The sequence below is a fragment of the Lactuca virosa genome, chromosome 9, assembly GCF_052849685.1.
Source record: "Lactuca virosa cultivar CGN04683 chromosome 9, Lactuca_virosa_CGN04683_v6, whole genome shotgun sequence".
NCBI lineage: Eukaryota > Viridiplantae > Streptophyta > Magnoliopsida > Asterales > Asteraceae > Lactuca > Lactuca virosa.
The window spans coordinates 43,523,721-43,595,809 of NC_136434.1; the positions used below are offsets into that span (position 1 = coordinate 43,523,721).

Below are 72,089 nucleotides of genomic sequence, written 5' to 3' on the forward strand. Positions count from 1 at the left end.
AGGCATGGATGAAATTGAGATGAGGTTCATCTTGAATTCGTCCAAGGAGGCCTTATTCCAGAAGGTTCCTTGGATTGCTTAAGGCCTAAGCTGTCCATTAGGGTTTTGACTAAAACCCTAGCAGCACAAGTATAAATAGAACCCTTAGGGCATCAGATTTCGGCCACTGGAAACCCTACAGAGTTCATAGCCGAAATTGTGCCCTCCTCCCCTCTCTCCAATATCATCCTCTTGCTTTGTGGTGTTTGTAAGCCATTAGAGGTGTGACATTTGTGACACTAAGCTCCAAGAGTTGAAGATTCAAGCCATTCAAGAAAGGTAATCATCTAGATCTGATCTATTAGGTTAATTTCGAAATATGTATGCTAGATCTAGGGTTCATAAGTCTTGGATGAATTACATGTACAATAGAGAAACCTAGATCCAAGTTTTAGGGTTTTGCATGTGCAGATAGGATGTTTGTTTGCTCAAAACCCATTAGTGGTATTAGAGCCTTGCTTGGTTTCTATTGTATTTGATGCAATGCATGATTGTTTATTTGCTTGAATTTGTTTTTTGGCCTTCTGTCTGAAAAACTCGTCGAGTCCCAAAGAGGACTCGCCGAGTAGGATGAACTCGACGAGTCCAGTAAGGGACTCGGCGAGCCGGGCAGTCAGACAGAGGATATTTCAGGATTTTATCCCTATTTTGCTGTGAGATAATTACCAAAACGTTTTTAACTGACAAAATACGAATTTTATTGATATTATGTAATTATCCTTGCCAAAATAAAAGATAATGTCAAATTAATTGAATAATTATTTCCTTATATGATAAATGTTAATTATTTGAATTATTTGGTCAATTATCTTGCATGAATTTGGATTAGGTCAAAATTAGATAATCACCAAAATTAATTGTTTAATTATTTATTTGAATTTTGATCTAGATAGTTTTGAAATGTTTCAAAACTTGCCCTCAAGTTTTGGAATTTAAAATTTTGGATTAAAAGTTTAATTTTGAAATAATTAAATTTCAAACCCTAGAATTTTACAAGTTTAAAATTCACCCTATACTATTATAATATTATAATAATAATTATTATATATGGATAACTTAAATGCTAGTCTTACCGTTAGTAGACCTTATTCACGAAGCCGATCTATAAGGGGGGTATAAGGTTATGACCCATAAAATGATTGTTTAATGGGTGTCCACTCTCACCCACCGCTTCCTTAATTGGTGGAGGGTCGTTAGCCGAACGGGTAGGATAGGGCAACCCTTTCCTCATTAAAAGTATAGTGACTTATAAAGTAACTAAATGTTTTTCCAAAATTCCCAATCTTAGTTACATTAGGAAAAAATGTGAATTTGATGTTATTCCATGAAATTACACTTTGTACCCTTGCTAAGACGTTAGTAGAGCATGTGTGGTTAACCGACACACTAATTTGGCTCTAAGCAAAGGTGGCAAAGGGTGACCCGATGTTTGTTATAGATCGATGGAGCGTGTGTGGTTAACCGAAACATCGATTAGGTGACTGTAACATTGAGGGCACCATGTATATTTGCATGGTTATTCACACCCTGTTTGTGATCCTCGGTATCCCAGTCACAAACTTGAGGGGCATATCGAGATTTAAACATGCCATTGAAAAGTTCAATGAATCTCAAAAGATCTAGGAGTTTTCAATACATTTAAAACTTAATTCTCATTTGTTTTTCATGGTGGAAGTTAGTGAATTGTCATTCACTTACCTTCAAATTATTTGCAATTTAAATTACGGCATCCCTCTTTTAAGTTGTAAATAATGTTGTTGGATCCTGGCCCTAATTTCTCATTTGGGTGTTTAATTGGGGATTCTTATATAATCATACTTTGTCTCTTTTCTTTTCAGATGTCTAACTCGAACAACAACAACGCTTTAGGATCAACCTCTTCAGGCTCATTCTCACTCATGAATTTGTGTGGGAGGGTGATTTTTGATGGGACCAATTTCAATGATTGGATCCGCAACATTCGAATGGTTACCCGCTACGAGGACAAAGAATATGTCCTCGACAAGGAGCTGAAGGATGTGAATGTCAACACTGCTACTCCAGAGGAGATCGCTGCCTTTGAGGCCCATGAGCGTGATGCCACGAAAGTCCATTGCATCATGCTAGCGACCATGAATGCTGAACTCCAAAAGTCCTACGAGGACTACTATCCCTATGAGATGCACCGGGATTTACTGGACAGGTACCACCAGAGTGCCAAGCAGGAAAGATATGAGATCATCACTTCGATGATCACGACAAAGATGAGAGACGGAGAGTCTGTCACTGCTCATCTGCAGAAGATGCAGAGATATGTTGACCGCTTGTTGAAGTTAAATGTTAACTTCGATGAAGAGCTGACGATTGACATCATTCTTCATTCCCTGCCACCCTGCTTCAACCAGTTTCGCATGACCTACCACATGAACAAAGATGAGGTTAGCTTGAGCAAGCTTCAAGGCTTGTTGAGGACTGCTGAGAGTAACCTCAAGGACAAATCCGTTACACCAACTCCCACTCCTACTGTTGCCCCAGTCTTGGCTATCGGGCAAGGAAAGGGTAAGAAGAGGAAGGCTCCTTCAAAGAGCCACCATAAGGGAAAGTCTCAAAATGGCACCTCTTCTAGTGGAACCAAAGCTGGTACCACTACACCCTCCTCCAACCCTAAGGATGCAGAGTGCTATCACTGCCACAGCAAAGGACACTAGAAACGAAGCTGCCCGAAGTATCTGCAGGACATCAAGGATGGAAAGATAAAACCATCCTACGCAGGTATTTATACTATTCAATCTAATGACTCATCGCATGCTATTTCTTGGGTTCTTGATACAAGATGTGGTTTTCACATTTGTTCTTATTTGCAGGGCCTAAGAAGAAATAGGGATGTGGAGCATGGGAAGATAAACCTGATCATGGGAAACAGAAGATCGTCGCCTGTTACCAAGATTGGAGTTTATTCTTTAGTGCTTAGTAGTGGATTAGGACTAGAGTTGAATAATTGTTGCTATTCGCCAGAAATGGCTAGAAACATCATTTCTTTTCATGGTTTGTATAGAAAAGGATTTAGATATTCATTTGATAATAAAAAGGGTTCTATTAATGCTTATCTTAATGGTGTTCTCTATTTTGAAGCATTGCCTTGTAATGGAATATATGAAACTGTGATGGTTGTAGACAATTTAGGAAATGATGTATTACATATCGATTCTTCCAATGATTTGGATAAAGCATGCTTGTGGCATTATTGTCTTGGACATATCAACAAGAAACGCATAGCCCAACTCCAAAAGGATGGAGTGTTGGAGTCATTCGACCTTAGGGACGATGACGTGTGCGGGTCTTGTTTACTTGGAAAGATGACCAAGTCACCCTTTCACTGGTTCTTGTGAAAGGGGTGAGGGTTTATTGGATCTCATACATACAGATGTATGTGGACCCTTTAGATCCACCATAAGGGATGCAAGCCGCTTCTACGTGACTTTTACCGATGATTATAGCAGATATGGCTATATCTACTTAATCAGGCATAAGTCAGAAACCTTTGAAAAGTTCAAAGAGTTCAAGCAAGAAGTGGAGAATCAGTTGGGCGGGAAAATCAAGATGCTTCGATCTGATCGAGGTGGAGAGTACCTTAGTCTTGAATTCCACGACTACCTCAAGGAATGTGGAATCGTTTCGCAATTGACGCCACCCAGGACACCGCAGTTGAATGGTGTAGCTGAGAGGAGTAATCGAACCTTGTTGGACATGGTTCGTTCCATGATGAGTCATGCTTCGCTACCTATCTTATTCTGGGGGTATGCCTTAGAGACTGTCGCCCATATCCTTAGCTTAGTCCCTACGAAGAAGGTTGCCAAAACACCTCACGAGATGTGGACAGGGAAAGTTCCCTCGTTGGCACACATCAAGGTTTGGGGTTGCGAGGCTTTCGTAAGACGAGAGACTCACGACAAGCTCGAACCTCGTAGTGAGCGATGTATTTTCATCGGCTACCCACAGAGGTCCTTTGGATATCTCTTCTACAGACCGAGTGACAATGTTGTATTCGTTGCGAGGAGAGGGGTTTTCCGAGAGCGAGAAATTATAAGCCAAGGAGACAGTGGGAGGCAAATCGATCTTGAAGAGCTTCGAGAATCGAACGATGAAGGAACCTCTAACACTGGCGCTCAACCTGAGGAGGAAACTCCTGTTGAACCGATTGACGAGTCCTTACCTCTTATACGTTCCAGTAGAGTTAGTGTTCCACCTGTGTTATATGGTTTTCATATAACAAGTGAATGTGATACGTTTATTAGTGACAGTACACTAATAAATTTGGATGAACCTAACAGCTACAAGGAAGCCATGGCAGGACCGGAGTCTGCAAAATGGAAAGAGGCTATAGACAGCGAGATTCAGTCCATGTATGACAACCAAGTTTGGAATTTGGTTGACAATGTGCCAGGTCGTAAGACTATCGGGTGCAAATAGATTTTCAAGAAGAAGACCGGCATGGATGGAAAGGTACACATTTATAAAGCGCAATTGGTTGCGAAGGGCTTTACTCATACTCCAGGAGTTGACTATGATGAGACCTTCTCGCCAGTTGCGAAGATAAAGTCTATTAGGGTGATGCTAGCCATTGCTGCATTTCATGACTATGAAATATGGCAAATGGATGTCAAAATCGCTTTCCTTAATGGGAAGTTGGCTGAGGATGTTTACATGAGTCATCCAGAGGGTTTTTTCGATGCGAAGCATCCTAATAGAGTATGTAAGCTTGAGAAATCCATTTATGGATTGAAACAAGCGTCTCGTAGATGAAATCTTTGTTTCGATGAGAAAGTCAAAGAGTTTGGTTTCCTGTGAAGCGAGGATGAATCATGTGTATATGTCAAAGCCAGTGGGAGTATAGTTAGCTTCCTCGTATTGTATGTCGATGACATACTACTCATAGGAAACGACATCCCAACCCTGCAGGAAGTTAAGTCCTGGCTTGGGAAGTGCTTCGCTATGAAGGACCTCGGAGAGGCTGCCTATATTCTGGGAATAAGGATAGTGAGAAACAGAAGTAAGAAACTAATAGGACTTAGTCAGAATACTTACTTGGACAAGGTACTAAAGCGTTTTAGTATGGAGAATTCCAAGAAAGGGGAGTTACCAATCTAAAGTAATGCCAAGTTGAGTAAGACTCAAAGTCCGAGTATCGAAGTCGAGATAGCAGAGATGAGCCGAGTAACTTACGCTTCCGCAGTTGGCTCGATCATGTATGCTATGATTTGTACTCGCCCTGATGTGGCATTCGCTTTGAGCATGGTCAGCAGATATCAAGGGAACCTTGGCAAAGCACATTGGACCGCAGTCAAGAATATTCTTAAGTACCTTCGGAGGACCAAGGAATGGTTTCTAGTCCTCGGTGGGAGTGATGACTTAAGGGTGCGAGGGTATAGTGACGCCAGTTTTCAGACCGACCAAGACAACTACCGTTCACAGTCGGGCTGGGTCTTTACCCTAAATGGAGGAGCAGTGACTTGGAAAAGTTCCAAGCATGAGACCGTAGCTGATTCAATGTGCGAATCAGAGTACATAGCGGCGAGTGAAGCGTCAAAGGAGGCGATATGGTTGAAGAACTTCATTGGAGACCTTGGAGTTGTACCATCCATAAAGGAGCCTATGGAGATTTTCTGCGATAATGAAGGAGTGGTTGCCTTGACCAAGGAACCGAGGGATCATGGAAGATCTCGACATATCCACAGGAAATATTACTTTATTAGACATCGGGTAGTAGAGGGACTCCTCGTAGTGAAAAGGGTATCGTCAGAGGATAAATAACCCAGCAGATCCCCTTACGAAGGGACTGAGTAGGGTTAAGCACTTGCAGCACGCTAGGAGCATTGGGCTGAAGGACGATATTAGTTTAGATTAGATAGCTTCGAAACGTGTAATAGATAAATTGTAATTAACATTTGATGATTAAATAAAGGCGTATTATTTATAAGTAAAGTTACTGTCTTGTGTTAATCATTTACCTATTGTTTCACTTTGCATGTTTTGACTTCCTGAATAATAAGATTATTCGAACAGTCCACAGTCACTCATACTTTGGAAGTAGGTATGAAAGAAGACTGTCATGAATTGGTTTGTAGATTGTCTAAAGTGTATTAGACATGGCAAAAGTTTGCTACAACGTTCATGAGTGCTTATGAACTAAGATTTGAGCATTGGATTAAACCCGAGCTTGCTGGTATTGTTGGATATAGTGTCTAAGTCCATAACTTTATTTGGTATGTACTTGACCCGACCCGGCATGGTCCATTTGGGTTGCATGGCATTGCAATACTTGGATAGACTAAATGAGAGAATAAGGCACTTATCATTATTAATATATTATAAGTTCTAATATATTAATAATAGTATTATTTAATTAGTATTGATCAAGTATTAATCTAGTATTAATTTGGTGATCAAAGTGAGACTAATTAAATATATAGGGCTGATTATGACAATCATCAATTCTTTTATGGTGGATTAATGATCCATGGTTTATGGGTTATGGATGTAACCAAATGGAGCTCCATGGATAGTCCATGGGAGTTACAAATCCATGGGTCATGGGAAATCAAGAGTCATGACAATTAAGGGCATTCATGTGTAAACCCTAATTGTGACAACACTATAAAAGGAACCCTATGGCTAGCAAAATGGTGACCTAGTAGACCTAGTGGACATAGTGTTACTAGAGAGGGCATAACCAATTTTGAGTGCTAGAAGTATTCTCTCAAGTTATTCCAAGTCTTGTAGTGTTGTGTGAAGCATTTGAGGCACAACATTTGGGGTGCTAGGCTCACAAAGTCTTGAAGGAATCCAAGCAACAACAAGGTATGTATTTCTACTAGTTTTATGTTTTATGTAATCCCCATGCCATGCTAGTTAGGAAATAACCTTGAAAAAGAAATTTGCATGTATATAGAGAAAACATAGATTCAAGGTTATTAGGGTTGCATGTACACTTAGGAAGTGTTAGAATGCTCAAAACCCATCAGTGGTATCAGAGCCTAGGATTGTTTTCTGTATACTTGATGCAAAACTGCTTAAAAAATCGAAAATTCTGCATTCTGACGACTGGACTCGCCGAGTCCATGGGGAGGACTCGCCGAGTCCATGAACAAATTCATCCTACTCGGCGAGTAGAATAATGCACTCGGCGAGTAGGAGCGTGTTGGGCAGTTTTTTTCGAGTTTTGTTGCTGGAAATGGATTAAGATCATTATCCCAATCTGTTTTGGACTTGTAAAATCTGTTTTTCAAAATGATAATGATTATGTTAACCCATTTTACATGACTTTTATCAATTTTCAAGTATTGTATATGTTTATATGATTTCTTGAAATTGTTTGACATGAATTTGTGTTCTTATGAGTTTTTAGAAGATCATAGGAATTATGTGTAACCACCATGTGTGTTTAATTCATGATCTTAATGGTTATGATGGTGTCCATAACTTGTCCTCAAGTTATGGATAACCAAAAGTCACTTCTTTTAATTGTGATTAAAGAACTAAAGAGGTTTCATAAAATGAAGAGTCTTCATTTTTATGAACCATTAAAACTCATAAGTTACAAATTGAAGAGACTTGGAATAGTTTCAAATCTTGCCCTCAAGTTTTGGAATTTGAAAAGTCTTATACTTTAATACTTTAATTCCAAATTAAACCTTAGATTTTTAAAAAGTTTAAAAATCAACACTTATACTATTATTATAATTTTATTATATAGATATGTATAAGAATATGTCATTCTTACCGTTAGTAGGCCTCATTCACGAAGCCGGTCTATAAGGGGGGTATAAGGTTGTTGCCTATAAAATGGTGACTTAATGGGTGTCCACTCTCACCCACCGCTTCCTTGATCGGTGGAGGGTCGTTAGCCGAACGGGTAGGATACGACTTTAAATACTTGTTAAAAGTATAATGAATTATAAAGTAACTATACATTATAAATTCCCAATCTTAGTTACTTTAGGAAAATGTGAAATTGGTGCTAGCCCATAAAATTACACTTTGTACCTTACCAAGTCGTTAGTGGAGCGTGTGTGGTTAACCGGCACACTAACATGGACTAGTAAGAGTGGCAAAGGGTAACTTGACCTTATTATAGATCGGTGGAGCGTGTGTGGTTAACCGGCACATCGATTAGGTAATATTGTTAAGGGTACCAAGTCAATTTGTATGGTTATTCACACCTTGTTTGTGATCCTCGGCATCCCAGTCACAAACTTGAGAGGGCACAATCGAGATTCAAACATGCCATTGAAAAGTTCAATGTATCTCAAAAGATCTAGGAGTTTCAAAACCAATAAAACCTAATAATAAAATATTTCGTTCTTATGGTGGAAATTGGTAAATCGTTATTTACCTACCTTCAAATATTTTATAGTATGGATTACGGCATCCCTCTTCCAACTATAAATAGTTTGTTGGATCCTAGCCTTAATATTTCATTTGGGTGAATTATTAAGGATTCCTAATCTAATGAAACTTGTCTTTCTTTCCTTTCAGATGTCTTCCAACAATGCTTCTGGCTCAAACCCAACAGGCTCCTTTTCCCTTATAAACTTGTGTGGTAAGGTCATCTTTGATGGATCCAATTTCAATGAGTGGATCAGAAACATCAGAATGATTACCCGCTATGAGGACAAAGAATATGTCCTCGATAAGGAGCTTAAGGTTGTGAATGAAGCCACTGCTACTCCTGAAGAGTTTGCGGAGTTTGTTGCACATGAAAAGGATGCTACTAAAGTAGCATGCATCATGATGGCCACCATGACTCCTGAACTTCAAAAATCCTATGAAGATTTCTACCCCTATGAGATGCACCTGGATCTGATGGAAAGGTACCATCAGAGTGCACGTCAGGAGAGGTATGAAATCATCTCCTCCATGATAACCGCAAGGATGAAGGATGGTGAACCCATCACCGGTCACTTGCAGAAGATGCAAAGGTTCGTTGACCGGTTGCTGAAGCTAAATGTTGACTTTCCTGAGGAAATGGCGATTGACATCATTCTCCATTCCTTACCTCCAAGTTATGGCCAGTTTCGTATGACTTATCATATGAATAAGGAGGAAGTCACACTTAGAAAACTTCAAGGACTCTTAAGGACAGCTGAAAATGGCCTTAAGGGTAAAGCGGTTGCTACTTCTACTCCTTCAACAGCCCCTGTTCTGGCTATTGGGCAGGGAAAGGGTAAGAAGAGGAAAAGCCCTTCGAAGGGTACCAAGGGTAAGACTCTTGATGGTTCCTCTTCAAGTGGGACAAAGAAAGGTCCCATTACTCCTTCTTCAAACCCAAAGGAAGCACAGTGCTTCTATTGCCAGGATAAGGGACACTTCAAGCGAAGCTGCCCCAAATATCTGCAAGATCTAAAGGATGGGAAGGTTAAACCCACCCATGCAGGTATTTACACAATATTGTATAACAACTCATCTAATGCTAATTCTTGGGTGCTTGATACAGGGTGTGGTATTCACATCTGTACTGATTTGCAGGCACTAAGAAGAAGTGAGCAAGTGGAGCACGGGAAGATAAACTTAGTCATGGGCAACAGGAAAGCATCACCTGTTACCAAGATAGGAGTTTATTCTTTATTGCTTAATAATGGGTTAATGTTAGATTTGAATAAGTGTTGTTACTCGCCCGAAATGGCGAGAAATATTATTTCCTTTCATGGCTTGTACAAACAAGGTTTTACATTTTCATTTGATAATAAAAATGGTGCTATTAATGTTTATTACAATGATGTATTTTACTTTAAAGCATTACCTTGTGATGGTGTATATGAAGCCGTGAATGTTGTAGACAATCAAGGAAATAATGTGTTGTATATTGATTCTTCAGATAGCTTAGATAAAGCATCCTTGTGGCATTGTCGTCTTGGACATGTTAACAAGAAGCGCATAGGCCAACTCCAAAAGGCTGGAGTCTTGGAATCATTTGACCTTAAGTCAGATGATAGTTGCGAGTCTTGTTTACTTGGAAAAATGACAAAGTCACCCTTCACAGGTACTTGTGATAGGGGTGAAGGTTTGTTGGACCTTGTACACACGGATGTGTGTGGGCCCTTCAGAGTTGCTACAAGGGATGCTAATCGCTATTATGTGACTTTTACTGATGATTACAGTAGATATGGATATATTTACTTGATCAAGCATAAGTCAGAAACCTTTGAAAAGTTCAAAGAGTTTAAGCAGGAAGTGGAGAATCAATTGGGCAGGAACATCAAGATGCTCCGATCCGATCGAGGAGGAGAGTATCTTAGCATTGAGTTCCTTGACTATCTTAAGGAATGTGGGATTGTTTCACAATTGACACCTCCCAGGACACCACAGTTGAATGGTGTAGCTGAGAGGCGCAATCGAACCTTGTTGGATATGGTTCGTTCCATGATGAGTCGAGCTTCGTTACCAATCTCTTTCTGGGGGTATGCCTTAGAGACTGCCGCCCATATCCTTAATCTAGTCCCTACTAAAAAGGTTGCCAAAACACCTCACGAGATGTGGACTGGGAAAGTTCCCAATTTGGACCACATCAAGATTTGGGGTTGTGAAGCTTTCGTGAGGCGTGAGACTCATGATAAGCTTGAACCTCGAAGTGAGAGGTGTATTTTCATCGGCTACCCACAGAGATCCTTTGGTTACCTCTTCTACAGACCCAGTGATAATGTGGTCTTTGTAGCAAGAAGAGGAGTCTTTCGTGAGAGAGAATTCATAAGCCAAGGGGACAGTGGGAGGCAAATTGACCTTGAAGAGCTTCAAGAGTCAAGTGGTGAAGGAACCTCAAATGCTATCGACCAACCTGAGGAGGAAACTCCTGTTGATCCGATAGATGAGTCTGTACCTCCAAGACGTTCCACTAGGGTGAGGAACACACCTGATTTTTATTATGGTTATCACATCACCACTGAAGGTGATACGTTTATTAGTGATAGTACACTAATAGATTTGGGTGAACCTAATAACTACAGGGAAGCCATGGCAGGCCCTGAGTCTGCTAAATGGAAGGAGGCTATGGACAGCGAGATTCAGTCCATGTATGACAATCAAGTTTGGAACTTGGTTGACAATGTACCAGGTCGTAAGACAGTTGGGTGCAAATGGATCTTCAAGAAGAAGACCGACATGGATGGGAAGGTACACACTTATAAAGCGCGACTGGTTGCGAAGGGCTTTACACAAACTCCGAGAGTTGACTATGATGAGACCTTCTCACCAGTAGCTAAGATTAAGTCTATTAGAGTATTGTTAGCCATAGCTGCATTTCATGATTATGAAATATGGCAAATGGATGTCAAAACCGCTTTCCTTAATGGAAAGTTGGCTGAGGATGTTTACATGGCTCAACCAGAGGGTTTTGTCGATATAAGATACCCTAATAGAGTGTGTAAGCTTGATAAATCCATTTATGGATTGAAACAAGCATCTCGCAGATGGAATCTTTGCTTTGATGAGAAAGTCAAAGAGTTTGGCTTTTCTAGGAGTGAGGATGAGTCTTGTGTGTATGTCAGGGCTAGTGGGAGCATAGTTAGCTTCTTGGTGTTGTATGTGGATGACATACTTCTCATAGGAAATGACGTCCCAACCTTGCAGGAGGTTAAGTCCTGGCTTGGGAAGTGTTTCGCTATGAAGGACCTTGGGGAAGCTGCCTATATCCTAGGGATAAGGATATTGAGAGATAGGAGTAAGAGACTAATTGGACTTAGTCAAAGTACTTATGTGGATAAGGTACTGAAGAGGTTCAGTATGCAAGATTCCAAGAAAGGAGAATTACCAATCCAGAGTAATGCCAAGCTGAGTAAGACTGAGAGTCTGAGTACAGAGGCTGAGATAGCTGAAATGAGTCATATACCATATGCTTCCGCTGTGGGCTCGATCATGTATGCTATGACTTGTACTCGCCCTGATGTGGCCTTTGCTTTGAGCATGGTCAGTAGATATCAAGGGAACCCTGGCAAGGCACACTGGACAGCGGTAAAGAACATTCTCAAGTATCTGCGGAGGACTAAGGATTGGGTCCTTACCCTCGGAGGCAGTGATGACTTGAGAGTGGAAGGGTATAGCGATGCTAGCTTCCAGACTGATAGGGATAATTTCCGCTCTCAGTCGGGCTGGGTCTTTATCCTAAATGGAGGGGCAATTACTTGGAAAAGTTCCAAGCAGGAGACAGTAGCTGATTCTACTTGTGAATCAGAGTACATAGCAGCAAGTGAAGCAGCTAAAGAGGCGATATGGCTAAAGAACTTCATCGGAGACCTTGGAGTTGTACCAGCTATAAAAGAGCCAATGGAAATTTTCTGTGACAGCGAAAGTGCGGTTGCTTTGGCTAAGGAACCAAGAGATCACGGGAGATCTAGGCACATTGACAGAAAATACCATTTCATCAGACATCGAATAGAAGAAGGACTCCTCGTGGCTAAGAGGGTATCATCAAATGAAAACCCGGCAGATCCCCTCACGAAGGGACTGAGCAGGGTTAAGCATTTACAGCATGCGAGGCGCATTGGGCTGAGGGATGATATTAGTTTCAATAATTAGATTCCTAAAACTTGTAAAATGTAATTGACATTTGATGATAAATAAAAGTTGTTATTTATTTATGAGTAAGGTGTTACTATCTTGTGTTGATTATTTACTATGTTTCAATTTTGCATGTTTTTACTTCCAGAATAATTATGTTATTATTCAAACCATCCACAGTCAGTCAAACTTTGGAAGTAAGTATTGATTTAAGACTGTCATGAATTTGGCTTGTATGATTTGTCTAAAAGTGCTTTGGACAATGCAATGGTTGCTACAACATTCATGAGTGCTCATAAGGGCTGAGTATTGGATCCAACCCACACTCACTTGCATCACTTCATGGAATTTATCTCGAGTGATCGTGAGACGGTAATATCATATAAATCTTCAAACCTAGAGATATGAGTTGTTGACTATGAGTTGGTTATTTATTGATTGTACGAAAACGCATTGGTAACTCGATGTTATAAAACGTGCCTTTGTGAATAATTCAACAAGTAGTTAGTACAAGCATATCAGTCGAAGTTTATCTGTTCCTTCTAGAAATAGAAGCGATATCTGGGCCCCTCGATGATTTGGTTTTGACCTATGTACCGGGCCCGGTCAGAACCTAATTGATGTGTTCAATTTAGTTCTATGTCGAAACAAATCAGAGATCGAGAAACAAATGCTGGACAATAAGTAAGACCATGTTCCATGTGTTTGGCCGGCTGATATCATGAGAACAGAGGATTATATGATCACTTATCTTAAATGGCGTATCATCATCATCTCAGTTCCGAGAGACTTTGAAAGAGCTACGATTGCTAGTCGGATTTTGAAGTCATATTTGCAAATATAGTTATTAGACTTATCCAAGTGGGAGACTGTTGGATATAGTGTCTAAGTCCATAACTTTATTTGGTATGTACTTGACCCGACCCGGCATGGTCCATTTGGGTTGCATGGCATTGCAATACTTGGATAGACTAAATGAGAGAATAAGGCACTTATCATTATTAATATATTATAAGTTCTAATATATTAATAATAGTATTATTTAATTAGTATTGATCAAGTATTAATCTAGTATTAATTTGGTGATCAAAGTGAGACTAATTAAATATATAGGGTTGATTATGACAATCATCAATTCTTTTATGGTGGATTAATGATCCATGGTTTATGGGTTATGGATGTAACCAAATGGAGCTCCATGGATAGTCCATGGGAGTTACAAATCCATGGGTCATGGGAAATCAAGAGTCATGACAATTAAGGGCATTCATGTGTAAACCCTAATTGTGACAACACTATAAAAGGAACCCTATGGCTAGCAAAATGGTGACCTAGTAGACCTAGTGGACATAATGTTACTAGAGAGGGCATAACCAATTTTGAGTGCTAGAAGTATTCTCTCAAGTTATTCCAAGTCTTGTAGTGTTGTGTGAAGCATTTGAGGCACAACATTTGGGGTGCTAGGCTCACAAAGTCTTGAAGGAATCCAAGCAACAACAAGGTATGTATTTCTACTAGTTTTATGTTTTATGTAATCCCCATGCCATGCTAGTTAGGAAATAACCTTGAAAAAGAAATTTGCATGTATATAGAGAAAACATAGATTCAAGGTTATTAGGGTTGCATGTACACTTAGGAAGTGTTAGAATGCTCAAAACCCATCAGGTATCACTTCATGGAATTTATCACAAGTGATCGCAAGACGATAATATCATATGGTCTTAAAACCTAGTGTAAGGTCCTAGAAACAGGATCTTAACCAGTGATCAAGCAATCTAACAATCAAATAAGATGAGAAATGAGTAGAAGAAGAATGAATCAAAGCTTGCACACGTTTGTATTTAGAAAACGTCTGGTACAACTCTGACAATGACCGTAAACACTTTGGTTCATCAACAACAACTAACAGACACAGACTGATCCTATATATAGGGAAATAGACCTGACCGTAAACTAGACATGGCCGTAAACAGGTTTACGGCCGTAAACATGTTTACATCCATAAACACACTCTTGGCCGTAAACATACCAAACCACTTCTATTACAAGACTAAATGACCTATACATCCAAAGCCTAGCCCAAACCATAACATGGACCCTTCAATCTCCCCCTTCGTTTGGGGCTAGCTGTAACTCAGTCTTTCTCAATTACAAGAACATCAGACCCTCCCATTGCCCCTTGCCACATCTCCTTTGCAAAAATCTCGACAACCATTGTTGTGTACTCTTTTGCAGCAGGCTCGAAAATATCTTCAGCTACCTTGATCTGATGTAGGGCTAGATGATGAATATCCCACTTCCCAAATTGAAGTAGGTCTTATTTGTCGTACAGGCGAAAGCAGCCATCTTGGAACTTGATAACATAAGACGCAGTAGTTTCATCATAGACCCAGTAATGCATGTTTTTGAGAGATCCATCACTGAAGGTCTGCAGCACTGGAACTTGTCTGACTTGATTTGTTGGCAGCCACATGACAGTCTGAAAGGGCTTATTGGTCTTGGGATCCAGCACGTTAGGGAAACTTTTGATAAAAGACTCAGCAGTCTTCATGCCATGGAATCCCTTCTTTACTTGATCCTCCAAGAAAAGCTTGAAATGCGAAGCCTTTGGATCACCTGATGGATTTGAAAAAGGAGCACTGGATAATTCTGAGAGATCAACTCTTATCCATGAATGGAAATCATGGAAATCTTTGTATGTAACACCCATAAAATTAAGCCAAATTAAAACATTTTAAATCATTCAAAAACCATTACGTTCATACAACTCGTTTTCAAAATAGTTTAAACATCAGAGTATCCCCCAGAACCATATCATATAAATCATATAACATGAGGAGCGGTACGATCACGCCTTCGCCTTGCCACGATCTCCTGAAGTACCTGAAACAATACACTGAAACTGTAAGCCCGAAAGCTTAGTGAGTTACCCCCAAAATACCAACCACACATATCATACTCATAACATATCATAAATAGAACAGCCATGCACATCGGGTCTACTGTGTGACTGGTCCGCCCGCACCGGGCCTTCAGTCCACCTGGTCCACCCTCCGAGTCTAGCCATGTACATCGAGTCTACAGTGTGATTGGTCCGCCCGCACCGGGCCTTCAATCCACCTGGTCCACTCTCTGAGTCTACAGTATGATTGGTCCGCCCGCATCGGGCCTTCAGTCGGCCTGGTCCACTCTCCGAGCCTCGGCACGTATGGGCCGCCCTCTTGGGCCTTCAGCCTATCCGGACCGCTCGCTAGGCCTCCGGAACATCCGGTCCGCCCTGGGTATGTTGGCCTACAGCACAAAGCAGGACCCGCCTCAACCCAACCCCCGTCAAACAACCATGTGCACATACAACAATTAATCACATAACAATCCTCAACCAGACAAACAGTCTAACAGATCACATAGCATATCAACATCCTAACCAGGATTCCGACCTAACCGGTCACTAGCATAACATTACCCTATATCCCGGGAACCGACCTTAACCAGGTCACTAACATAACACCATCCTAAATACCAGGATGCAGATCTAGCAAAACAATAACATAACAAACAATACCCGGATTTCCATCCGATAAAGGGCCGGCCTTGGTGCCGTAGACCCTGTCGATATAGTGAGGATAACTCACCTTGCAACTGCCGAAATCCTGCAAATCTCTGACCGCTGACTCACCGGGACTCCCAACTATCACATGATAATCACCAAGTTACAATCCAACATGACTTTCTAGGCCAAGGGCCCACAACACTCATTAAGTCCATTATCCTCTTATTGGGCCAAGACCCAAAACCAAATCCTCATGCAAAGCCCAATATTGGCCCAATTTACTAAATTGGGCCCACCTTTCCAAATAGGCCTAGATCCAAGGTCCATAATAATTATTGGGTCCAATTTACTCCATCCATACTATTCAGTCACGGCCCAAGCCCAGCTAGCCCATAAACAGCCCAATTACTCAAGGCCCAAAATTAAAAACCCAACAGAGGGCGTACGCTGGGCGTACTCCTCTGGTACGCGGGGCGTACGCACGTCTACACCAAAAATCCTTCCATGTGCTTAATGGCTTAAGCACTTAAGCCCATATGCCATATCTAGTGACAAAAAGGGCCTAGGACTCATAAAGTCTCAATCTTTATCCTTTTGGACGTCCATAAAGCTCTTAACTCAAGGTCTTAACCCATTAAGACCTTCCTACTTCTTACATGGGACAACCAAAGCCATTGGGACCTCATTTTTCTTACTCAAGACCTCTCCAATGGTCTGAAAGGATAGCTTATCTTAACCAAAACACATCATGCATCATAATGGGGGTTTTTGGGACAAGAATGGTGTCAAAACTTCACCACACTTAGATCTACACAAAATAGATGTCAAGCAAGAAACTTTATACCTTTAGGAGCTCTTGAACCACCAGAAAACTTCAGATCTACACGCTGGCCTTCTTCCTCTACTCACTAGATGCAACACCTTCTTCTAAAAACACTCCAAATTCACTTCAAAAGTTCACACACTCAAGAAGTTGGCTAGGGTTTGGGGAAAACGGCTCTAAACAGTGGAGGCTAGGGTAAGGGATGGTTATGAGCTCTTAAAGTTGTTTAAATAGCCTCCACACCCGAAATATTAGGGTTTCTGGATGATAGACGTACGCTGGGCGTACGTTGAGGGACTCCCGCGTTCATTTACTCCATTACGCTGGGCGTACATCCAACTTACGCTGGGCGTACCCAGCCAAACACGTGCATGCATGCTTAGCATGCATGGGACCCCTTTGCCAAACTTCCCCCCTTAGGGACCATTGATGCCAATATCTTTAATTTACAATATCTCCTCTATCTTAAGTTCGTTCCCGACGAACTTTATATCCACGTAAAGGTGGCGAGAAGCCCCACGCTTCTAGCAACACACCCCGGTTCGAATCCTTATCGAATGAAACCATTGCTCATAAAAGACCGAAACGCCCTTACTCTTGATCTCGGAAATTCATAAATAAATACTTTTAGAATGGGGCGTTACAATTCTCGCCCACTTAAATATGATTTCGCCCTCGAAATCGCCAATTGTCAACTCTGGCTACCCAAACGTACATACATCAATACCCTTACCAAAACCAACACTCACACCTGGCCCAATCAGCCTCCGGCTGGAATACCAGGCATGCATACGACGGGTCCGCTCATCCCTACGATGGAATACCCTCGTATCCCTACCCATGTTTGGCCCAATCAACCCTCGGGTTGGAATACCAAACACTTCAGGTCCAATCAATCATAGGGTCCGGTCATCCTCATGATGGAATACCCCAGATTGGAATACCTCCACATACATAACTCAAACCCAAAACCATACTCGGAACCAAGGACCTTGTCCTTGCGTCCCCCCTCGAACTCTCCGGTTCGCCACACTTGAGTATAACCCACTCACACTTCCCTATCGCGATCTCTAGGTCCTTGACCTCCGACTGTAATATCCTTATGCAGTCCTCAACACCGGTCCAGACTGCTCCCGAGTCTGTTATCCTGCTGAATCACCTTCCTCTGTCCCATTCCCCGATCTGGAACCACTATCCTCCTCCTCTTCCAAGGAGACCGAAAACATGCCTGCGCATCATCCAACATTGCCACAACCTCAACGGGCATCCAACCCGTATGTGCTTCCATATATCTGGTACAATCCTAGTGCTTACTACCAATAGCTGAAGCACTTTCGATCATCCATTTACTCCACTGCCTCCCTTTCAGAGGACCCACATTCCTTCCGGAGTTACATACCTTTCCTTTCCAGGAAGTCTACTCCACAACCATAACCGCACTTATAAGTTCCACTGAGCTAAACTCCACTCTACCGATCCACTAACACATACAGAGTCTTCAGCATGACTGGACCGCCCTTCCAGGCCTTCAGCCTATCTGGACCACTCTCAGAACCTTCAGCATGTCTGGACCGCCCTCCTGGGCCTTCAGCCTGTCTGGACCGTTCCCTGAACCTCCGGCCGACTCCATCATCATGATCAATACTTGGGGCCAGACCATATCGATTACTATTGCATGGTGACTTATTCACTCATTCTCCTTCTATCGATCCATGAACACATACAAAGTCTTCAGCATGACTGGACCGCCTTCCCAGGCCTTCAGCCTATATGGACCACTCTCAGAACCTTCAGCATGTCTGGACCGCCCTCCTGGGCCTTCAGCCTGTCTGGACCGTTCCCCGAGCCTTCGGCCTGACTGGTACGCCTCCCGGCCTTCAGTCTATCCGGACCACTCAAATGCCGTCGCACATCACCCTGAACCATTCCTTTCGGGAATCCCTCCCATGCAGTCTGTTCTAGCCCTCTAGGGGTTCCGAACTCCACATCCGTTCTATGAATCTTTTACCCCGGCCTGATCCCAGGCCTCTCAACAATCACTTTCTCTGAAAACCATGGTCTGTGCCCTGTCCCACGTGTCTATCTCCACATTCTCGGCTAACACAACGCTGAAATCCAACAGCTAACCATCCCTGGATGCATGTTGTTCCACCGGAGAATTTTCCAATTCTCCCTCACTTAGTGCATCGACTACTAACCACCGTTTCCAAAACCGGCATGGCTCAATCGCCCTTACTCCATATATTCCCTCTTATCCATGAATTGACTCCCTCGGGAGTGAGTAACATTCACCGTATAACCCTTCCGCCATCGCACACCTGAACTCCAAGGAAGTTCGAATCTCAACTGAACACTCCTCGCAACGCAGTCGCCATTCCAAGCAACGAGATCATATACCTTATCCTTCGACCAAGAATCCTCCTGAACACTAACTACCACTCCTAACTACTAAGATCCTCAATCATACTATGAAACATGCGGAACAAGGCAGACAGATTTACCCTACTACACAATCAACAAGATAACAAGATATCACAATGGAAACATACCCGCAGCTGCATCTGGTTCTGCTCTGACCTCCTCTGTTGTAAGCTGAAATGCGCGTCCCTGAGCCCTCGGAGGCTCCGCTCCACCATGACCCCTGCCAGTAATCCTCAAAGTGGCCGGTGCTGGAGCCTGCACCGATCCTGCAGCAAACCGTGGGCAGTTGGCCCTCAAGTGTCCAACCTGATGGCAATGATAACAAATCCTCATATCCTGCATCGGGGCTGACTGAAGGCAATACCTCTCATAATGCCCCTCTCTTCCGCACTTGCGGCACGCACCACCGGACCTACAAACTCCGGTATGACCCTTCCCACACTTTTCGCAATTGTGGCCGCTCTGACTCCCAATCCTGCAGTCAACGGTTTTGAACCGTTTCGGCGCCGACTACGACTGCACTGGGGCCTGCCTCTGCTCTCACAACTGCAACTCAATCTCCAACTCACGCCACCTGGCAGCCTCCTGCAACTCTAAAAAGGTATCACACCTCTGTGTGGACACAAACTGCCGAATATCCCTCTTGAGCATACTCAGATATCGGGACATCTAAGCCTACCTGAAGCAAACTCTGGGCAAAACATCGCCCTCTCAGTAAACATCCTGGTGATCTCCGTCACCGACTCTGAATCTTGCTTCAGCCCCAGGAACTCCTGAGCCAACCTCTCTCTCTCAACCCGTGGAACATAACGGATACTGAACATCTCCCGGAACTGATCCCACGTAACCGCAGCCCGCTGCGCGTCAGAATAAGATCCCGTAGTCAACCTCCACCAATCCTTCGCTCCGAGCCTCAACAGGTTCAGAGCACACCTCACCCTCTGATCAGCAGGGCATGAACACGTGAAGAAACATCCCTCCATGTCTGACAACCACCTCATAGCAACGATCGGATCCTGAACTCCATCGAAAGTAGGGGGCTTCGTATTATCGAAGTCCCGATACTGAAAACCTCGACCGGTTCCTCCCCCTGCCACTGCTACAGCCACTGTAGCTGTCGCGGCAGCCGCCTCCGCAAGAGCTGCATAGCGCTCATCAAAGTACTCGACCATGGCGGTCTTGATCGACCCAAACATCTCCGGCAACTCGGCCCGGAACATAGCAACAACCTCATCATGCAGGATCTCACGAATCCTGGCATCCAACTCGTCCATGCTCATCTGACCAATGACCTCGGGTGGTACTGACCCATCCTGACCACCGTCTCCCGATCCCGATCCTGATCCCGAACCGGATCCTGCCCCGAAACGTCTCGTAATCGCCATACTTCAATACACCAACAAGACCCTTAGACACATCACATGTCCACCCGTGGAACTATCTCATAACCGATACCCTAGAGAGTTGTGACTTCCTTGATACGCGTATGGGTCATGTGCTTTCAGTAGTACGGGCCCATACTACCTTCCACACCTACCCATATTTGTCTCAAGTATCACCACAACACTCTAACCATATATACACACACCCGCTCAATCCTCACTCCTAGAGGAAAAGCTGTATATCTCAAATAAGGAAAACCCTAGGCTAATAGGCATCACATAATCAGGCAATTCTATCATGCAATTCCTGAAGATCCCTAGCCTAGTACTAGCATGCTGTTCTAACATATCACATAATCAAATAACTTGTATGGTATTTTGGGGTCTACTTACTGGCTCTGGCTGATCTACCCTCTGCATCCTCCTTTACTTATTTCGAAAACCTTTTGAAAACCATTTTGAAAATCCCTCCTTGATTTGAGACTGGATTCATACGAATGTTCCTCCAATTCACTCAAACCAAGGCTCTGATACCAACTTGTAACACCCATAAAATTGAGCCAAATTAAAACATTTTAAATCATTCAAAAACCATTACGTTCATACAATTCGTTTTCAAAATAGTTTAAACATCAAAGTATCCCCCAGAACCATATCATATAAATCATAAAACATGAGGAGCGGTACGATCACGCCTTCGCCTTGCCACGATCTCCTGAAGTACCTGAAACAATACACTGAAACTGTAAGCCTGAAAGCTTAGTGAGTTACCCCTAAAATACCAACCACACATATCATACTAATAACATATCATAAATAGAACAACCATGCACATCGGGTCTACTATGTGACTGGTCCGCCCGCACCGGGCCTTCAGTCCACCTGGTCCACCCTCCGTGTCTAGCCATGTACACCGAGTCTACAGTGTGATTGGTCCGCCCGCACCGGGCCTTCAATCCACCTGGTCCACTCTCTGAGTCTACAGTATGACTGGTCCGTCCGCACCAGGCCTTCAGTCGGCCTGGTCCACTCTCCGAGCCTCGGCACGTCTGGGCCGCCCTCTTGGGCCTTCAGCCTATCCGGACCGCTCGCTAGGCCTCCGGAACATCCGGTCCGCCCTGGGTATGTTGGCCTACAGCACAAAGCAGGACCCGCCTCAACCCAACCCCCGTCAAACAACCATGTGCACATACAACAATTAATCACATAACAATCCTCAACCAGACAAACAGTCTAACAGATCACATAGCATATCAACATCCTAACCAGGATTCCGACCTAACCGGTCACTAGCATAACATTACCCTATATCCCGGGAACCGACCTTAACCAGGTCACTAACATAACACCATCCTAAATACCAGGATGCAGATCTAGCAAAACAATAACATAACAAACAATACCCGGATTTCCATCCGATAAAGGGCCGGCCTTGGTGCCGTAGACCCTGTCGATATAGTGAGGATAACTCACCTTGCAACTGCCGAAATCCTGCAAATCTCTGACCGCTGACTCACCGGGACTCCCAACTATCACATGATAATCACCAAGTTACAATCCAACATGACTTTCTAGGCCAAGGGCCCACAACACTCATTAAGTCCATTATCCTCTTATTGGGCCAAGACCCAAAACCAAATCCTCATGCAAAGCCCAATATTGGCCTAATTTACTAAATTGGGCCCACCTTTCCAAATGGGCCTAGATCCAAGGTCCATAATAATTATTGGGTCCAATTTACTCCATCCATACTATTCAGTCACGGCCCAAGCCCATCTAGCCCATAAACAGCCCAATTACTCAAGGCCCAAAATTAAAAACCCAACAGAGGGCGTACGCTGGGCGTACTCCTCTGGTACGCGGGGCGTACGCACGTCTGCACCAAAAATCCTTCCATGTGCTTAATGGCTTAAGCACTTAAGCCCATATGCCATGTCTAGTGACAAAAAGGGCCTAGGACTCATAAAGTCTCAATCTTTATCCTTTTGGACGTCCATAAAGCTCTTAACTCAAGGTCTTAACCCATTAAGACCTTCCTACTTCTTACATGGGACAACCAAAGCCATTGGGACCTCATTTTTCTTACTCAAGACCTCTCCAATGGTCTGAAAGGACAGCTCATCTTAACCAAAACACATCATGCATCATAATGGGGTGTTTTTGGGACAAGAATGGTGTCAAAACTTCACCACACTTAGATCTACACAAAATAGATGTCAAGCAAGAAACTTTATACCTTTAGGAGCTCTTGAACCACCAGAAAACTTCAGATCTACACGCTGGCCTTCTTCCTCTACTCACTAGATGCAACACCTTCTTCTAAAAACACTCCAAATTCACTTCAAAAGTTCACACACTCAAGAAGTTGGCTAGGGTTTGGGGAAAACGGCTCTAAACAGTGGAGGCTAGGGTAAGGGAAGGTTATGAGCTCTTAAAGTTGTTTAAATAGCCTCCACACCCGAAATATTAGGGTTTCTGGATGATAGACGTACGCTGGGCGTACGTCAAGGGACTCTCGCGTTCATGTACTCTATTACGCTGGGCGTACATCCAACTTTCGCTGGGCGTACCCAGCCAAACACGTGCATGCATGCTTAGCATGCATGGGACCCCTTTGCCAAACTTCCCCCCTTAGGGATCATTGATGCCAATATCTTTAATTTACAATATCTCATCTATCTTAAGTCGATTCCCGACGAACTTTATATCCACGTAAAGGTGGCGAGAAGCCCCACGCTTCTAGCAACACACCCTGGTTCGAAACCTTCTTGAATGAAACCCATTACTCATAAAAGACCAAAACGCCCTTAATCTTGATCTCGGAAATTCATAAATAAATAATTTTAGAACGGGACGTTACATTGTAGTACTCCACATTTTTGCTTTTGCGTTTCACGATCCACATGTTCAGCCTATCATGAAAGCCCCATGACATAATTCCCGTTCTGTCACCATACTTGTGACCAAATTTCTTCTGTTCAAGATCAGTGACGGTGATAATGGGTTTATTTCCAGGAGCATTCTGATCAGAAGATTTCTTGAATAGAAGTTGCTTTTTCTTGTCAGAAGCTGCTAACTTGGCACGTTTGAGTGCAACAACGCTTGGTGCTTGAGCTGGTTCCTTATCAAATCGATCGACAATCGTAGTTCTTCTTTGAGCAGGCGGGTCAACAGGGGGGTCTTGAACTTGTTGATCAGAAGACTGGCCAGCGTTGACATGTTGAACTGAAGACTTGAATTTGTCGCAAAATTCTTCTGCCAGCTTCTTCTTAAGATCAAAATAACTTGCAGTCAAGGATCCCAGATGAGTTTGCAGATCTGAAATTTGCTGAGTTTTTAAAGTTTAATCCGCTTCAAGATCAGCAACCTGAATTTTAAGTTGGACCTTTTCAGCTTCAAGATCAGCCACCCGGATATCAAGCTCAATATTCTTCTGATTAAGCACACTGATTTCCTTTTGAAGTCCAGTTATGGTGGGATCATCTTCTTTTGAGTGGCCTTCCTCAATAAAAATTCCCTTAGCTCGGGAGGAAGGCACTGAGCTTTGTTCGTGGGCCAAATGTAGAGCAAGCGTCTCAGAGGCAACATCATGATGGGGCCTAAGAGGAGATGATCCCGAAGGAACTGATGAACCACCAGCTTCATAAAATGTGCTTGGTCCTTCATTGGATGGAATAAGTGAAGTAGTAGCAGAAGTAGTAATTGGTGGAGTTGACAGGCCTTGAGATAGTTCCGATACAAATACACCCGGTCTAGGATCAAGTCTTCTCCTCTTCAATGAAGGCGAGGAAGTCTGAGTTGTCAGAGGTTCACTCACTGTTGGCTTAATAGTATGAGGAACATTCTCAGAGGGAGGAATCTCTGAAGATGTCTCCATAAGAGTTGAAGTTTCAGCCATTTGTTTTGGAGAAGCAGGCGAAGTCTCAAGAATGTCTTCTGACTCCCTTATCTCCGTTGCTGGATGAGCAACATCATGGATAGTGTCAAAGAAAGAGTCAAGATCCTCATTTGACAAGAGGTTTGCATTTCCTCCAAGATTCAAGGGAATATCATCCTTGTCAAAGCCCGAAAGATCCAAATCCTCAAAGGAATCATTTTCTTCGTTGAAATCACTCTCAACCTGTACAGAGTGAAGTTCATGCTCTTCAGCTACAATGGCAGCAGGAGTAGCTTCATCATCTTCGTGATCAGAAACCGGAATGACGTCATCTTTAGAAAAAATGTCATCTTCAGAGGTCACACGATCAGATGAAACATGAGACTCAGATGCCTCACTTGAATCGGCAAACAAGCCAAACTTCACTAAGGGGAACTTTCCTTGAAAAGTTATTTTTCCCTTTCTGTCACACGATCAGATGAAACATGTTTTGCTTTATTATTTCCCTTTCTGTTTTACTTCACTAAGGAGATCTCATCTGTGCCAGACTTTCTTCCAGAAATACAACTCACAAAGACATGAGCTAAAAATCTCCAAAATGGTGGCAACAACTTCTTCATGGTTGGAGGGAAAACATCTTCATATCCCATTTTGACAAGAAATTCTTCAATTTGGGAAATCTCGATCTCAGGGGAGAAGGTTGATTGGTCGTCAATTTTGAGAGTACTTCTGATGAACTGTTCATTGATGGTAATTTTGCAGGTTTTGATTGTTGCTTCTACAGAAACAGCTCCATCACTTCCTTTCTTCATTGATGCTGACTTCCAGAATTCCTTAATCAGTCCTTGATAGATATCTAGATTGAAAGTCAAAGCAGTAGGCAAGCAACACTCTCGCAGTCCATGCATCATGGATTTGAATTCTCCGTGAGCAGCCGGAGGATCAGCCAAGATGATAGCCAGGTTGTGACTGTCAGCAAACTTGAGCTCTGCCATTTCAATCTGCACTCAAACAAGCCAAATGAGAAAATAATATATTTAAGCATTTAAAATTTGGCCGTAAACAGCCTGGCCGTAAACAGCCTGGCCGTAAACAGCCTGGCCGTAGATATATGATTTATTGTTTGCAAGTTGGTTGTGCATTGATAATGCGTAAACGCATCAGTAACTTGATGTTATAAAACGCATTGTTATGTACGATTTGATGAGTGAATAGTGAATGTATATAAGTCGAAGTTTATCTATTCCTTTTATCCTGAGAGGGTAGAAGCGATATCTGGGCCCCAGCGATGATTTGGTTTGACTTATGTGTCGGGCCCGGTCATGACTGAATTGATGTGTTCAATTAAGTTCTATGTCAGACGAATCAGAGATCGAGAAACAAACAGCTGGACAATAAGTATGACTATGTTCCATGTGATTGTCCGCACGATATCTAGAACAGAGGATTATACGATCCCTTATCTAAAGGACATGTTACTGATAAGATCAGAGTTCGACAGCGTCTTTGAGAGCTACGATTGCTAATCGGATCCTAAAGCCATACTTGCATTTATAGTTACTAGACTTATCCAAATGGGAGACTGTTGGATTAGTGTCTAAGCCCGTAACTATATTTGGTATGTACTTGACCCGGTTGTGCATGATCCTTTTGGGCTGCCTTCCCCAAAGCAACTTGACAGGATGATTTATATATAGAGAGAGTTTATTATGGTTTATTAATATATTATATGAATAATATATTAAAATAGAAATTATATTATTTAATTAATATTAGTCATGAATTAATTTGGTGGCTAAAAGAGAATAATTAAATAAAGGGGACTGGAACTGTCAATTGTGTGATAGTTAGTTATTGGGATGAGAATCCTTATGGATTGAGGCATGGACGAAATTGAGATGAGGTTCATCTTGAATTCGTCCAAGGAGGCCTTATTCCAGAAGGTTCCTTGGATTGCTTAAGGCCTAAGCTGTCCAATAGGGTTTTGACTAAAACCTTAGCAACACAAGTATAAATAGAACCCTTAGGGCATCAGATTTCGGCCACTGGAAACCCTAGAGAGTTCATAGCCGAAATTGTGCCATCCTCCCCTCTCTCCAATATCATCCTCTTGCTTGTGGTGTTTGTAAGCCATTAAAGGTGTGACATTTGTGACACTAAGCTCCAACAGTTGAAGATTCAAGCCATTCAAGAAAGGTAATCATCTAGATCTGATCTATTAGGTTAATTTCGAAATATGTATGCTAGATCTAGGATTCATAAGTCTTGGATGAATTGCATGTACAATAGAGAAATCTAGATCCAAGCTTTAGGGTTTTGCATGTGCACATATGATGTTCTTTTGCTCAAAACCCATCAGATGTTATAGTATTTTTTGGGTTTTTTGAAATACAGACGATTTTACCTTTTATGTTTATGTTATATGTGTGTGTGTGTGTTGAACTGTGTTTGTATTTGTGTTTGTGTATGTGTATCAGTGTATGTCTGGTCTGTTTTGTGTGTGGTTAATTGTTAATGTAAATTTGGTGGTAACTTTATTGTCTTTGTAAGAACATAATATTTGACTTTCTAAGAACATTGAATATAATGGTAGTTTTACCCTTATAGTTCCTACTTTTTATATATGACTTTTGCTCAACTTTTTTGTTATCATTAGACTAAGAGTTTAATGTCTTACGTTGATGCTTAATGTCTTAATCGATTCAGTTCAATGTTTTAATCATTCCAGGTCACATATTATGTCATATGTCTGGTGTCAATTTTATTTTAGATTTTTGTATTAATCGAGGTATCAATCTGATGATTAATTTCTTAATTGAGGTTTAACAAGAAATATTAAAAGATCTGGTCTTCTGATGCTCAATGTGATAATGTCTGAAGTCAATATATATATATATATATATATATATATATATATATATATATATTATTTTATTGTCTGATGTGATGTCAAGTCTAATGATTTTTTTCAAGGTTCTAAACCCTACATTATAAACCATCAACGATAAGAAAATATTTTATTAATGTTGGCATGTGAAGCTTTTGAAGGGAAGGAAACAGAACCATCTATTGCAGGTATGCGTTTTGACCATTTTGACGGTTAAATCTAACTTCAAGTTGTTAATGTTGGCATGTGAAGCTTTTCAAGGGTATCTATTGCAGGTACATGTTTTGACCTTTTTGCCCCTCTAAAATTTTATATTTATCTTCACTTTTTCATTTTTTTTCCGGTAACAATTGCAACTTTGAGGACACTTTAGTTTGATATCACAAAAACTATATACACTATACAAATGACACTTAGGTGGTGTTTGATTTTGGCTTAACGACTTAATTTTAACATACAAGCGATGCCCGGTCATTGAACAATCATGCGGGGTTATATTTATGTTTCATTTTATGATAAATATTCGTCATTTATAAGGTTGTAATAGTTGGTTGCTGTTAATGATACTTTTTTGGACAACTCACAACTTATATAAATGGTGGAAATTATGCATATGATATCATAGGAAAGGGGAGAACAAGTGCCCTGATGTTGTATCTTCTACAATTATACTTGCAGTTACGTCAATACCTTATTACCATTTTGTAATGTAATCCCAATCTCATAACCTATATATTTCAACCCTTCTTTCAATATTTCTTAATAAATGGTTGGAAAATCGGTATCATGTTTGTGCATTTGTAAATCCTTTTCCTGGTATGAGTCATACATGACCTTGAAACTAGCAGACATTACCCCTTCTTCAAGGGTGAAATTATCAAATGTCTTTTTCCATCCTTGAAGATGGAGTTTCTTCGGTAAGAAGTTCTTCACAATCTCTAGCTATGGATGTGGAAATCTCGTGAAGTATGACAAAGCATGCAGTAGGTACGAACAACATCTCTAACAAACATGAAACACCTGCATTAGACATGCACAATTCAAGGTTGAAACTTGAAAGATGGAACAAGTGGAATCCTATTATATTATTTATATTTGTTTTTATGGCTATTGTGAGAAATAACAATGTGCGTTTATTTATTTGTGAGGAGTAGCATCTTTGAATAAATATCCGTATTTTTATGTCTAACTGATTTCTGAATAAACATTTTCTTGTAAATTATACATTTTTATTAATGAAACTTATTATGCCCTTTTTAGTGGATATCTTTCATTTAGTAGTTTCTAATAGCACAATGCCAGTATGAATAAATGTGAAAACCTCATAAGTTACTTATGCACATTTTAGTAGTTTCTAATAGCACAATGCCAGTATGAATAAATATGAAAACCTCATAAGTTACTTATGCACTTTTTAGTGAATATCTTTGTTGCGTAGAATTAGTTTTGAATTCAAAAAATATTTAAATGCAAAAAAAAAACAAACTACTTCTGTTAAATAGTTACTAATATCATTTTAAATTAACGAATATACCGTTATAGACAAAACACTTAATTTTGTATAAAAACAATTGTTTGCAAATCTATGATTAATGGTTATGCTTTTTAAAGTTTTAATGTCGTTTTACTTTGTCAACCGTGTAAAACACGGGTTATAACCTAATTATCATCTATTTAACACTTGAAAATTGCAATATGTACCCATTTGACTATTTGAGTCATATTATTTGACGCAATGATTCCATTTTATCCTTAAAATTTAGCAAAATTCCTATGGCTAGATGAGGTCGTTTACTCACCATGAATCGATAAACTATGAGACATTAACCTATAATTCCTCGTACAATATACTCCATCCAACTTTAATTTTACTTCTCTATTAATTCATTCCCAAAACAAATCGACTATATCAATTAGAAATCATAAAATTAGACAGTAACCAAAATCAGTAAGTCAATAATAACCAAAATCAGTAATCCTATAATGAGAGAAACATTCCAAAATCAGTAACAATAACTATCTACATACCTTAGTCCTTACTCCTTAGATAATCGTTCCGGTGAGAATCCAAAATCGTTATACATCACCAAAATAATCTGTTGTGTTACACAATACTTGGGTTGGGCCGGGCCTGTTATTAGGGAGAAAATATTGGGTTAGTTTTGATAATTAATTTGGTTGATATTTTGATGAATAATTTAAAATTAATTTTCCATCATACACATATATTTCAGTCATATGTCCATCTAGCATGAAATTTATTCTAGAATCACCCACAAAAGATACTTTCAAATTTAGACACGAACAAAAAAATTACATTGGATTAATATATGATTGTTCTTATTCTTATGAGTTCCAAAAATGTCATTTTATAAGTATTTATACTCATTCTTTCAGAAATTGGATATAAAAAATAAAGATATAGATTTTTAAAAGTTAGAAGAAGTTATAGACAATTGTGTGTTTGTTCAAATGATAAGTCATTTTTGAGATGACAAAAAAAAAACTAACAAAGTCAATTCCTAATTGACCACTTACTTGAATAACTCAATTTCGAAATGACTTATCAAATCGACCAACTTGGTCCAAATTAAATTGACTAAATCAATCAAAAACCTGGAAGCCGACATATGATAGTGTTTCTTCATTGTACGTATAGTCTAAAATTCTATTTAGATTTCAGGACGCTGCCCCTAAACACACCGTAAGTCGTGTTGTCTCTTGATCACTGTCATTCGTTATGGTCAAACTGACCTTATATAAATATTCACTACACACCACGTAACTTGTATTAAATAAAAGTTTGAATACTCTTATAAATTCCAATTAGGTCATGTGACATTATAATCACCAACAATTATGTCATTATTTGATATATAAATTATACATAATTAATATACAACGATTTCAATTTATTTATCAATATAATTTGGTCGGTTTATATATTAAAGCATTTCCATTGACTATATATATATATATATATATATATATATATATATATATATATATATATATATATATATATATATATATACTAGATGTGAGACCCATGTATTACATGAGTTTATTTAAAAAAAATTAAATATGAAATTTTAACAATTTGAAAAGTTTGAATTTTTAAGAAAAATGAGAAAAAAATTTGAATTATTAAAATTAATGAGGCTTTAATGTATTGAATACATTACATATATAAACCCTTTCTAATAAATACCTTACATATATATTACCCTACATATTAAATGTGGAATTTTAACTTAATAAAATTGAAAAATACAATAAAATGACAAGTGGAAAATAGAAAATTCAAAAATTCTAGAAAATGCCATGTGTCCAAATGAAGGAGAAGATGACATGTGGCAAAAAGTTCTTTATTTATTAGGGAGGATATATATATATATATATATATATATATATATATATATATATATATATATATATATATATATATATATATATATATATATATATATATCGGTGTTATAAAACTCGGACAACTCGGGTGCGTACTCGAACTCTAGCCTCTTACTGAGGCGAGTTAAGCCAACTCAGCCAAATAACTCAGAATTCGGTTGACCTCAGTTAAAATCAGTCAAGCGGTTAAAATTGACTTAAAAAGAGAAAAATCAAGAATTTCAAGATTAATATGTGTATTTTATACTTTACCTAACATACTAACCCTAAAACTAGAGTAAGATACCGAATAGACGAATTGTATATGCTTTCCTCTCTCTCATTCTCATCTTCAAGATTTTCATAATTAAAATCGTTACTTTTTTGAACTAGTTTAACATTCAAACATGTATATTTTTTATAGATATTTCATATATATTTTTTTATAAATTTTAATAAACTTTTAATTTTTTCATATATATAAATTCCTCAAAATTATTTATTTTATAAAATACTATAACCCAAGTACTCCCCCGCCTAAGCCGAGTAGTCGCTATTCCCCGGTCGACCGAACGAGTATCGAATAGTGAGTTCCGCAAGATTGATATATATATATATATATATATATATATATATATATATATATATATATATATATATATATATATATATATATATATTATCTTTCCACAAAGTTTATTAAACAAAAAGCTATTAATTTAATTTTTTTCTCAAACACGTATCAGTTTTAAAGGTTATTTTAGTTATTTAATTTAGGGATATATACACTAAAGTCCTATTATTTTCATCGATTTGACAAGAAAGTCTTAAACTTTATTTTTGTGAAAGTAAAGTTCTAACTACCGACAGTTTTTAACATTTTTACCATTTTTTTCCGGTTAGCCAGTAATTAGGACTTTTTTTGTCAAAATAATAAAGTTTAAGACTTTTTTGTCAAATCGTGAATTAGGACTTTACTGTCAAAAAAATAAAGTTTAAGACTTTCTTGTCAAATCGTTAAAAATATTGGGACTTTAGTGTATATATCCCTTTTTTGGTTAGAAATTTAATGGTATGATAGTCTTTAAGCATAAGAGTTATTGAAATCTGCTCTAGTCAGCTAGATCCTATTGAAATCCTTAACGTTTGCTTCTTGTTAAATAATTTTTTTAATCTCAACAAACCGATATTGAAAAAAATGGAGATAATCAAGAAAGAAAGAAAGAACTACGGCTGTGTTGGTTTTTTGCAATCCTAAAAATGGAGAACTAAGAAACAAGACAAAACAAAATTGTCATTCTTAGCCCTTCTCCACATTCACACCCTTTTTACTAGGCATGTGTTGTTTGTGTTTATATAATTTTTTCCCGCTTTTCAGTTCAAGATTTTGTGGCGAAGCAAGAAGAAAGTTTTACAAGTCTTTTCACCATTTCTTGCTCTCTCTTTTGCATTTGTTTCTCTGATCGTGATTATATCAGGGTAAAGATGGATGGTGTGACAACCCGATATTTCAAATTCATATAATGTTCAAAGTCAAATGTTAAATCTATTTTGGAAATCAATAAAAACAGCGTCAAAAATGAAGTATTCTAAAGTCTCGATTGGGTTGCATAAAATGTTAGATATACGGTCAAGGTTTCCAAATATATAAAGAACACTCAAAACAGAGTTATAACGAAGAAGTTATGACTAATCGAAGATTCACGACAAAACCGGTAAAACACTGCCAAGTGTAAAAAGTGAAATTTCAATAAAATACTTTTTAGCCTTAGGCATGTAAACGAAAGTCGTAAATTATGTTAAATCATAAACGTGCATAAAAAGAACGCACAAATCTGACTTCGTATGAGGAAGTTATGATTTTTCTAAGTTTCAGATATAACAGTAGACCGCTAAAAACTCGAGATAGAGATCGAGCGATTTTTAGCCGACGCAACCTAAACGGGAATTGAAGGTCTCAACGATAGTAGTACAACGGTAAAAAGACAGACGAAAACGGACGTCAGATGTAAAAGATATGAATTTTTAATGGATTTTTCTTGTCCCGGCCTACTAAAAATATAATATTAAAAAATTAAGTCAAAATTAGCCGACGGAGTCTAAACGAAAGTTGTAGACCACAATCTCACCTACGCGTGGATATAAAGAACGTCGAAATCGGAGCTCTTATGCGAGAGATATGAATTTCTGAAGTTCGGGGTACGCACACCAACCTTATCCGAAGACTCACGACGTGAGCAAGAGACTCACGACGTGAGTCTATGACCGATGTGTGCCAGAGCTAGACCACCAGTCGTCGCGTCTACGGGCCAAACTCATGACGTGAGCCGTCCCATGCTCACGACGTAAGTCCCGAAAGTTCACCCTATAAATAAGATGCGAGGGTTCCGACTTTCCTTGCTCATTTCACTCTTCTCTCTTACTTCTACTCTCCGGTTAGCACCCCGAGACGACCCCGACACCCCGGTTACGTACCCGAGTCCCGACGAAGGTCCGAAGCTCCGAGATTCCCGAGAAATTCACCACTTTCCGGTCGAAGTGCCGCCTGGGAAAACCGCGTTTTCTTCAAATCACCACACTTTTCACGTGAGTTCATACCCCTACATTTTCACGTCTTTTTCATGTTTTAGGGGGGAGGGGGAATACAAGTGAAACACGAGATAAACTCACACTTAAAATACACGTCGTTAGATATGTTTTCAAATACTTTATCTAGATTTTGTTTATGAATGTTAAACAACATTAATACCAACGTTACACTTCACATGCAAAGTTGATATTACACCAAGTTTTTATCATCAAATGGAACACACTTTCGAAAAACTATAATGGGTATAGTTGCGAGTTATTCATTGCATCTTTACATAAACACTGTAAAAGGAAATACTTTCACATGAACTTTTCGTTCCGTAAATCTTTTGATACTATGTTTTGTGAGACACTCATCTTTAACGTACTTTCGAGTATGCATTTCAAGTCCTGTATTATAAACCATAATCTCTTGGAGGGAGAGCGTGATACTTGTGGATAGATCTATACGGGATTGACAATGCCGCACCTAAACTGTTAGCTACAGTTAGACCGGCAGGTCTGGGGTGACAAATATCATAACACTGCAATGCCTGAAGAACGTTGTTACAGGCAGTCTGGGTCAATAACATGGTTATAAAACTCACATGGTGTATCAAAATATCTTCGATTTACGAGACCCTTAAATGCATTCAGTAATTACAATTATATATACATAAAAATCCACTTTCACCATTTTAGCATGAAAGATACTATAATATTTCAGTCTTTGGAACTTTTTCAAACTACCACACATACATGGAAAATATTGGATTTTCTGGAAAACACGTTCAGTTATTTTTACCAAAAGACATACAACTTTCAGAACAAAAACGCTTATGAACTCACCAACTTAATTGTTGACACTTTTTCAAAACTACTTGTATTTCTCAGGGAATCAGTAATACAGGTAACCATCAGCTTTTGGAGAAGGAACGCTAAGGCGTCCGATATCAAAAATTTTAAATCATCATATTTGTAATATTCTTTTGAAACATGTATTATATGCAACAATGTAACTTTTTATTATATTTATGATGGTTGTGTTTACTTTCTTTACGAATATTCAACTGTTATGATACTACGTGAAGTCATCCGCCCCCGAATGTTTCCGCCATTCTGGTTTGGGGGTGTGACAGATGGTAAGAAAAAAACAGTGGTGTTGTGACAAAAATCACAATTAAAAGTTTTTGGGCTATAAAAATACACCAAAGTCCAAATATTTTCAACGATTTGACAAAAAAGTTATAAACTTTATTATTATTTTTACAGTAAAGTCCTAATTCACGATTTGACAAAAAAGTCTTACGCTTTATTATTTTGACAAAAAAGTCCTAATTACCGGCTAACCGGAAAAAAATGTTAAAAGTGTCAAAAAAATGCCGGTAGTAAGGACTATACTGTCAAAAAATAAAGTTTATGACTTTCTTGTCAAATCGATGAAAATATTGAGACTTTAGTGTATATATCCCTTTAATTTACTTTCATATTTTTTTATAAAACAATAATATTTATAAAATTTAAAAGTATTTAAAATAATAATAAATAAAATCATATTACAATACATAAAATTAAAATAAATACTATTAAATCTAAAGTAAAATTAACTGAATTTTAAAGATTAAATATAACTAAGGATGTAAATGAAACATAATTAAATAAATATAAAATTAAAGAAACCATTTAGTAATATAAAAATAGTTGATATTATTGATCCGTAAAACAGTTGATTTCAAAATTTTAATGTCAATAAACATATTTTATAAGGTAGATGTTTTATATTTGACATTCTATAGGAATACTTATCTTCAAAGTGTCAAATGACTCAAATAGGTTAGGTTAAAAGAAGGCTTATATTATATGTATCCATAATTGTTGGGTGTCTCTTAGTAGGGATGATCTTAGTAGGGATGAGTGTGAGACGGAACCGATACCGACCCGTACCGTTCCTGATTTTTCGAAAACCGAATTTCATCGAAAGTCAATCCCGAGTACCGAACCGAATTAACATCACCGGTATCGGTACCGGGAATGATACCGGTTTTCGGTACTAGTACCGGTACCGGTGGTACTGAATCCCGAATTTCATGTATTTGGAGTACCGAATACCGTCCCATATTTTTAAATTCGGTACGGTTCGGTACCGGTTCCGGTACAGGATCGGGATTTGGGACAAACGACTCATCCCTATCTCTTAGTGGGGTGAATATGTGTGTTTGATTTTGTATGGGATTAGCAACACTCTAAAAGAATTATCAAAAGTTAAATTAATTCATAAACCTCCTAAATTGATTTATTTAATTAAATAAAATTTTCAGTGAAACAGTATATTTTTACTTTTTACAATAATAAGTAACACATTAATAATTTAATAAATAAACAAAAATGATAATAATATAAGCAATGTGTAACCTTTTAACAGGAAACCTTTAACGTTATCAACAAAAACAACTTTTTGTTGTTAGATGTTACGAGACAGAAAAAAAATCCAACTAGTTTTCTTTCATATTTTGATATAAAGTTTTTTACATTTAGACAGTAAAATTACAACATGAAAGTTAACAAAGAGTTTCAACCAGAATTTAGATTTTAGAATACTACAAGTGCAACAATAGAACATACTGTACCAAAATACATAATTCTATTGATCAGAATTTGCAAGTCGCCGTTCTGAAGAAATGTTAGTGTCGTTATCCTTTAATTTGATAGAAATTGTACCAACGGGCTTCTTATAGGTGTACCAATGAGAAATCAATAGAAAAGCTCCAAAATTTATCACACTCATAATCGCTAAAAGCCAGAAGAAATTTTGTAGTTGACCACGATTCAGATTATCTGGTATCCACCCAGGCTTACCCCCTTTAGTACTAATATTTGTTACAATCGTCACAAGCAAAGAGCTTAAATAACTTCCCAAAGCCACAGTTGTCAGCGATAGAGCTGAACACAAACTTCTCATCGAGTCTGGAGCTTGTTGGTAAAAGAACTCCAATTGTCCAATAAAGGTAAACACTTCTGCACAACCAATCAAGAAATATTGTGGTACTTGCCAAAAAATTGTCATGGGCATATGCTCGTAATCATAATAGTTGTTCCTTTTGACAATCCCTAGCCTGACCACTTCCAAAGTCCCTGCAGCTAGCATCGCGAAAATCGAGATCACTAGGCCTGTTCCCATTCTTTGAAGTTGGGTGAGGCCTGACTTGTTGCCGGTATATTTTCTGGCAACAGGTACTATAATTCGGTCATAAACCGGGACCCAAAAAATGACACTTAGGGTGTCGAAAATGCTTAAGGACGCTGGTGGGATTTTGAACTTGTTGATGTTTATATCCATAAAGGAGCCTTGTAACACAAATAGGTTGCCCATCTGACCATAAACTGTACTAAAAACAATCCCCGTAGCCCATATAGGGAGCAAATTAATGATTGCTTTAAATTCCTCCACTTGGGTCACAGTGCAAAGCCTCCATGGATCAACGGATTCTTTTAGGTGATCCGATTCTAACTGCATCGCCGCCTTGTCCAAGAAACTGTAATTCGAAAGTTAATCAGTTTTAAATTTTCGTTCATAACCTCATATTTATTATGTGGATCCCGATTACCTGAACTTTTTGGTGTGGTCAAGCTTGCGACTTCCCACTATAGCAGAGTCGTTGTCAGCGATCTCATACAAGGTGGACCTATCGGTAGGCAATGGAAGTTGGCGTTTGTTCCAAGAAGCAACAATGACCTGACAAATGCGAGTCAATGGGCTTCCACTAGGTTTCTGATTCCGATACAAACGAGTTCCAGAGAAAAACGAGCCAACGGCAATCGCCATAGCCACAGCCGGAATCCCAAACCCCCATCCCCAACCAACGTTATCTTGGATCCAAACAAGAACCGAAGACGCGATTAACGCACCAATATTGATTGTAAAGTAGAACCAGTTAAAGAAAGAGCTTTTGTGCTTCTTTTCCCGTTCATCGACATCATCAAACTGGTCCGCTCCATATGACGATACACACGGCTTGATCCCTCCGGTTCCCAAGGCCACCAAATAGAGTGCCAGAAAAGTTATTGCACTTTGAGTAGTTGTCGCATAACAATCCTCCTTCGATACACATGTTGGTCTTAGACCCGAAACTGACGCTGATATCGTCAATAATGTCATTCCCTATACGACATGACACAAAAACCCTGAATCTTTCTTTGGGATAGTTAATCTCACAGTATCTCACATGCAACATTGTCCCATAAGTGTTTATATATTTTGGAATCTCCTATTCTCTCCATAAGAGCTTTTTTAAAGAGACAATATTGGATTTCACATATATTACATGGTATCAAAGCAAACTTAGTCTGACCTCATTGAGTCTCTGACTCTAAAAGAGACTTTTAGTGTATCTGTACGGTCTAATAAATGTTTTTATACGGGGTTAATGTTGGACTACACATATATCTTAACAGAGATATATTCATATTTTAGTTTAGAAGAGCAAACTTACGATAACATAGATGACAGAGAAGATGGCAATGGTCCAGTATCGGCCTAGATAGGCATCGGCAACGAATGCACCAATCAATGGTGTAATATAACATGTTCCAGACCAATTCGAGAGGTTTTTAGAGGCTGTAGTGCTATGTTGATTAAGGTTATCCTTGAAATAAAGCACTAGATTCGTGCTCATTCCGTAATACGCCAATCTTTCACAACACTCGTTTCCTGCCAAAACACGAATAAATTTTAAGGTTTCAGTAATCGACATGGCAGTAGCAAATTAGAAGGTTTAAAGCATGAGTGTTGCAAGTGTACCAAGAATGTAAGGGCAAGCTTTCCATGTTCCTGTGGTGTTCTTGTTAGCAGGGTTGTTCTTATAATCAACTGTGCCATCTTTTGTGTATACATCTTCTTCTGTTTCAAATTTGCTGTAAACACCCGCTGTTTCTGTCATGATTACAGTTTCTTGACGAAATGGGTTTTTGATTTATAATAGAAAACATGACGGAGATACTTTTGTTTTATGTGTTTTTAAATAATTTATTAACTCAAGGCATTTGCTTTCTGATACAAACAGAACCAATGTTCTTCGAAAAAATTAAAACAATAAGCTTCGAAAGAATGATATTTTGAATGATTGCATGCATGTAGCTGTACGATACAAACAAAAGATAGTAAAATAATGATGATCCTTTTTTAAATATGCATTTCCATGATTTGCATAATTCATTTTTTTAATATACAATTTCAATAATCGTTTATAATATCGATCGTATTTAGTGTACATACGTATTTTACATCGACATTTTATCTATACAAATAAGAATAATATTTAATTTTACAGTAATAATTAAAATTTGAAGTTAGAGTTTAATTTAAACAAAAGATATTATTGAATACAAATGGAATAACCGAAGTGGCAACTACACTACAAAGAGAAAATCCAAGGCATCGCCGGCAAACAGTGGAAGACAAATTAATCTATGATGATAAAATCCACATTATTGTTCTCAAATTGACCGCAAATATGTTTTATGAGTCGCTGAATAATAACAATCGACTTAAACATATTGTTAGTTTCTCTATTAAGCATTTGGACTATATCGGCCGGACGGAAACTGGTTCCGGATTGAGAGGATTACGTGGACCATGCATCAGACCTATTGAGACATACCGGCACCGGTGCCGCTTTTTAAGTTCTTGAACCGGTTGGACCGGTACCACATTTTTTGCGTATGCTACAAATTGTTGAAACAGTAGCAAGAGTTATTTTTTTTATGCTAAAATTATTTTTTTTTAAAGAAATATAGCATTACAAAGCTTAAAACAAATACGTAGGATTTTAATGTAGCATAAACATTAATGAAATAGGATTAATCATAATGCAGAAAATGAGAAAACATAAAAGCTAGAAAAACTTTCAGCTTCGATATCCGATTATGATTGACTGTAACTTATTGAATATGAAACCAAAAATGATGAATTAAAACACAAACTCTGAACTACATTATGGAAAAGATCTCATGTAATTCCGAATTCAAACAAATGAGTAATGCAATGTAACGTCTCATTTTTACAACAAAAAATTTTCATTTTTATTAAGGTAAAACCTCACAACTATAAATCCATTTTAAGAAAACTATTTATTCCAAATTACATTTGTCAAAAATCAGAGTAATATAATAAACGCAGAATCCTCAATGCTGCTAATGAGTGTGTACAATCACGCATTCACCTTCCCACGATCACCGATAAAACCTAAAACCATAAACAACTGGTAAGCACAAAGCTTAGTGAGTTCCCCCCAAATACTGCACACAACAAAACATATACAAGCATGCATATTGGGTCCACAATCATCGGACTGGATTACCCCGGGTATGTTGGATTGCCGCCTCAACCCAACCGCACTTCTCGAGCCTCAGTACCTACAACTTACAGCTAGCCCGCACCTGATCTCTTGGCCTACAACACACATCAGGACCACCACAATATGTCGACGTATAAACAAACAATAGATCAAGTAGTCACATAAATACATGCAACTACCAATCATACAACTCACTACCGCCTACTAGACCCTTCACAACACACTTCTCCGCTACCGACAACTCTCCATGGAATGCACAACCATAAGGAACCAGAGGTGAGATAGCATCCCTAACACATGATCCTAGCCTAAAGCCACAACCAAATGAGCGACATGCAAGAAATCCTAGATCAAGAGTTCTTAGGCTATCCTACGTGGCTACATACATCCCCTAGGGCATTCCACTAGACGATAACCATCCTACCGGTACTCTAACCAGCATACCACTAGTGCTGCATCCTAACACACAAGGATATATATATATATATATATATATATATATATATATATATATATATATATATATATATATATATATATATAACAACTCACTACAACACAACAACATCCTATACACAAGGACACACAACCAAATCTCCAAGGAATGCATAACCATATCTATCCATAGGTGAGATAGATACCCAGGCAGATGATCCTACTCTAGAGCCACAACCAAACAAGGAACATGCAAGAAAGCCTAGATCAAGAGTCCTCAGTCTATCCTATGTGGCTACATACTGCCCCTAGGGCATCCCCTTACAAAATGATAACCAAAACTAGTTGGTCAGAATTGGTGTCTTTGACCCATGTAACACCCGAAAATTTGAGGAGCAATTTTGGGAATGAATCACCTTTTGAGGATTTGACACGGCGTGTTGCAGGCACCAACACGGTGTGTCCAAATATGAGGAAATGCAGATTTCATTAAGGACAACACGATGTGTTGCCTCTTGGAACATGGCGTGTTGATGGCTGAAATGAAACCCTAATCTTCCGGGTTTTGCTCCGTATTTAAAGGAATGTGGAGGCTAGGGTTTGTTCACCCTCAGACCTCATCAGCCCCTCAGGCCCTAAAAGAAACCCTAATCATCTTTCCCCTCCCATTTTGAGCTAGTTTGGTGTTTTTGAAGTTAAAGAAGGAAGAAGGTGGAAGAAGAGTAACATCCATAAAATTCAACTAAATTTAAAACTTTTTCAAGCATCCAAAAACCATTAGTTATTACAAAATGTTTTCAAAATAGTTTCATATCAGAGTATCCCAGAAATCAAAATCATAAAATGTGAGGAGGTGCACGATCAAGCCTTCCCCTTCCCACAATCATCCGAAGTACCTGAAACAAAATCAACAACTGTAAGACCGAAGCTTAGTGAGTTTCCCCAAAATACCAACGCCATACAAACCAGAACAATGTCATAACAAACAACATGCATATAGAGTCTTCAACATGACTGGACCGCCCTCACCGAGACTTCAGTCTATCTGGCCCACTCTCAGAGTCTTTAGTATGACTGGACCGCCCTCACCGGGCCTTCAGTCTATCTGGCCCACTCTCAGAACCTTCAGCATGTATGGTCCGCCCTATCGGGCCTTCAGCCTGTCTGGACCGTCCTCATGGCCTTCGGCCTGACTGGTACGCCCTGATGGGCCTTCAGTCTATCCAGGCCGCCCTGGGTATGTTGGCCTAGAGCACAAAGCAGGACCGCCTCAACCCACCCCCAATTATACAATAAACACATAAATATCATACGCTAGCTAGCATGTACAGATAATCATACAGATCTAACAGATCACTAATCATAGCATCATCCTATACACCAGGACACCGATCTAACAGATCACTAAACATAGCATCATCCTATAACCAGGATATAATCTAAAAAGGGCCGGCCTTGGTGTCTTAGACCCTGTTGATATAGTGAGAAGAAATCACCTCACAATGTTGATCTGAACTGAAAAGATCAAGCTCTCGAATCACGGCTCCAAACTCAAACACCTACAACCACCATAGGACCAATTCCATCAAGACCCAAATTACCAAAATACCCTCACAGTCAACAATCAAGGTCAACAGTCCATGTTGACCCAACTCGTCGAGTGCAGCTAGTAACTCGTCGAGTTCCTTCAGAACTCAGAAAATCGGGAAAAACCCTAACTAACTCGTCGAGTTATCTTATCAACTTGCCGAGTTTATTAAGAATCCAGAAAGCGGGAAAACCCGACTCAACTCGTCGAGTTGGCTATGCAACTCGTCGAGTTCCTTCAGCCTTTTCATATTCAGTCCTTTCCAGTCGAATCCAAAGCCCCAAACTACCGATCTGGTCCCCTAAGGTTGAGATACCACGTAACGTTGCTAACTTTACATCCATGTATGGCATCCAAGGGGTTAAAACACTCATATGAAACTTAATAAGGGGTTTAGGGCATGGAGGAAGGCTAAAGCTTGATAAATCTTGAATCTTTAGGCCCAAGGAGGCCTAAAGGTGTCCAGATATGAAGTCATAACTTCAAATCATGCTCAACTCCGAAATTGGTTCCAAAATGGGCTAAAAATGCACTAAACTTCAATGGGAGAAGATCTAAGAAACAAGAGGTCAAGGTACAGACTTTTTACCTCCAAATGGTTCTACCACATTGTAGATGTCGGATCTACAGCCTCCTCCTTCGGGTATGCACTAATCTTTCCAAGCTTCTTCAAGAAATGCACCAAATAACACTCTTTAAGCTCACAAACACTCAAGAAAGTAATAATGTAACATCCCGTTTGTTAAATAATTAAATAGATAAATTTAAGGAACGAATAGTAGCCCTAAATCCATTATATTCAGTGGAGTGTTGGTTTTGGGGATTAAAATGTAATCTCGGGACCTAATTTTTGTAGAGATTTTAGGAGTGGGGGGCTACTTGGTAGATTATTGGGACTTAAATTGAGTAGATTTTGGGAAGCAAGGGCTAAATGGTAAATTCCAGATTTAAATTGTAAAGATTTCTGAGGACAGGAGCTATTTGGTTAGTTTTGGACTTAAAGTGTAATGAATTTATGGAATCGGGGGTAAAAGGGGAAATGTTGGATTAAAGTTGAAGAGTTTATGAGAAGGAGGGACTAGAAGTGTAAAACTCGCAAGGAGTTTGTATGAGCATGGGATTAAACAGGAACCGTTCCCTCCCATCGCACCTTCTAACCCTAAATCTTGAGGAGTCAGCCGCCACCACCGTTCTTGGGAGCTTTCTCAGTGCCACTCGCAAGCAGAGTCCGACCGCCGCCGCTGCAGTGCCGATAAGGATCGCCGCCACGATGTTTTCTGCCATCGCTGTGCAAGTCGTGAGCCGCCGAGAATGCACGGTAATTCACCCTCAACCTACCCTTCCTCTTTCTCTCTCGTTTTCTTGTGGGTGCGACGTCGGAATCATCACCGCCAACGTCGGTGGCCATGAGGGAGGCTGCTGTTGCGTTTTTCCGGTGACGTCCGCCGCCTATAGGGTGGCTGGTTGGACGTATGTTAGAGTGTAGTTGTTGCTTTTGCCGTTTGGGGTGTGGGATGTGTGTTTTGTGGCCGAAAACCCACTGCCACCACCATGAGGTGGTGGCTGCCGCCTCCTGCCGCCGCGTCACCACCACCAGCCGCCATATGGTGGTGGCTGGGTGTATTTGTTGTGATGTTATGAGTATGTCTTGTGGTACGGGACTTGTGTTAGCACCTTTGGTGGAAGGATTGAGGGAAAAACCACCACCACCACCACCACCACCACCGTGAGGTGGTGGCTGCCGCCGTGAGCCGCCACTGACCACCACTACCTGAGGTGGTAGCGGGTGGTGTTTGGCATAGTGAGCCCTAATCGGCCCAAATGCTTAATCTTGGACTGGGCTGCTTTGTGATTGGGCTAGAAACCCTAATTAGGGTTTAGAAAACCCTAATTTTGGGTGTGTTAGTTTGGATTTTACCGGGACCTGCGGTTGGACTGTTAGATTGATGTTGTAAATTATGTCTAACTTCATTGTGTGAATGGCCTAGTGGAATGATGGACTTAATGGTTTAAGTGAGAAACACTTAACCCTAATCGCCATTTTATGTGAAAACCCTAATTTTGGCTTGGGCCTTGAGTTGGGCCTTTCTTTTGGGCTTTGGTGATTGGGCTATTGATGGGCCATCCAAGAGCAATCATGTGGACTAGAATATTTAAATGGGCTTTAGGGTATGGCCCATATGAGGGTTTGGGCCCAATTTGGAAAATTGGGCCATAGTTGGGCCATTAGTGGACTTTTGTGGATCCATGTGGTATTGGGCCTTGGTGGGCCCAATGGGCTTGGGTTATTTATGGGCCGGGTTGGTGGACCATATTTAGACCTAATATGTGAAGGTATGGTCTTAGATCCTAATGAGGTTAATTGTGGGTTTGGCTCAGTGTTAGAGACCGGGGTACAACATCAACATTTGTAGGATCTGTCCGCCGTCCGAGGTGAGTCTTCTCACTATACTTACCAGTATGGTAATTTATGTGTGACCGGAGGGTCTTATTCGTGTTATTGACCGGCGGGTCTTAGTACATTATTGACCGGAGGGTCTTACTACATTATTGACCGGAGGGTCTTAATTGTTTATACTGTGATATGTGTTATCGTGCATACTGTCTTTGTGACTTATGCTGTTATATTATTCTGTGTATATGTTTATCTTATGTGCTTATGTTGAGTTATGTGATATCCTGCATTGTGTGAATTATGCCATGTGTTATTATAAGCTACAAAGTTAGTACCGGATGGTCCACAGAGTTAGGACCGGAGGGTCCACAGTGTTAGGACCGGAGGGTCCATCAGAGTGGTGGGACTGGAGGGTCCCACTGAGACACATTGACCGAAGGGTCTTACAGATTTATAGCCTCGAGTGGCTAATGAGTTGTATGTGGTATTTTGGGGGACTCACTAAGCTTCGTGCTTACCGTGTTGTGTGATATGTGTTTCAGGTACTTCTCAGGATCACGGGAAGGCGCCGGCTTGATTGTACACACGAGATGGAGTTATGTTTTGAGGATCCTGGATTTTTATTCAACAATTATGGACACGTGTCTTTGATAATTGATATATTGATATTTTGTGAAATATGTTGATGATATTTATGTGATTTTAAAAACGAAAAATTTGTGCGAAATTTACGGTGTTACAAATAAAGCACAGCTAGGGTTTCTCTCTGGACGATAAGGTGGTAAGGGAGGCTGGTGAGGGGACTTAAGGTCCTTTAAATAGGGTGTAAACCCTAAAAATTAGGGTTTTCACGGATAGCCTCAACTCGTCGAGTAGGTTTCATAATCCATGCGGCTTTATTAATTTCTAAATGACGAGTTGGGGCCTGCAACTCGTCGATTACGTCTTATGTGATGTACAAAAATCCTTAAAATTTCATACCTGGGAGTCGGGATGTTATAATTCTCCCCCACTTGAACTAGACTTCGTCCTCGAAGTCTGTTGCGGTGAAAAACTCCGGATAATGCTCCCGCATCTCGGCCTCCGGCTCCCAAGTCCACTCGGATCCTTTCCGATGCTGCCACTGTACCTTTACCAAAGGTACTTCCTTATTCCTCAGGACCTTCACCTTCCTCTTGAATATATCTATGGGCCTCTCGACATAGTTCAGGTGCTCGTCCACCTGAATGTCATCCAACGACACGACCGCATCCTCGTCTAATACGCACTTCCGCAACTGTGAAACGTGGAAAATGCTGTGAATCTGACGGAGCTCCTCCGGAAGGTCCAGTCTATAGGCCACCTTGCCAACCCTGGAAATAATCCTGAATGGCCCGATGTATCGGGGACCCAACTTTCCCCTCTTCCTGAAACGGATCACACCCTTCCAGGTGAGACCTTTAGTAACACCATGTCACCGACCTGAAACTCCAACTCAGATCGGCGCCGGTCGGCGTAGCTCTTCTGCCGACTCTGACCAGTCTGCAACCGCTGCCTGATCTGTTGTATCATCTCGGTAGTCTGCACGACTACCTCGGTCTGACCCATCACCCTGTAACCAACCTCGCCCCAACAGACGGGGGTACGACATCTCTGTCCATACAACAGATCAAAAGGCGGAGCACCTATGCTGGAGTGGTAGCTGTTGTTGTAAGAGAACTCTGTAAGAGGTAGGTAGGAGTCCCAGTGTAACGCCCGTGTTTCTGGGCTAAGCATTAAAGGCGAAATAATAATCTTGGTCAACTGTTGTAACGTGTTTTGAAGTAATAAGAATGAATTATGTGCATTTATGTGCCTTATATTTAATTATGATGATATAATAAATTAAGGATTAAATTAAGCGTCGAAAGTAAAATGTTAGATATATCTGATATCTGTGAAGAAAGTTGTGGTGGTCGAAACAAGGATTTCGGAGATATAAAGAATACCGAAATCTGAGTTATAACGAAGAAGTTATGACCTGTCGAAATTTCACGACAAAACCGACAAGACGCTGTGTGACGTAAAAAGTGAATTTACGATAAAGTGCTTTTTAGCATTAGTGATCTAAACGAAAGTCGTAGTGTTCGTTAAACCGAGAGCGTGCCCAAATATGACTTCGTATGAGGAAGTTATGATTTTTTTAAGTTTCGGCTTAGCAGTATGCAACCCGAAACTCGAATATTAGATCAAGTGATTTTTAGCCGAAACAACCTAAACGAGAATCAAAGATCTTGTTGATAGTAGTTCAACGGTAAAAAGACAGATGAAAACGGACGTCGGGTGAAGAAGTTATGAATTTTTAACAGACTTTTCATGTCCCGGATTGTTAAAAATATAACTTTAAAAATAAAAGTCCAAATTAGCCGACGGAGTCTAAATGAAAGTTGTAGAGCATAGATTCACCTACGCGTGGATATAAAGAACATCAAAAACGGAGTTCGTATGCGAAAGTTACGAATTTTTGAAGTTTTGGGCACAAACTTCGAGGCTGGTCCGAAGGAGTACGCCCAACGTACCGAAGTACGCCCAGCGTACTCGTGTAAGTGTTCCGGAGTCCGTCACCCTCCCTACTCCTTCGCATGAGAGACACGTGTCGTAGCCTTGACGCGTCCAAGACAATCCCTTAGTACGCCCAACGTACTCGATGTACGCCCAGCATAGTAGTTGAAGTAGCAGTACGCCCCGCGTACTGTATAGTTATGCCCAGCGTAACTCGAGTATCCAGCCACTATAAATAGCGGACGATGCCAGCCGAATTGATGTTACCATTTTACTCCTCTCACCCTTAGACTTTCTTGAATGTTGCACTAAATACTCCTAAACCTTAAATACTATCCTAGCATTGTAAGCAAGCCCCGGAGCGCCCAAAGATCCCGAGAAAAGAGTTTTTCGAAACGAAACTCTGCCCGCGTGAAGCCCGATTTTTGAGAAAACATCCCGGTTTCATCGAAAAAGATTGTTTTAAGGGACGAAGTATTATCCAACCGCCGTCTTATCAAGTGAGTGTATAGTCACTTTCATCTTACACATAGAAATGAAGTATTTTCTATAAAATACATGCTATGTGTAATTATATTGATTGTTTATTTGAGATGCGTGTGGAATAGATGTTTTATACAAGTTTTAAACTGTATATGTATTTTTATCTACAAATATGTTGGGTAAAACATGGGTAGATGAAATAGTTGATGTGTGTTAAAAAGATGAGAGGCCTCGATGTTGTTGTTGTAGTCATCTAGCGGAGTATAGATGACGACCACAGACCTTTCTAGACAGTCCAGTGGAACTTTAGCAGGCTCGTAACCTGTAGGTGTTTTTGAACTATGTGTTCATTAGATGTCTTTGAACTATGTGTTCATTAGGTGATTTTGACTATGTGTTTATTAGGTGATTTTTAACTATGTGTTCATCAGGTATTTTTGAACTATGTGTTCATCCAATAAGTAGAATGTACAAAGTTCTTCTTTTTGACACTATTGCGTGTCGGGGTACAAGAGCGTACGGGAGTACTTTATTAGTATTTCCCTATACTTTTTATTTTGAAGAGCTTTGGAGTCTTCGTTTCTTTTATGAAGTGATCGGACGAGCTTCATGTGTCAGCGTTTCCTTTCACGAAGTAATTGAGGGAACTTCGTAGACTGCCTAATAAAGTGAGTCGGTAATAGACCACTACTAGGTATGTCTGGTGTTATATTGCCGGCTAGGGTGAGTCTGGGGGTAAAATACCTCACGATGTCAGACCACTGCTAGGCAAAGTTTGATGCCGGATAGGGTGAGTCTGGAGGTAAAATACCTCACGATGTCAAACCACTGCTAGGAACAGTTATCTAGATAACTACCCCTGATTAATTGTCTTGTGGTGTTTACGAATGGAGGTTCGTGGTGAAACTTATTCCATTCCCCTCAATTGATGTCTTTATTGATCCTCGTTTGCTGCCATGGAATTTCCAAAGCAACGTCGTCAGTTTGTTGTTCATATTGATCCTTTAGGTTAGATCTCGTAAGATCATTGTATAGGATCAGTACCTGGGGATCGACGAGATGGGATAGATTATTTTAGAGATATGATATATCTGTGTTAATAATAATAGTGGTTTTGCAGGTTTGAGATATACATTATTATCACATTGTGGGGAACTAGGTGTTTTTGAACTAGGTGTTCATTAAGTATTTTTGAACTGAGTGTTTACCAGATGTTTTAAACTACGTGTTCACCGGTTGTAATTTAAGAACCCTGGCAGCGATGGACTTCGTGCCTATTCCTTAGGACAATCCTTTGGAATGAATGAGTGAATGATAGAGGATTCTTAGGGTGGAACCTTAAGAAACTGCAGAAGTGTCCTTTAAGCAGTGTTGTTAGCCCGATGATAATCCTTAAGCTAGGTCCCTTTTATTAGATGTTTAGGGACATAAAGTGAGGATAATGGGAACGGGTAATCAGGGTTATTGTTGATTGATGAAATTAATAAATTTATTATTGGTTGATGAAAATTAATAAATTTATTTATTGTGGGTTGAAAACCGTATATGCTCACCAGACTCCCAAGTCTGACCCACTCAGCTTTTATATTACAGGTAGTGAAACAAGAGCATAGTTGGATGATGACGAGGGATTTTGGATTATAGGCCAGTAGAGGTAAATAACTTTTGTAAGGCCTGTATCGTACTGTTTATGCTTTTGGTCTGTATCGGAGCATGACATCCCGATGTTTTATAATATAATGAAAATATATTTCTTTAAGAAATGATTTGATAAATTTTTATCATATTTTTTTTTGGGGACAAATTCCGCAACATCTTTTGGAAGATTACTCTGATTTTATTTTAAAAGCATAAACTAAATCGGTCTTTTCTGGCCGAGAAATTTGGGGATGTCACAGTTGGTATCAGAGCATTAGTTTAAGCGAACTAGGAATTTGTAGGATTTCTAGACTTTAACTTAGAATGCTAAGCAATGATTGTGAGATGAGTATCTACCATATTTTAGACACGAGCACTAGTATATTTTAGGAAAGATGCCTAAAATGTTTTATGTGCTAAATGTTTTATGTTATAGCTATAAAGATGCCTTATATGTTATTATTTGATCGGATCTATGGTCTGTTGCCGACCGGATCTGGAAAGCTTATGTGTTCAGGATTCTAAGCGTATGACTACGATATTAGAACTAGCATATAACGTTTCAGAGTAATATGGAGGAATACACGTTGAAACCTTCCTCTATCTATATTTTCGTTCCGATATGCTGAACGCCTGCTTCTGTGAACATAACGTCATGGTGAGGACTCATAGTAAACTGAGTAAATGGAGGAAATGAGAAGGCTTACGATAGTAAATGATACCTATCAGAAGATATCGTAAGAATGGTATCTTGCCTTTAGAATGCATATAATAAAATAACAACACGTATAGAGAAGTACGGTACATCCGAATGTACACATTTGATTGGCGGGATGGTAGAACGGTTGGTGTAATTCCTGAAGTTTTCCTATCGTCTGGCGTTTCCATCACCAACCGAGTTGAAGCACAATTATGTTGAAGATATGAATGGAAGAAGTCCTAGTAGAGTCTAGGGAAAATTTTAAGATTATTTGGACACATTCGTATCGTTTTGTGATTTTAGGAAATAAGAACTCGGGGACTACGAGACAATACTTGGGACGAGTATGAGTAGGTGTGAATAGTAGTAGAGGCCTATGCTAATGGAAGCACATGACTCACACTTGGATCAGGGAAAGTCACAAGGTTACCAAGAAGCTAGTAATTGACTTTGTTTTTATTCAAGTGTGTCGTTACCATCGTTTCGGTAATGACTAAGAAGATGATTGATATTCCGACCCTAGAGGTCATATCGAATTGAGTCCGACTAAGATGAGTATGTTACGTGGTTCGGGGAAAGTTGAGTCCAAGGTTTATTGGATCGTTTAAAGTTCTTCAGAAGATTGGGAACCAAGATTACAAGCTAGAACTACCAGAAGAACTAGATAGTATTCATGACACTTTCCACGTGTGTTATTTGAGGAAGTTCACGGGAGAAGTTCCCGACATAATTCCAATTTTTGAATTAAGGTTGGATGAAAGCAAGAGGTTAATTGAAGAACTTGAGGCAATTGTTGACCGTAAGACTAAGAAGTTGCGACGCAAGATGGTCGATTTAGTGCTTGCGCGATGGAAACATACGAATGGGCCAAATCTCACCTGAAAAAAAAACGGAGAGTAACATGATGAGTCGCTATCCGCATTTGTTTGTTGATGTATGATTCCGGGGACAAAATCATTCTAAAGGGGAGAGAATTGTAACACCCGTGTTTCTGGGCTAAGCATTAAAGACGAGGTAATAGTCTAGGTCAACTATTGTAACGTGTTTTGAAGTAATAAGAATGAATTATGTGAATTTATGTGCCTTATATTTAATTATGATGATATAATAAATTAAGGATAAAAATAAGCGTCGAAAGTAAAATGTTAGATATAGCTGATATCTATGAATAAAGTTGTAGTGGTTGAAACAAGGATTCCGGAGATATAAAGAATACCGAAATCCGAGTTATAACGAAGAAGTTATGACCTGTCGAAGTTTCGCGACAGAACAGACATGACGCTGTGTGACGTAAAAAGTGAATTTACGATAAAGTGATTTTTAGCATTAGTGATCTAAACGAAAGTCGTAGTGTTCGTTAAACCGAGAGCGTACATAAAAAGAATGCCCAAATATGACTTCGTATGAGGAAGTTATGATTTTTCTAAGTTTCGGCTTAACAGTATGCAGCCCGAAACTCGAATTTTAGATCAAATGATTTTTAGCCGAAACAACCTAAAAGAGAATCAAAGATCTTTTTGATAGTAGTTCAACAGTAAAAAGACAGACGAAAATGGACATCGGATGAAGAAGTTATAAATTTTTAACGGACTTTTCCTGTCCCGACCTGTAAAAAATATAACTTTAAAAACAAAGTCAAAATTAGCCGATGGAGTCTAAACGAAAGTTGTAGAGCATAATTTCACCTACGTGTGGATATAAGAACGTCAAAAACGGAGTTCGTATGCGAAAGTTATGAATTTTTGAAGTTTTGGGCACAAACTTCGAGGCTGGTCCGAAGGAGTACGCCCAACGTACTCGTGTAAGTGTTCTGGAGTCCGTAACCCTCCCTACTCCTTCGCATGAGACACACGTGTCGTAGCCTTGACGCGTCCGATACAATCCCTTAGTACGCCCAGCGTACTCGATGTACGCCCAGCGTACTAGTTGAAGAAGCAGTACGCCCCGCGTACTGTATAGTTACGCCCAGCGTAACTCGAGTATCCAGCCACTATAAATAGCGGACGATGCCAGCCGAATTGATGTTACCATTTTACTCCTCTCACCCTTAGACTTTCTTGAATGTTGCACTAAATACTCCTAAACCTTAAATACTATCCTAACATCGTAAGCAAGCCCCGGAGCGCCCGAAGATCCCGAGAAAAGAGTTTTTCGAAACGAAACTCTGCCCGCGTGAAGCCCGATTTTTGAGAAAACATCCCGGTTTCATCGAAAAAGATTGTTTTAAGGGACAAAGTATTGTCCAACCGTCGTCTTATCAAGTGAGTGTATAGTCACTTTCATCTTACACATAGAAATGAAGTATTTTCTATAAAATACGTGCTATGTGTAATTATATTGATTGTTTATTTGAGATGGGTGTTGAATAGATGTTTTATACAAGTTTTAAACTGTATATGTATTTTTATCTACAAATATGTTGGGTAAAACATGGGTAGATGAAATAGTTGATGTGTGTTAAAAAGATGAGAGGCCTCGATGTTGTTGTTGTAGTCATCTAGCGGAGTATAGATGACGACAACAAACCTTTCTAGACAGTCCAGTGGAACTTTAACAGGCTCGTAACCTGTAGGTGTTTTTGAACTATGTGTTCATTAGGTGATTTTGAACTATGTGTTCATTAGGTGATTTTGAACTATGTGTTCATCAGGTATTTTTGAACTATGTGTTCATCCGATAAGTAGAATGTTCAAAATTCTTCTTTTTGACACTATTGCGTGCCGGGGTACGGGAGCGTACGGGAGTACTTTATTAGTATTTCCCTATACTTTTTATTTTGAAGAGCTTTGGAGTCTTCGTTTATTTATGAAGTGATCGGACAAGCTTCATGTGTCAGCGTTTCCTTTCACGAAGTAATTAAGGGAACTTCGTAGACTGCCTAATAAAGTGAGTCGGTAATAGACCACTACTAGGTATGTCTGGTGTTATATTTCCGGATAGGGTGAGTATGGGGGTAAAATACCTCACGATGTCAGACCACAGCTACGCAAAGTTCGATGTCGGATAGGGTGAGTCTGGGGGTAAAATACCTCATGATGTCAGACCACTGCTAGGAACGGTTATCTAGATAACTACCCCTGACTTAATTGTCTTGTTGTTTTTATGAACGGAGGTTCGTGGTGAAACTTATTCCATTCCCCTCAATTGATGTCTTTATTGATCCTCGTTTGCTGCCATGGAATTTCCAAAGCAACGTTGTCAGTTTGTTGTTCATATTGATCCTTTAGGTTAGATGTCGTAAGATCATTGTATAGGATCAGTACGTGGGGATCGACGGGATGGGATAGATTATTTTAGAGATATGATATATCTGTGTTAATAATAATAGTGGTTTTGCAGGTTTGAGATATACATTATTATCACATTGTGGGGAACTAGGTGTTTTTGAACTAGGTGTTCATTAAGTATTTTTGAACTGAGTGTTTACCAGATGTTTTAAACTACGTGTTCACCGGTTGTAATTTAAGAACCCTGGCAGCGATGGACTTCGTGCCTATTCCTTAGGACAATCCTTTGGAATGAATGAGTGAATGATAGAGGATTCTTAGGGTGGAACCTTAAGAAACTGCAGAAGTGTCCTTTAAGCAGTGTTGTTAGCCCGATGATAATCCTTAAGCTAGGTCCCTTTTATTAGATGTTTAGGGACATAAAGTGAGGATAATGGGAACGGGTAATCAGGGTTATTGTTGATTGATGAAATTAATAAATTTATTATTGGTTGATGAAAATTAATAAATTTATTTATTGTGGTTTGAAAACCCTATATGCTCACCAGGCTCCCAAGCCTGACCCACTCAGCTTTTATATTACAGGTAGTGGAACAAGAGCATAATTGGATGATGATTAGGGATTTTGGATTATAGGCCAGTAGAGGTAAATAACTGTTGTAAGGCCTATATCGTACTGTTTATTCTTTTGGTCTGTATCGGAACACGACATCCCGAGGTTTTATAATATAATGAAAATATATTTCTTTAAGAAATGCTTTGATAAATTTTTATCAAATTTTGTTTTGGGGACAAATTCTGCAACATCTTTTGAAAGATTACTCTGATTTTATTTTAAAGGCATAAACTAAATCGGTCTTTTCTGTGACAACCCGAAATTTCTATCTTGTACAACCATTCAATTCAATCAAAGTCAGACTTGTTTCTGCTATCTATTAGCACTGTTTAGAGTCTGTTTGAGTGTTCTAAACTTAGTACCTTCAAGAGGTAATTTTAGGAAGTATACTCTAGAGTTCATTGTGTAACATTTAAGCCATAAAACTCCAAGAATTGGAGTTTACGGCCATAAAATAGAGTTTACGGCCGTAAACTCTATAGTATATATATGACACTTAGTCATTTTTATCACTTTTACCATTTCAAGCCAAAGAACTCATTCTCTCTCAAGTACCATCCGAATTTTCTCTTAGATCTTCAAGATTGTAAGTGTTTCTTCCCTTGATTTGTTGATATCCTTCAATATCTAGTGAATATACATGATTTCATCCATGAAATCTCTTCTTTTGGATAGATCTTCAAGTGTTCTTCGTTTCTTCAAGAACACTCTTGTTCTTTGGGCCGAAAACTACCCTTTCAAGCTTCTACATTGTAAGTATCTTCTTATATACTTACTACCTTGTAAAGACCCTTGAATTACTCCTTAAAACCAAGCTTTTCCCAAGAACATGAGGTGTTTACGGCCAAGACAATCTCCCTTGGCCGTAAACCCTTGTTAGAGGTGCATTTGAGCCATAAATCCACCCTAAAGGCTTCTAAACTCTTGAGTACCTTCCTATGTGTAGTACTTACTAGTTATGCTACTTGAAATCATCCAAAATCCAAGAGCAAAAGGTGTTTACGGCCAAGACAATCTCCCTTGGCCGTAAACCCTAATTAGTGTGGCATAAGGACCATAACTTCTTCCTAAGGCTTAGACAAGAGACTAGATCACTTCCTTCATGATTGTAAGACCTTAACACTAAAAAATGGTACAAATTACCATGAGTTTACGGCCATAAACGCATTGGGCCGTAAACTCATGCGAGTAATGCCATTGGGCCGTAAACTCTATGTGAGGCCCTACATCCCTTATATGCAACCCTATGTGGTTTAACACTTCATTACAAGTGTTTCCTAGTCCCTAAGGTTGTTCCATTTCATGATTAGTTGTTATAAACACTAATTAGATGCATATATGTGTCATTATATTCTAAATAGGATCCGTGCGTGCTCAAGCCTTCACTTGACACTTAGCATCCTTTACCGATCTTACATACGCATCACTCACTACAGGTGAGTTCATACCCCTTTAAATTATCTTTTAAATGATTTTAAATGCTTTGATGGGGGGGGGGGGGGGAATACAAGTAGAAAACATATTAGTTATATAATCAATCACATATGATTTATAACTGTGTTTCAAACAAAGGATTTCATATACTTCAAACTGTGTTTCAAACAAAGGATTTCATATACTTCAAACTGTGTTTCAAACAAAGGATTTCTTATACTTAAACTGTATTATCAAACAAACTGTTTTTAAATCGTTTTATAAACTGACATCAAGTCATTAATATTTATTGTTAAACTCTTTAAATGTATTACAAAACCTCTTTTAAACTTATATATTGTTGAAAGCATGTCTATATATGTATAGTTATATAAATAGTGTTTAAAGGACTTAGGACTGATAACTCGCCTTACTTCCTGTTCCTTGTTTGGTTGTGGACTTAGGGTATTCGGTTGTTTGTCCGAATGTCGTCTAAATATTAGTTATATATTATGTATACATATGTAGATATAAAAGTTCTATCAATCAGTTTAGTACCTTTGGGTAGCAAAGGTATACATTCATTCATTCAACTACAGAAATCACTAGTAAATATAATAGGTATAGTTTAGGAGAGCACTATTACTATAACAGAGAATACTATAACAGATAATACTAGACAGAGAATACTATAACAGAGAATACTATAACAGAGAATACTAGATAGAGAATACTATAACAGAGAATACTATAAACAGAGAATACTAGACAGAGAATACTATACAGAGAATACTATACATATAATACTATTACTATAACAAGGTTCAGAAATAACATAATGTGAGATACTACTTCATGACACAGCGACCATTTCGTTGTGTCACGTTTTGTAACCAGAATCTCCTGGAGGGAGAGCGTGAGTTTGCGTATAGATCTATACTGGATTGACTATCCTACACCTTGCTATTCGCTACAGTGGGACTTGCAAGTCTACGGGTGCCAAATGTCATTTCTTCCGACGTCTTTCATCGTCGTGTTATAGTCTGTTTAGTATGGTAACAACCTCATCACATTTTACCTTATATAGGCCATTTGGTTTAAGGTAGTTATTAAATGTTGATCTACGCTTTCAAAATAACTTGTATTCTCAGGTCATCAGTAGACAGGTACAACCGACCACGTTTTGAGAAGACGGAGCATGTTCAAGACTCGTCTTTTATTTTGATTATTCATTTTGGTGTCTTATTACTATGAAAGAACACACTGGTATCAATTTATACTATTAATGCAATGGATGATGTTGTTGCTTATTTACTATTTTGCATTGTTATGATACTGTACATGACGTCCTCCGCCCTCGAACGTTTACGCCTTTTCCGGTTTTGGGGTGTGACAGATTGGTATCAGAGCATTGTTTATAGTGAATCGAGTATATCAACCCATAAAAGATATACAAACTATAAACACAAACGGGATTAAAATACTCTGACGAAGAGTTTATACTTTTAAATAATAAAATATTTAATTAAGTATACCTACCTGCATTCATACTAAAATCAGTGTCACTTGGACAGAACAAAAGTATTTCGATTGTTGAACATCACAAGTAGGCTTGGGGATGCATGGTCAGTTCTGGGAATGACATAGCCTGATCAACTATGTTGGTCCGAGAAGTGATTAGCATATGCCCAAGAATGTTTGTGACGTTGCAACAAGTCTAGAAACTTACCAACACTACTACAATGATAACATTAGAACAGAACATAAACCTAAAATACTATAGGAGTATTTTGTGTTACTATAATTACTTATTTGAGAACTAAAAAGGTCTTTACTAGTAGGTCAATAGTTGCTAAGTGGATACACTAAGGTTATACGAGACTAAGGTGTCATAGACTTAGAATTTGTGATCTTTGCTTTACTTCCTGTTCCTTGTTTGGTTGTGGATTTGGAGTTAGGGTCACTTATTCGAAGGTCTATCCTGTTTTGATATCATGTAACTGGTATGCACTATGCAAGTATTGAAGTAACTAGTAAGGATCATCTTATAATTATCTTAAGTAGTACGTCTATTTTTATAAGATTCTTATACCCCTTTTCTCGTGTAGATATCATGGCTGGATTCCATATCCCCGGAGACCCGTACTTCCCAAATCAAGGCAATGCTGGATGGCTTGAAGAAGAGCCAGAAGATGATCATCCAATCCCTTTGGATGATCACCATGCAGAAGGTTTTTCGGATGGCTCTGACTCCGAACCAGAAGTCAACAACCTACCTCAAGGGGTTCAAGTCCCAAATCTCAACCCCCGACCAGCATTTCAAGGCCCCACACCCTTGTGGGAGACAAACTTGAACCGTTGGAGTGATGAACAGGGTCAACCATTACCCTTCAATGGAGACCGAAGCTTTTACAATCTAGACGAGGGAGGCTCAGCTGATCGAGTCCTACCCATTATGGTCCGTAGGATTGCTCGAAATGATGAGCAAGGTCGGGCAGCCATTGACCGAGTTATGGAAGTTGACGCCAATTCGGGTGTTAGCACAATTCGCATTCACCATCTCGAAGAGGCTATGGAAGGGACTAGGAGAGCCAATAGGGCTCTGCAGCAGCAGCTAGCTGCATCCCGAGAAGAAGTAATAGAACTTCGAGTGCGTCAAAGGGCACATGAGCGACATCTTCAAGACGTAGTGCATCAACTGGCAGAACTGAGGGTTCGCCTGAGGAGTACCCGTCGCCAGTAGAAGATGTCTGGCTCGTCTTTTCTTTTGGGTTAAGGAATAACTTTCTTATCTGTGCTCTATGAAGCACTTTTCCTGTAGAATATTCCTGTCTTTCAAGTACTATAACTAGACTCCAATGCTGTCAAAATTTTTCTATTTCTGTTATGATGGAAGACCTGCTCTTAGGTCAATTTTCCCAAACTTATTACATCCATAATATCAATGATATTGGCAGTCAACTAATCTTCTGTGGGAATCTTTGTTCAAAAACTTTCATTCTTCTAAATTCTAGAACTCTATGGAACTTATACTCTCATCTAGTTGTTGAACTATGGTGATTTAGTTCATGGGACTCATTCATTAACTTCACTATTGAATTCTTATCATTGTACTCATCTTTTAAACTTATAGTTGAAAGATGCCTCCTCGTAAGTCAACGAGGCGTAATCCTCCGATTATTCCAACTCAAACACCACCTCCTTCACAATTTGATACGGCAACTCTTAATACTGCGGTAGATGCGGCTGTTGCTACAGCCATGGCACAATACCACAACAACCAGGGTACTAGCAGAGGTGGAACAGCCGTTCATTCCACACAAGGTGATGTCATTGTGCGCTCACGAGAGTGTTATTTTAAAGACTTCACCAACTGTAAACCGCGAGTCTTCAACGGGATCGGCGGAATCATTGCTCTGTCGCAATGGTTCGGAAAGACGGAATCGATCTTCGAGATCTGTTCCTATACTGAAGGAAGCAAAGTCAAATTTGCTGCATGCACCTTCAGTGATAGAGCCCTGACGTGGTGGAATAGCCATGTCAAGTCACTAACCTTAATAGTGACTAATGCTATGGGATGGGAAGCTCTTAAAGGGATGATGATTGAAGAATACTGCCCGAGGGGTGAGGTTCAGAAATTGGAACAAGAACTCTGGAGTCTGACCATGAAGGGCTCCAACATAGTGGCATACACTGCCAGATTCAGTGATCTGGTGGCACTATGTCCCAATATGGTTCCCACTGAAGGGAAGAAGATTGAGAGGTACATTTGGGGGTTGGTGCCTCCATTTCAGGGGAATGTATTAGCTTCAAACCCCACTACTTTTGACAGTGCCAAGCGATTGGCACAACGATTCATCGATCACGGGGTCCCTACCCCGACAACGACAACAACCCTATCTATCTCAGAACCCTCCAAAACCACTGACAACAAGCGTAAGTTCTGGGATAACAAGAAGGGCAAATCGGCGCAGAACTCTGCCAAGAAGCAACAGGTTGTGGCTGTTCATGCCGCGATTGCACCTGCTGCTACTGCGCCGAGGAAGCAGTATACTGGGAATTTGCCCAAGTGCAACAAATGCACTTTCCATCATAATGGTGCCTGCCGGGAAATGCAGTGCGCAAACTGCAACAGGAAAGGGCACATTGCCCGATTCTGCAAGGCTCCGGCGAGGCCAATAAACCAAGGCCCCGACATTGCTGTGGGCCAAGCTTGCTACGGTTGTGGCGAGGTTGGTCATTTCAAGAAAGACTGCCCGAAGGCAGGAAATGCTGGCAGAGTGGAAAGAATTCTGGCAATAGGCCATGAGGAAGCTGTAGCTGATCCTATGGTAGTTACTGGTACGTTTCTCCTCGATAATCCATATGCTTGCATACTATTTGATAGTGGAGCGGAAAGGAGTTTCGTGAATCAGAAATTTGCTCACTTACTTAAACATAAACCACGTGCACTAGAGGAATCATTCATTGTAGAAATGGCAAATGGGAAAACGGAAAGCACTAATTGCATATACATAGGTTGTACTTTAACTTTAGATAGTCATTCTTTCCAAATCGACCTCATGCCGGTCTCAATCAAAAGTTTCGACGTCATAATCGGCATGGATTGGTTGAGTCTTCTTCGCGCCGACATCATGTGCTTTGAGAAAGCAGTTCGTCTTAACCTCCCTAACAACGAATCACTAGTTATCTACATCGACAAATCAAGTACGAAACTTCGTATCATTTCGTGTATTCAAGCTCAAAAGTGCTTGCGAAAGGAATACGACGCATTCCTTGCACACATCGTTGACACGAGCCAAGAAGTGAAAGACCTCCAGAACATCCCAGAAGTACGCGACTTTCCCGACATCTTTCTAGAAGAACTACCAGGATTACCACCACATCGTCAAGTCGAGTTCTGAATCGACTTAGTTCCAGGGGCTACCCTAGTAGCCAAATCGCCTTATCGTATGGCACCAGCAGAGATGCAGGAACTTTCCAGTCAGCTTAACGAACTTCTCAGGAATGGATTCATTAGGCCAAGCTTCTCACCATGGGGAGCACTGGTCTTGTTCGTGAAGAAGAAAGACGGATCGTTTCGTATGTGCATCGACTACAGAGAGCTGAACAAACTTACCATCAAGAATCGTTACCCTCTACCCCGCATTGACGAGTTATTTGATCAACTTCAAGGAGCGAACTACTTACGAGTGCTAGAGGAGGATGTCCCCAAGACAGCCTTCTGAACTCGTTATGGACACTACGAGTTTGTAGTGATGCCATTCAGATTAACCAACGCACCAGCTGTATTCATGGATCTAATGAATAGGGTGTGTCGTCCTTACTTGGATCAGTTCGTCGTTGTCTTCATTGATGACATACTTATCTACTCTCGAAGTAAGGAGGAGCATAGTCAACACCTACGAAGAGTCTTAGAAACATTACGATCGGAGAAGCTCTATGCGAAGTTCTCTAAGTGCGAGTTTTGGATTCGAAGAGTCGAATTCTTGGGCCACGTTGTTAGCGAAAAGGGAATTCACGTGGACCCTTCCAAAATCAAGGCCATTGAGAACTGGTCAGCACCGAAGACACCTACTGAAATTCGTCAATTTCTAGGTCTCGCTGGCTACTATCGCAGGTTCATACAGAACTTCTCTAGCATCGCTTAACTGCTTACTACACTGACCCAGAAAGGCGTGGCCTTTGACTGGGAAAAGAAACAAGAGAAGGCGTTCCAAACACTGAAACAAGCCTTGTGCACCGCACCGATATTATCCCTCCCATAAGGGATAGAAGACTTCGTTGTGTATTGCAATGCATCCAACCAAGGGCTTGGTTGTGTTCTTATGCAAAGAGGAAAGGTCATTGCCTATGCCTCCCGTCAGCTTAAAACACACGAAGTCAACTATACAACACACGATCTTGAGTTAGGAGCAGTGGTATTTGCTCTGAAGATCTGGAGACACTACCTGTCTGGTACAAAGAGCACTATCTTCACAGACCACAAGAGCCTTCAGCATATATTCGATCAGAAGGAGCTCAATATGAGACAACGACGGTGGGTCGAGCTACTCAATGACTACGAATGCGAAATTCGTTATCATCCCGGTAAAGCCAACGTGGTAGCTGATGCCCTAAGTCGGAAAGAATACTCTGGTCGGAGAGTCAAATCATTGACTATGACTATCCATTCACACTTGTCCACACAAATTAAGGAGGCTCAACTAGAAGCCTTGAAACCCGAAAATGTGGCGAGTGAATCCCTTAGAGGGATGGATAAAAACTTGGAAGTCAAGGGTGGCAGAGCCTTATATCTCATGGATCGTATCTGGACACCGAAACACGGTGGTTTCAGAGACCTAGTCATGACTGAAGCGCACAACACTAGATATTCCGTCCACCCAGGTTCAGATAAAATGTATCTGGATCTTAAGAAACTATACTGGTGGCCTAACATGAAAGAAGATATTGCTACCTTCGTGAGTAAGTGTCTTACTTGCGCAAAGGTTAAGGTTGAGTACCAGAAACCCTTAGGATTACTACAACAACCGGAGATACCGGAGTGGAAATGGGAGCGGATTACTATGGATTTCATAACCAAGTTGCCCAAGACAACAGGTGGAATTGATACCATTTGGGTCATCGTCGATAGATTGACCAAGTCCGCGTATTTCCTACCTATCAAGGAAACTGAAAAGATGGAGAAACTAACAAGAACATACATTAGAGAGATAGTACGACTTCACGGTGTTCCCATATCCATTATCTCTGATAGAGATAGTAGATTCACTTCAAGGTTCTCGCAGTCGCTACAAAGTTCCCTAGGGACTAGGCTGGACATGAGTACAGCCTACCACCCTCAAACCGACGGACAAAGTGAGAGAACTATCCAAACCTTGGAAGATATGTTGCGAGCCTGTGTGATTGACTTTGGGAAGGCATGGGATACTCATTTACCCCTTGTCGAGTTTTCCTACAACAACAGTCATCACACGAGCATAAAGGCTGATCCATTTGAAGCCCTCTATGGCCGTAAGTGCAGATCCCCTCTGTGCTGGGCTGAGGTGGGCGACACACAGTTAGCTAAAGGACACGTTCCTGACATCACTCTCACAGGTCCAGAAATCATACGTGAAATGACAGAGAAGATTGTTCAGATTCGTGAACGATTGAAGGCCTCTAGAGACCGACAGAAAAGCTACGCTGACAAAAGGAGAAAACCTTTGGAATTCCAGGTTGGAGACCGCGTTCTATTGAAAGTCTCACCCTGGAAGGGCTTGATACGCTTTGGAAAGTGTGGAAAGCTAAATCCAACATATGTAGGGCCTTTCGAGATTCTCGCTAGAATCGGCCCTGTAGCTTTCAAACTCAATCTACCGCGTGAACTCAGTAACGTACATTCTACTTTCCACGTCTCGAACTTGAAAAAGTGTCTGTCCGACGAGACTCTTGTAATCCCACTCGACGAGATCGAGATCAACGAGAGCCTCAACTTCGTGGAAGAACCAATAGAGATCATGGACCGAGAGGTCAAGCAAACGAAGCAAAGCCGTATCCCGATAGTGAAGGTTCGCTGGAATGCTAAGCGAGGACCTGAATTCACTTGGGAGCGCGAGGATCAGATGAAACTGAAATATCCTCATCTTTTCGCTTAGTTATTTTGTAACATAATTGCTTAAACTCTAATTTTGGGACGAAATTCTCTCTAACGGGGGGATGATGTGACAACCCGAAATTTCAGTCTTGTACAACCATTCAATTCAATCAAAGCCAGACTTGTTTCTGCTATCTATTATCACTGTTTAGAGTCTGTTTGAGTGTTCTAAACCTAGTACCTTCAAGAGGTAATTTTAGGAAGTATACTCTAGAGTTCATTGTGTAACATTTAAGCCATAAAACTCCAAGAATTGGAGTTTACGGCCATAAAATAGAGTTTACGGCCGTAAACTCTATAGTATATATATGACACTTAGTCATTTTTATCACTTTTACCATTTCAAGCCAAAGAACTCATTCTCTCTCAAGTACCATCCGAATTTTTTCTTAGATCTTCAAGATTGTAAATGTTTCTTCCCTTGATTTGTTGATATCCTTCAATATCTAGTGAATATACATGATTTCATCCATGAAATCTCTTTTTTTGGATAGATCTTCAAGTGTTCTTCGTTTCTTCAAGAACACTCTTGTTCTTTGGGCTGAAAACTACCCTTTCAAGCTTCTACATTGTAAGTATCCTCTTATATACTTACTACCTTGTAAAGACCCTTGAATTACTCCTTAAAACCAAGCTTTTCCCAAGAACATGAGGTGTTTACGGCCAAGACAATCTCCTTTGGCCGTAAACCCTAGTTAGAGGTGCATTTGAGCCATAAATCCACCCTAAAGGCTTCTAAACTCTTGAGTACCTTCCTATGTGTAGTAATTACTAGTTATGCTACTTGAAATAATCCAAAATCCAAGAGCAAAAGGTGTTTACGGCCAAGACAATCTCCCTTGGCCGTAAACCCTAATTAGTGTGGCATAAGGACCATAACTTCTTCCTAAGGCTTAGACAAGAGACTAGATCACTTCCTTCATGATTGTAAGACCTTAACACTATAAAATGGTACAAATTACCATGAGTTTACGGCCATAAACTCATTGGGCCGTAAACCCATGGGCTGTAAACTCATGTGAGTAATGCCATTGGGCCGTAAACTTCTATGTGAGGCCCTACATCCCTTATATGCAACCCTATGTGGTTTAACACTTCATTACAAGTGTTTCCTAGTCCCTAAGGTTGTTCCATTTCATGATTAGTTGTTATAAACACTAATTAGATGCATATATGTGTCATTATATGCTAAATAGGATCCGTGTGTGCTCAAGCCTTCACTTGACACTTAGCATCCTTTACCGATCTTACATACGCATCACTCACTACAGGTGAGTTCATACCCCTTTAACTTATCTTTTAAATGATTTTAAATGCTTTTATGGGGGGGGGGAATACAAGTAGAAAACATATTAGTTATATAATCAATCACATATGATTTATAACTGTGTTTCAAACAAAGGATTTCATATACTTCAAACTGTGTTTCAAACAAAGGATTTCATATACTTCAAACTGTGTTTCAAACAAAGGATTTCTTATACTTAAACTGTATTATCAAACAAACTGTTTTTAAATCGTTTTATAAACTGACATCAAGTCATTAATATTTATTGTTAAACTCTTTAAATGTATTACAAAACCTCTTTTAAACTTATATATTGTCGAAAGCATGTCTATATATGTATAGTTATATAAATAGTGTTTAAAGGACTTAGGACTGATAACTCGCCTTACTTCCTGTTCCTTGTTTGGTTGTGGACTTAGGGTATTCGGTTGTTTGTCCGAATGTCGTCTAAATATTAGTTATATATTATGTATACATATGTAGATATAAAAGTTCTATCAATCAGTTTAGTACCTTTGGGTAGCAAAGGTATACATTCATTCATTCAACTACAGAAATCACTAGTAAATATAATAGGTATAGTTTAGGAGAGCACTATTACTATAACAGAGAATACTATAACAGATAATACTAGACAGAGAATACTATAACAGAGAATACTATAACAGAGAATACTAGATAGAGAATACTATAACAGAGAATACTATAAACAGAGAATACTAGACAGAGAATACTATACAGAGAATACTATACATATAATACTATTACTATAACAAGGTTCAGAAATAACATAATGTGAGATACTACTTCATGACACAACGACCATTTCGTTGTGTCACGTTTTGTAACCAGAATCTCCTGGAGGGAGAGCGTGAGTTTGCGTATAGATCTATACTGGATTGACTATCCTACACCTTGCTATTCGCTACAGTGGGACTTGCAAGTCTACGGGTGCCAAATGTCATTTCTTCCGACGTCTTTCATCGTCGTGTTATAGTCTGTTTAGTATGGTAACAACCTCATCACATTTTACCTTATATAAGCCATTTGGTTTAAGGTAGTTATTACTACAGTAGTTACTACATGTAATACTGCAGTACACATACAGTTTCCCATTGCATTCAAATTGTGATCTTCTCACATAAAGGGTAATGTAAAACTATATTTGGCAATGATAGTCATATTTGGGAAAAACATTCATTTTTACAAGGGAACAAACATAAGAAACAATCGAGTCTTGGTAGAAGACTACTTTTTATACTAGTAGAAAATATAGGATTTTCTAGGAGTTTTCAAACATATACAAACATTTACAATGAACATTTACAAACCCTTTCAGTAAACTTATACAAACATTGACACTAAATACTTATGAACTCACCAGTTTAAATGCTGATCTACGCTTTCAAAATAACTTATATTCTCAGGTCATAAGTAGACAGGTACAGCCGACCAGGTTTTGAGAAGACGGAGCATGCTCAAGACTCGTCTTTTATTTTGATTATTCATTTTGGTGTCTTATTACTATGAAAGAACACACTTGTATCAATTTATACTATTAATGCAATGGATGATGTTGTTGCTTATTTACTATTTTGCATTGTTATGATACTGTACATGACGTCCTCCGCCCCCAAACGTTTCCGCCGTTCCAGTTTTAGGGTGTGACATTTTCTGGCCGAGAAATTTGGGGATGTCACACCCAGCTCCCACCAAAATCAATGACGTAGACCCTCAACATATCCTCGAGGGTCTGAATGGCCCGCTCGCTCTGGCCGTCTATCTGCGGATGGTATGTGGTGCTAAAATGCAGTCTCGTGCCCAGTTCCTCATGGAACTTTTGCCAGAAACGAGAGGTGAACCGAACATCATGGTCTGAGACAATAGAGACCGACACCCCATGGAAAGAAACGATCTCATAGATATATACATCGACCAACTTCTCGGTCGATGAACTCTCCCGAATGGCCAGGAAATGGGTGCTCTTGGTCAATCGATCCACGACGACCCATATAACATCATATCCCTTCGCCGTCCTCGACAACTTGGTGATAAAGTCCATCATGATCTGCTCCCATTTCCACATGGGAACCTCCAGAGGCTTCCGCTTGCCATGCGGTCTCTCGTGCTCGGCGTTGACCATCCTACAGGTCAAGCACCTCTCGACGTACCAAGTGATCTTCCTCTTCATGCACGACCACCAGTAACTCAAACTCAGATCCCGGTACATCTTGGTTGCCCCGGGGTGAATAGAGAAGCGAGACTTATGAGCCTCCTCCAGTACAATTTGTCTGACCCCACCAGACATCGGAACCCATACCCGACCACAATGGGTCAATAATCCTCTACTATCTTGCATGAATCTGGTGATCTCACCCCTAATCCTCTCCAGCTTCCAGTTCTTCTGTCGTACACCCTCGGCCTGAGCTTCCCTGATCAAGCTCACAAGTGGAGAATCTACATATATCCTCATACATACTGCTGGAACAGAAGATCCATCTGACTTGCGGCTCAGGGCATCCGCCACAACATTCGCTTTACCTGGATGGTAAAGGATCTTGCAGTCATAATCCTTGACTACGTCCAGCCACCTGCACTGCCTCATGTTCTGGTTCGGCTAATCCATGATATGCCTCAAGCTCTTGTGGTCCGTGTATATGGTACAGCGGACCCCGTAGAGGTAATGTCTCCAGATATTGAGGGTGAACACTGTTGGATTAATGTCTAAGTCCATAACTATATTTGGTATGTACTTGACCCGACCCGGCATGGTCCATTTGGGTTGCACTTCACCGGCACAATTTATATGGATAGTCTTTTGAGAATAGTATATTTATGATTTATATTAATATATTATAAGTTCTAATATATTAATATATAATCATATTATTTAATTAGTATTGATCAAGAATTAATTTATAATTAATTAAGTGATTAAAAGGAACTAATTAAATATGGACTCTTAGATATATATGTGTAGTGGGCCAAGTTCATTTAGGTTGGGCTAAGTCTTCATGGATAGTCCATGGAGCTTTAACCCATGGATCCTAGGAAATGAAAGGTCATGGGTATTAGGGTTTAACCCTAATCCTCCACACTATATAAAGGGTCTTATGGTTCATGAAATTAGGGTAGTGGCTAGTGTGGATACACTAAAGAGGGCAATAACCGATTTCATAAGTGTGACCCAAGTATCCATATTCTCTAAAGGTTTTCCAAGGTGTTTTGGTGATTTGTGATTCCACTTGAGGCTTCCACACTATTGAGGCTAAGCTCTTAAAGTTCAAGACTTCAAGCTTCATTAAAAGGTATGTATTCTAACTTGTTATATTACCCAAGTATCAAGGATTGTATGCTAGATAGGGTAATACCTTGGAATATTCATATTTGCATGTATAATAGAGAAAACATAGATACAAGGTATTTAGGGTTGCATGTACACTTAGGAGTGTTAGAATGCTCAAAAACCCAACAGTGGTATCAGAGCCATGGGTTGTTTTATGTTATATTCATGCAAATGTTTTATTTTCAAAGTTGAAAAAAAGGAAGAAAAAAACATGACGTTTGTCAAATTTTAAGATAATTACTTGTTTTTGTGAAAAACTAATTGTTTGTAAAATTTGAATCATTTGCTATATGAGTTGAATTAGGTCAAATTTAGTAAAAGATAAAATGATATGATTATTTTATTAGTTTTAAAAGTTTGATCTAAAGAGTTCTTTTTTTGAAACCTCCATAAGTTATGGATATGAAAAGGTTTTAAAAAAAAATTGATTCAAAGTTTTTATGGAGTTACAAAATTTGGTGTTAATGTTTTAAAGAATTTCATAACTTATTCTTAAGTTATGGAACATGAAAAGTTTCATCATAAAACAAGCATTTAACTCCATAAGTTATGGATTACCAAAAGTTTTATGTTTCCTTGATTTATGAGTTAGTTTAGATTAATGGAAAAAAAATTGTGTTTTAGGTTTTTTCAATCCTAATTAATCTAGAGGTAGTTCATAAAATGTGTTTTTGTAACTTGTCCTCAAGTTACATAAAAGGTCACATTTATGAATCTTAAAACTCATAAAAGTGCCATAGGTTACATAAAAAATGAAGAGTCTTTTTCATTAAATAGTATTATGTAAGAGTCACTTCTTTAAAAATGTTATTAAAGAATAAGAGGTTACATAAAAAATGAAGAGTCTTCATTTTAATGAACCATTAAACTCATAAGTTATGAAATGAAAAGTTTGAATAGTTTCAAAAACTTGCCCTCAAGTTTTGGAATTTGTAAAGTTTTCACTTATGAATACTTTAATTCCAAGTTAAGCCCTTAGAATTTTAAAAGTTAAAATCCAACCCTTATACTTTATAATATTATAAGTTAATAATATTTATATATATGTATAAGAGTAAAGTCGTCTTACCATTAGTAGGCCTCATTCACGAAGCCGGTCTATAAGGGGGTATAAGGTTACTGCCTATAAAATGGCAGTTTAATGGGTGTCCACTCTCACCCACCGCTTCCTTGACCGGTGGAGGGTCGTTAGCCGAACGGGTAGGACAAGGACTATAATTCTCCCTTCATTAAAAGTATTAATGATAAATACTAAGTAACTAAACTCTTATTAATACCCAATCTTAGTTACTTAGGAAAATGTGAATTTGGTGCTAACCCATGAAATTACACTTTGCACTTTGCTTAAGTCAGTTAGTGGAGCGTGTGTGGTTAACCGACACACTAGCTTGATTTAACAAGGTAGGAAAATGGTAACTTAATGTTTATCATAGTATCGGTGGAGCGTGTGTGGTTAACCGGCACATCGATTGAGGGGTAAATATTAAGGGTACCAAGTATATTTGCATGGTTATTCACACCTTGTTTTGTGATCCTCGGCATCCCAGTCACAAAACCTGAAGGGCACACTTGAGATTGAAACATGCCTTTGAAAAGTTCAATGAATCTCAAAAGAATCTAGGAGTTTCAAAACCAATTAAAACCTAATAATACATTTCGTTTATCTTGGTGGAAATTGGTGAATCGTCATTCACCTACCTTCAAATATTTTATAGCTTGGATTACGGCATCCCTCTTCCAAGTTATAAAATAGTTTGTTGGGTCCTAGCCTTAATATATCATATTGGGTGTTATATTAACGACTTAAATCAACTTTACGTGAATTTTCCCATTGTTGATGTCTGGTTTAGACAACAATGATCTTCCCAAACCAAGCTTTCCTAATGAATATGACTTCCCGAGTTTGGCTCATGGAAGTCATACTTCTCTTCCTCCACCCCCTCCAATTATTCTCCCTAACCCACAAGTTCAAGGTCACTCAAGCCCTATTGGCAAGCAAGATCTATGTGTGATCGCATCTTGGAGATAAAGTCACATATTGACAAGCCGGGAGAGTTGGGTGTCAAAGTCTTGAGAAAGTTGTATGTCCAATCACTTTCTATGTCACATAGTGAGTTCCTTTGGGACTACTATGGAACAGACTATGACATGACCCTTAATGATCTTATCTATTTGCTTGGTGCTTCTTAATCAGCAATGATTAGGAGGACTAGTAAAGCAAATTTGATTAGAAGATCAACTTCCCAAACTTCCATGGACATTGAAAATGGTACATGGTAAGGGGCGTTGATTGCAAAGCTACCAAATTTACCTAAGGATGTTAAAGTCAATAAGTTTGACTCTACATCAGGTAGAGCCCATTATCTAACTCTGTTAAGTTCTATTCTGAGATCCTCATTACTTGATATGACTGGGTCACATGTTGATGTTTTAAGAATCAAAGAATAGAGAGAAATCTTAAAGGAAGTATATGCTGATTCTGATCGCGAAGGTGGATTTCGATCGCATAAGAATTTTGAGCAGTTGCTTAAGAAGTTATGATATATTGCTAAGGAATAGATAACAACAATTTTCCATGTGGATTGTAAGGATAAGTTTTTCCGCAAAGTTTTAAAATAAAAGAAAATTGTTTAATTTTATTTATTTGAAGTATCCTTACAATGGCATTTGTGGAAAATTGTTGCTTATATGATTCCACTAACAGAAATATTGGAAAAATGGATTTGATTCTTTCATTTGTGGTAGTGTCTAAATTTACCAAATCAGGAAAGTTCCTCATCGCCCAAGTTTCAATTGGACCGAAACTTGGAATCATGCAAGTTGAATAGTATGATGAATGAGAACTTTCAAGCATTGGAAAATCAAGACTAATTACTTGTTCACATGGATGTGTGAGTCAAGTGAAGGACTAAAGGGATCGAGTACACATTCTTGTGCACTGGTCATGTCCACCACAAAGCTCGTTAAGACTATTTGATTTACTAAAGTTTAGTAAATATGGTTATACTTACAAGTTTAAGTATAATTCTGAAACATTGGAAAAGTCTCAATGTATGGCAGAACGAATGGGAAGAATCAAATTAGGCAGAAAGATAAAAGTTTCTCAAATCTGAAAAGATGGGAGAGTACTTTAGTATCATGTTTGTGATCATCTTAATGATTTAGAAATCATATCACAATTAGTCCTCTAAAGGTCATCTTAGTGCATTCTTATGACTAAGAAGAGGAGTCATGAATTGTTGAAATGGTTAGATCAGGAAGATGAGTCATACTTCGTTCCAAAACAATTCTTAGAGTCATACTCCAAGATTGTAACTTGAGTGACATATCTTAAAGAAAGGTTTAAAACACTTGTCAAATGTAAGAGTAAAAGTGTCCTACTCTTGTACATTTGAAATTGGTAAGTTGTGATGTTTTGGATAAAACAAAGACCAACTAAGGCCAATTGTGTGAAGTGTTTGTCTTGATAAAGAATCCGCACTATCTCTTGAATATTTGGCAAGATAGTCTTATATGTCAAGTGGATAGTGGGAGTCTTAAAGATCCTAAAAAGAATTTCAAGAACTAATCAAGAATAAAACCTGAGGTTCTTCACTAGCACACGACTTGAGGTTTATAACCTATCGTGTTGACATATTCTGTGCCATTCCAGTTAAAGTTGGCTTTGCATAGGAGTTCTGAAAGTTCTCAATTGGTTGCATAACAACTCGGAAGCAATGGCAGACCCTGTACTGCCAGGTGGCAAGAAGTTAAGATTGCATAAGTTCAGTCCATATGAGTTTGGATTTGTTATTATCCTTGTCTTGTGACTATGGTTTTGATGATTCACATGGATAAGAACACATACACCATAAAATCTAAGGGTCATAAGGTTTCTCTCGGATTCATGAAAATGATGGTGAGGAAACACTTCCACCAAGTAGATTTGAAGCAGATGGCAAAAGGTCTAAACAATTGAGACTATGATTACGACATCCCTTTTCATAGTTCTGAAATTGTTTACACACACATGCATGCTATCTAAGGAAAGGTGTATGATTTTGATAAAGTTTTATCAAAGCATCTCGTATCAGAAATCTGAACTTTGGTAAGAAAGTCAATAAAGTATTGATTTCTAGAAGTCCAGCTGATTTCTGAGTACATGTCAAAGCTAGTGGGAGCATAAGTGTTATGCTAATAATCATCATGTTAGTGGGAGCATGATAATTATTGTTAGTGTCGCAAGTTAGTAATGTTAATTATAGAAAACAAAAGTTTCAATTCGTGAGGCTGCAGGGATTGAAAAAGTTGTTTTGCTATAATTAAGGGAGAGGATATACTTCATTTCAGTTCTAAAGGCTTAGATTGAGACCTTAGTCATCTTTAGTCAAGAATATATATATGAATTTCATGTTGGATTGGTTCAACTTAAGGAAATTCTATATATTGTGTTCTCAAAATTCGATTATGATTACAGCATCCCTCTTCATAGTCAAATTTTGAAAACATGGCAAATAAAAATATTGTAGCAAAAGACTGGTCTAGAATCATGTCTTTATGTGAGACATCATGAATCGTGTACCATTTGCTTTGGGTACAGGATCGATTGCATGTGCTATAATATTTGTCATTTCTAAATTTTTCCAAATGCCCAGAGGCATTAAGAAGGGAAAAGGTCTAGAATTGGATATGACTAAAATGATTAAGCAATTGTCGAGGACAATCTGAGGTTTACCAAAGATTGGTTGCTCAGGGACAATTGGAAGTATAGTGCTAATTTTGGAAGGACCATATTGACATATTCTGAAAAGAGGCATCTCTTATTCAGAAGTGATAGTCAAAATGAGAATATGGAGTTGTCTCCATAGGTGGAAGTTATATGTGTAAGATTAGAAAACTTAATGCAAGAAGCATGTCCAAAGCAATGTACTTTGAATATGAGACTTAGTTTCCATGGAGTTGATCTCCATTAGAATACCTTATAATGACTGTTGACAAGTCTTTGTG

At 39.4% G+C, this 72,089-nt stretch overlaps 1 protein-coding gene across 1 annotated transcript; it reads right to left on the bottom strand.

Annotated features, from left to right (window-relative positions):
- Positions 1 to 36,046: 36,046 nt before the first annotated feature.
- LOC145137675 (protein NRT1/ PTR FAMILY 8.2-like) lies at positions 36,047 to 38,390 on the bottom strand. Its single transcript, XM_079071815.1, has 4 exons — positions 38,264 to 38,390; positions 37,956 to 38,173; positions 37,071 to 37,624; positions 36,047 to 36,998 (listed from the first exon to the last, which is right to left on the bottom strand). The coding sequence occupies exons 2-4, from the start codon at positions 38,136 to 38,138 to the stop codon at positions 36,107 to 36,109; spliced, it is 1,629 nt and encodes a 542-aa protein (XP_078927941.1). The 5' UTR covers positions 38,139 to 38,173; positions 38,264 to 38,390; the 3' UTR covers positions 36,047 to 36,106.
- Positions 38,391 to 72,089: the final 33,699 nt, after the last annotated feature.

Excerpts from the sequence above, each read along its gene's own strand:
- LOC145137675 (XM_079071815.1), bottom strand. The coding sequence starts at position 38,138 with ATGAGCACGAATCTAGTGCTTTATTTCAAGGATAACCTTAATCAACAT. Across the intron at positions 37,625-37,955 it reads TCTCTGTCATCTATGTTATC|GGAATGACATTATTGACGAT; the intron begins GTAAGTTTGCTC and ends CATGTCGTATAG. Across the intron at positions 36,999-37,070 it reads GACCACACCAAAAAGTTCAG|TTTCTTGGACAAGGCGGCGA; the intron begins GTAATCGGGATC and ends TTCGAATTACAG.